General features: G+C 38.4%; 1 protein-coding gene across 2 annotated transcripts; it reads right to left on the bottom strand.

The window, feature by feature from the left end:
• Positions 1–12,704: 12,704 nt before the first annotated feature.
• On the bottom strand, positions 12,705–38,200 carry Rgs13 (regulator of G protein signaling 13). Of its 2 annotated transcripts, XM_087906440.1 has the most exons (6): positions 38,033–38,200; positions 36,806–36,874; positions 31,986–32,048; positions 29,204–29,265; positions 15,095–15,261; positions 12,705–13,880 (listed from the first exon to the last, which is right to left on the bottom strand). In XM_087906440.1, exons 3-6 carry the CDS (start codon positions 32,042–32,044, stop codon positions 13,698–13,700), a joined length of 471 nt encoding a protein of 156 aa, XP_087762566.1. In that variant the 5' UTR covers positions 32,045–32,048; positions 36,806–36,874; positions 38,033–38,200; the 3' UTR covers positions 12,705–13,697. The 2 variants fall into 2 exon arrangements, with proteins under 2 accessions (XP_087762566.1, XP_087762567.1); XM_087906441.1 differs by lacking the exons at positions 36,806–36,874; positions 38,033–38,200 and adding an exon at positions 33,750–33,833.
• Between the last annotated feature and the right edge of the window lie 33,889 nt (positions 38,201–72,089).

Below are 72,089 nucleotides of genomic sequence, written 5' to 3'. Positions count from 1 at the left end.
TACTCCAATGTGTCTCTCAATTTTCAGACTACCAATTGAGTTTCATGCTTTCCAGTATGAATTGGTTTGAATAAGCTCACCCTGGGCAGCTGTATATTCACATTTGTAAACAACAGAACGGCACAGGAGAAACAAAATGTGTGTTTGTAAACACTTACTGAGAACAGTGTGGACTGATTGGTTTGTTGGATTTTAACGTACTCCTACCGGTCACCTTTCTGTTCCTAAAGCAGAATAAATACTTTCAATTAAGAAGGATTTATGTTGGCTCCTGATATCTACATTTGGAATATACGTACTCTTTCTCCCATTGTTGTGGGCTTATGGTAGGCAGAGCATTGTGAGCAGGAGTGCTTGGGGGAGTAAGGCTGCTCACTTCAAGGTGGGAGGCAAGCAGAGAGATAGCTTCGAAGGCCTAAAGGAACAAGACATGGCCTTCAGAGCCACACCTGCACATGCTCCCTCTGTGTTACAAGTCCTCATAGTTCATTGAGCTATGAATTCAGATGGATTAATTCACTGATGGTATCAGGGTCCTATTTATTCAGTTACCCCGAAAAGCAGGCAGCTAAGACTTTAAGACATTTAATTGTTGAAGCCATAACATGTGTACTTCATTGCAACTCTGGAATGTGACTTTTCTTAGTAAGCACACCTGCAGATCTCGGCTCTGTGCATTCGGCCTTCTTCTACTGTGTCTTTCGGTCATTTGAAATCTCTTATTTTTCAGTCTGTAAGAAAATGGAGGCTCACAGATATTAACTTCCCCAAGTATGCTAAACTTAAAAGAAGTAGTAGATTCTACAAGTGCTAATTGTGAAACGTTTTCTTTCTTTTATCTCATATATTTTGCTTACTGCATATAGAATATTGGACACAAATTCAAAGATATAGATTGAGAATAAAACATGAATTATTAGGAAAGCCAACAATTAAAGGTCAAATGATACAAAGTCACGGATATGCAGGGTGATTCGTCAGAGTTATTAACAAAGAGTAAAAATAAAACGCACGGCAGTAGGAATTTTTGTGAAATAAACAGATTTTGAGTCTTCTTGGCTGAAATTTCAGACTCTTCTGTCTCCCAAAACCTGGATGAAATTTGCTGATTTGTTTCACTTTAGCAAATTTTGTCATCTGTCTGTATCTGCATTGTAAACTTCAGTTATAAAAGAGTAGATTAAAAGGAAAAGTCCAAGCCTTATTATTTTTATATAATATGAGCTATTGCAAACTAAGATAATTTTAAAAATCTAGTCTTTGTCATTTGGACACTTAACCAAGTTCTTTCTCTTTGCGGTAGAGTGGAACCTGTATATAATAGGGCTTGACAGGAAGTAGACAGAAAATATGTGACAACTGTGCAGAGCTCAATCAGAGGCTAGAAGGAACTGGCAGCAGCAATGCTAGCTTACATGGGGTCATCAAAGAACGACTGGGGCCCTCGAGTAGAGGGCAGGCACAAGGATGAAGAGTATGTGTACCTTGTGAGGAAGGAGGAGAGCAAGAACAGAACAAGAGGCCCCATAAGTTTTCAGATATGAGAGGGTGGCTCTTTGGATATGGTGGTTTGAGGGTAGTAGATGGTAGGAGAACAAGAAATTTGGTTGTTGCTGGGATACTGGGCACCTTATAGAACATATAAAGTTTTTGGATATTTTTCTGAACATAGGATAAAAGTTACTGAGAACTTTGAAGAGCGTGACACATTTTCAAATGAAACACTGGTGTGTATGTATGTTTGTGTGTGTGTGTGCAGCTCTCTATGTGTGTGTGTGTGTGTGTGTCTGGTGTTGGGCACACAAGTGCAATTGGAAGCAGAAGATGAAAGACCAGCTAGGAGCTAGCTCTTTGCAATAATCTAGGCAAAGTGAGGCAGTGGCTTGGTTGTATGTAAAGCGATGATGATGGTAGAGAATGGGAGTCTTCAGGGTATATTTCGAGGGCAGAGATGACAAGACAGATTGGTTACTGGATATGAGATGCGAAAAAGTAGATTTTAAAAAGAATCCATATTTAGCTTTTCAAGTGATATTTTCTGCAATCAGGTAAAATAGGGTAAAACAGATTTTGTAGAAGATAAATCTCATTTTTGGATGTGAATTTGGAGAGTTTTCTTAGAACCCTCATTACTTACCGTTCCTCAGACATTTCATATTCTCTTTACTGGTAAGGTTTTTTTTTTTTTTCTTCTTGCCTGTCTGGAACAGTAAACCAAGAACAAATAGTACGGCACTCAAAGTGCCTTATAATCTCCTGTTCTTATTTTCATTATTTCTGAATCATGCTGATGACTTTTTGCCAAATTTGCATTCTATTAGGAAAAGTTTGCTGGAGCAAGAAAGCACTTCACTCCATCATAGTGATTTAGTTGACAGCAACTCTTACACACAGGCTTTACTTTCTGACGGCCTCCTAGTTCCTCATGATTACCGCCAGCTTGATATTTTTAAATCATTGTCTAATATCTGTGAAATCATGAATATTTATTTAGTGTTCTCATGTACTTTATGTTTTACTAGGGTGATTTAGTTTTTCCATTAAATTTTTATTTCTTCATTAAAGCCATGAGCCAATTTTACCATCATCTCTGTTTTACACTATGGAATTTATGCCAGAGGGATGTTTCTTTGCTCCTGGGTGACAGAGTTACTCCAATAGACAATTGTTGCTGATAAAGAATGCATTTCCTAAAACTTTTTTCTGTACTATTTCTGGTAATACAAGGATCACAGTGTAGTGGAAAATACAGATGAATAGACATACAATTATTTTAACAACCAACCAACAATACTATCCATTTTTTGTTGTTTGTTTGTGTTACTTTTTAATTTTTCATGACAGGGTCTCACTATGTAGCTCTGGCTGACCTAGCTCTCACTATGGAGACCAGGGTGGCCTGAACTCACAGAAATCCACCTGCTTCTGTCTCCTGAGTGCTGTAATTGAAGGCGTGTGCCACTATGCCTGACAATACTTACGGTAAGCAATATGGAAAGGAAGCAGACACAGAGTGTAGAAAATGAACACATTTAGTTCTGGGTATAAAAACCATGGAGAGAAATTTAAGAGAAGCAAGACTTGGGGTTATGGTGAGATGAAACGGGAATGCAGAAATGAAAGCTAGCCTCAGCTTCATCACTTTTGAAGAGTGACTTCAGGTATGCTCCATTTCACCCCTGAGAAATGGGCGTCCGGTTGCCAACCCTGCTGAGGTTCCTAGGGTGGGTGATAGGAACACATCATATACTGCACTTCCTGGGGAGAGAAACTATTCTGGCCAAGGGCAGTTTGCTGGAAGTGTCTTAATTTCTGAATATGTTTAACCTGCATGGTTATTCAGGTCTGTGTCAGTCGAGGAATTTCCCTAATATTGGGTCACATTAATCTTGAAAAATATCTCTTAGACTTTTAAAATTAGGCATTCATGGCTTTTGTCTTAGATGACACCTTGTGGTGATATTTTGTTTGTGTTTTAACAAATAAAACTTGCCTGAAGATCAGAATGCAGAGCTGAGCCACTAGAGGTCAGGGAGTGGTGGCACACCCTTTAATCCCTGGGTGACAGAGGCAGAGGGATCTCTGTGAGTTCAAGGCCACTCCGAGTTACACAAGATTGAATCTGTCTAAAAGAGAAACAGAGCTCACACAAAGGTGACCCCAGCACTTGGGATCACAGGCCTTTAATCCTAGCACTTGAGAGGTGGAGACAGGAGTGATTTGGCTGGGAGGAGGGACGAGTATAAGATGGGAGAAGACAGGAGCTCATTGCAGTTGGAGGCTACTCTGAGCAGCAGTGCCGTTTGAGAGGCAGTCAGTCTGAGGTTGCAGGCTGTCAGGATTGCCCCTTCAGTCTGAGGATTCAAGAGAGGTGAAAGGTCTCTCTAGTGTTCTGCTTCTCTTATTTATTCCTCAGCTTCCAGCCCCTAGTATCTGACTCCAGGTTTTATTTATTAAGACCAATTAGATCTCATGCTGCAACACCTTTTTTTTCCCCACAGAATTTTCTCGTGTGTTGAGGTTTAAGATGATGAGTGAGGCCATGGTCGGTGTTAGCGGCTGTTCTCCATGCAGTGACTCAGCAGAGGAGGGTTGTGCCTTAGGTTGTCACTGTAGAATCCTGCATTTGATTTATCAGGAAGCATGAGTTTGGAGTTAGACAGCCCAGAGACTTAGTCTTGACTTGGCATTTCATTTACTTGAATGAGTTTGGATAAGTTTTAATCTCTTTGTCCCCAGTCTTCTCAAGGTTAACGTGCATCTAATAATAACATTGTTGTACATTTATTATGAGGCAGGAGGCAGGAGGAGCGAAATGACCATCTGTGGTGCCTGGCATCGAGCAGCGGCTCAGCTTTTCCTGGAAATGAGATTTCAGAATCTTTTTTTTCCTCATTCTTTTCTCAAAAAGTAAGCTCTCATGACACATTTTACCAACCTTTCGGCTAATAATAAAATTTATCGTGGCAGGTCTAGATACAAACTGCCAAAATGAGGCATAAAAACTCCTCACACACACACTCCAATTTTAGATTGAGTTGCTTGAGATGAACTTTGCATATCAATCACTGATAGGGCGGGTACTGCCAGCCCAGGGCAGACTGTATTTACCTTAGCTGTCACTTCTCCTTCTCACTGGCAGAGTCTTGTGAGAAAGGACTCAGTGACAAGTGTTTCCAGAGGAACAGGTCGGAGTGTGCAGTAACAGCAAATCCATTGTTAGGTACACGAGGTTGTGCCATAATCTTGTCCAGAAGTCGAGATGTCCTGCCTTCTTTCTGCACATTTTGTTGGCTTTAATAGACACATTTCATGCTTGATGTTCATAGATCTGCCGAACTTCTTCCTTGTTTCCAGATCTCTTTTCCTTGCTGGGTCTAGACATTCTCTAATGATGAATGTTTATCATTGTAAGCATTACTCATTGACCACTATGGCTTTTTTGCACTGTGACAATTTATTCATTTAGCTTCCTTCCTTCTTCTAGCATCTTAAAGACCTAATTTTATTTGCCTCCTGCACACTATCTATAGCTAGCCAAATACTCCCATGTATTGAGTGTTAATGAAGTTCTAATGAAACAACAAATAAATTTGAGCCTAATAAACTGAGACACACTGGCTCTATGCATAGTTCGACATCTGAGGATACAGTTCTCCTCAGCCCTCTACCCCTCCTGTTTCTCCTTACGTATTTCATTTAAAAAAATCTCTCTTGTAACAAACACTGCAACCCATTTTGGTTTTCATTATCTATTTCTCTCAAAATCCACATGTTCTATTTTAGTAAGTGTCTTTTTAGGGTTATAATTCTCTACTATATACTAGGTGCCTAACCCCTTGTGTCTAGCACTTAGCTCTCTTCGTTCCTTCTTTCTTTCCATCTTGCATTGCTTATGAGACAGATAATGGTGTTTATTAGTGGTTAATATGATTATATTTCAACTTGCCTGTTACATACAGGTTGTACACCCATCAACTCACTTCATTCACACAGTACTCTACAAAACAGGTTCCTCTATCACAGTGCAGCTAGGTCTTCATGTACTTACATCTCAGCACATGTCCTGCCTCTTGGGCTTCATCACTCCCCTATGTATGTCAGAGAGGAAAATGCACTTATAATGGGTTCGGTTTGAGGCTTAAGTAAAATGAGACCATTAAAAGCATTCTGTCCATAAAGTGTTAAAAACAAATTTATAGATTTATACAAATAAAGTCATTGTACACTTTCTCTGCATTTTACTTACTTGTGGGAAGATGTACTTATAATGGATAGAGCACTGCAATCGGGGAATATTATTGGTTCTAGTGAAGGTACACCAAAGAAAAGCTGCTTATCCGAATCCTTAATCAATGTTAAAATTATTTATTAGGTCTCCCCTCCCCGGTTGTAGGAGTTATATATTTGGATACTATTTTTTTAAACATTGATTTTTAATTGAGCTTTACATTTTTCTCTGCTCCCCTCCCTTTCTCTCCCCTCCCCTTTAGGCCTCCCCTAGTGTCCCCATGCTCCCAATTTACTCAAGAGATCTTGTCTTTCTGAATACTAACGTTTTACCAGATTGTTTGCAAGTGCTTTCTCCCCTTGTCCAGGGTGACATTCCCTGTTATCATCTACTTTGCTCTACAGAAGTGTTAGGTGTGATGTGGGCCCCTTTGTCTCTTTTGTCTTTATTGCTTATGGTTTTGGTGTGCTTTGGTGGAGACCATTGTTAGAGCTGGTTTCATGAATCTTTCCCTTAGAATTTTTATGCGGGGGAGAGGGTACAATTTCAGTTCCTATGTTTGAATTATTTTTATCGATTTCGAGTTGATTTTTGTTTGTGATGTAAGATTAGGGCCTGTAGCGCTGCTAGTCAATGGCCATGAATTTTATGTTCCGTAAAATCAATAGATTTGCTGTACAGTATTTCGGTTATAGCTAATAATACTGAGTTTTAAAAAATACCCTTAACATATGCAGAGAAAGTAGAGCTTGTGTTCAATATAACAAGCACGTACATGCACAAATACACATGCTAATTAATTTTTTAAGGCCTTGGATTTCTCATCTTTGGTTAGTAATGCCAGGAAGTGAGGTACGTGTGAACTATGAAAAGCTGAGCCCACCTGCTCTCTCCAGGGCATCCCTCTGCTCCTCTCTTATTCTCTCTACTTCCTTTTTATTTTATAGAACTTATTACAATCTTAAATCATTTTTTATTGTCATATTTCTTTTATTGACTACAGACATTGTAAATTTCATGAAGACATTTTCTGATTGGTCTGTTGGTAGTAGGTTCATTTCTACATCTGATCACCATACTGGCACACATAGGTGTTTAACTATTTACTGAATGAATGAATCAAAACCCTGCACACTACTCCTTAAAACATAACAGATTATCATTATCATTGCCGTAGCATGTTCTCCAAATCCTGCTTAGCTCGTTTTCTCATATATGATGCTTGAGTTTGTCAGGCTGGTTGCTTTAGGAACGGAATCATCTGTGATATCTCCCTGTGTTCATATCTGATCTGTTCACAATTTCTTTCTTAGACATAGTTCTCTTTTTCTTGTTTGCAAGTACTCACTAGATCTCCTTTTATTTGATCTTTTTAGGTCATTGATATGGCTGCTTTTTGTGCTCTTTCCGAATATAGAAATCTTTATCAATAAATTGTATCATTTCATAGATGAAAATAAAATAAAATTCCATGCGATTAAGCATGAATTTTCTGAAATGTGCATAGCTGCTTGGCTTTGGAGCGAGGCCGTGGACATGGAGCAATCACATAGCAAAACTTCCACCACCTTCTACATCTTCCCAAGAGTTGTATGTGCTCCTGTGTCCTGCCCTTGTGCCAGTTCACACAGCCTCCCCCTCTTTCCCGAGAGATCTAATCATTCTTCAAAGCTCTTCTCCAACAGCACCTCTCCTGTTCTTTACAGATTCCACTGTGTAGAGGAAGGGGCTTCTGCTGGGTTTCCGCACGAGCCTTTGCCCATGTTTGCTTGACTGTCACTGCTAATCCCTTTAGGTATTGCACATGTCCTCCAGAGCAGAAAGTGTACCTTAATTAATGGCTATCTGTACGGTGTCTTGGCCCTTTTAAAGCTAGTTTTTCTTTAAACAGTGCCTCTATAAGTGTCACGTATGCAATAATTTCATATTTACCTTTTTCTTTATATGGGGACATTATATTTTTCTACTAAGATATATAATTCTCATGAAGTTTATTTCTTCATTTAAATTTTCTATTAACAACACTGGGAAGCTTTTATAACTAAAATACTTTGTTTGCCCCCCTCACTTGTTTTTAAGCCCACAGTGTCCCTAACTAATGTCTTTTTTTTTCCCTGAGCCTAGCTATTTTCCTATCCTATCCTATATTACTGCATTTTATTTTTCAAAGTGTTGTGTTCTGTGAGGCAACAGCTAATGTGTTAGCATTAGTGATTCATTCCTCTTGCTCCTCCTGTGAGATTAGATGCTGTTTTTCATCTATGATCAGCGGTGGGAATTTCAGGTCCTAGATACGTGAAAGATATTTTTAGGCGATGGGACTTACTATTTTCTCTAAATTACAATCTTTTATGCCTTTGAAGAAAGCCTTGCATATGTCTTTTTCTATAGTCATTGTTCTAAAAATGGTAGAAAGTTCCTCGTAGATGATAAAATTGTTGTATGCCTGATGAATGATAATTAGAAAAATGTCCATCTGTTCCAAGATGCTTGGATTCTGAGACATTTCTTTATCACTATTTTCTTACTGAAAAAAATTGTATCTTTATTCAGAAGTAATGCACTATTTTGTGTTTGTGGGGGGTGTTTTTATATGTCCATGTGCACATGCACACATACAATACACACACACACACACACACACACACACATGCAAGTGTGCAAACACATGTGTGCATGTAGCAGCCAGAGGTGTTATGTGTCTTTCTTGATCACTCTACTCCTAATGATTTAAAATTTTTATACGCTTTTTAATATGTGTGAATGTTTTGCCTTCATGCATCGGTGTACCTTGTGCACACCCCATGGCTTCGGAAGTCAGAAGGCATCAGATTCACTGGAACTGGAGCTATAGAAGGTTGTGAATCACCATGTGAGTGGTGGGAACTGAGCCCAGTCACTCTTCAGGAACAGAAAGTGATTTTAACTGCTGAGCATCTCTACAGTCTCCTTCTCCTTATTTTTTGAGGCAGAGTTTCTCACTGAACCTGGAACTCACCCATTTAGCTAGAGCTTATAATGCTCAGAGATCCACCTGTCTTTTCCTCAACCCCAGATGTTGGCTTACAGTACAGTGCACTGCTGTACCAACTTCTATATGGTAGCTGGAGATCTGAACTTGGATCTTCAGGTGTGTGTGACAGGCATTTTACCAACGGAAACATTTCCAGTTCCAAGAGTCAACAACATCTTATTGCACACATTCTTAATGTTTGGAAAATATATATATATATATATATAAATTAGAAATAATAAATATATTCAGATTCTGATCTCAAAAATTAATTTTAAGTAGATAAATCTCTAAGTACTAAGGATAAAACAAATAACATGTTAAAATGTACTAATATTAACTTATCTGTGTAGTCATTTTACAACTACCAATTTTTGAACTGTGCTTAATAAAACAGAATATTTCTCTAATAAATTTCTAGAGAAATAATTGCATGACAAATATTAATATTAAGGTGATCTAAACTATTTTAATTATGAGCAGCAAAATGAAGCACATACTTCTATAAAGAATTATTGGAAAGATAGCTCTTATGAAAAGTGGAGGTAGAATTCAAGTTATAGTTTCTATTTTTTTGTACTTTCTGTAGACAGGGTTCTCTCTCTCTCTCTCTCTCTCTCTCTCTCTCTCTCTCTCTTTCTTTTTTGAAACACAGTTTCTCGGTGTAGCTTTGGTGTCTGTCCTGGAACTAGGTCTTGAATCTTGCAGACCACGCAGGCCTCAAACTCACAGAGACCCACCTGCCTCTGCCTCCCAAGTGCTGGGATTAAAGGCATGTGCCACCAATTTCTATTCTTAAGCTAAGTTTTTCAAAAGGTTTCTATGAATCATTGTTAAATCCAAAGTAAATAGTTAATCATCTACTTCCTCATGAAACTTCAATATTGGATAAATTACTCCTTAAAATGAATCCAAGATAGTAATATATAAGAAAATGATGAGCAAATTTGCAATAGGATATAATAAAATGTGTATATCATTTGCTTTATTTAATCATGAGATTGTTATCACTTTATTTTGTAGATGAGGACATTGAACTATAGTGAAGCTAAAGGTTAAAGGACATCAGGTTAATAAATAGATACTGATTCAGTTGTTCCATTCCTTCATTCAAATAAGTATTGTCACATTTATATATTTATACGCATACACGTATATGTGAGTACAACCAGTTGTATTCATTGAGTGTTCTTCAGATGTATAAATCTTCAGGTTGACAGTTTGGGATTGGATAACTGATCAAGAGACTAGTCCCTAGTCCCCTCAAAAAAACTGATCCCTCATCTCTTAGCAGCTTCTTATTGCCTGTAACTCTTCATTTAGGGATGGGGTTACCATACATGTTGGAATATCAACTGGTGTTGTCCCTGTATAGGTTTTGTTTAGGTGACCATGCTGTGAAGATTTCATGTCACATATGGAAGACAATATCTTGTGGCAAATGTCCAGGTCTTCTGGTTCTTACAGTATTACTGCCCCCTCTTTTGTAATGTTCTCTGGGTCTTAGGTGTGGTGGTGTATTGTAGATGTATCACTTGGGGAGGAACACCTCAAAACTAGTGGTTCTCTGTGTTTTGATCAGTTGTGGATTTCTGTGACTGTCACTATCTGCTGCAAAAAGAAGTTTCTCAGATGAGGAGTGAGAGCTACACTCATCTGTAGATACGGTAACAGGAATTGAGAGTGCAGCGGGGAATTATACTGCTTTAGGAAAGTAGCAGTAGTAAGTGCTAGGGTCCATGAACTCACCAGCCATAGAGACTTGACTAGGTTTAAGGTACCAGGCATGAATTTCTTCCTATTAAAGAAGCTCTTCTAATTAGATGACTCCTGCTTATTACCAAGATATATGTGCGCTCCCTCTTGAGTGTATCTTCCCATGCCAGTCATTGCTGAGTTTTGTAGGACTGCTCATTTCTTGTTTCCCTTGACAGTTTGTATAGCACACGCAATGCTATGAGAGCTACTTCACACAGCTTGGCTCCTCCACATCTGTGTCTGAAGCATTTGGTATCTTTGGTGATAAGGTCTTACCTTCAAGTGCTGTAAGGCAACAAAGGGCAATGTCTATAGTCTATGCCGTTTCAGGAGTCTCTTGGATACTCAAGACTGATCACTCAAAAAAGATTTGCCATGTCTGGCACTGGGTTTTGGGTAGACAACTTATTGTTCTTTGGAAGAACATTCTCACCCTAAGTGACATAACTTCATTTAAATTATTTATGTATGTATACATGCATACTTATATATTGTCATATATGTATGTGTAAGTAAACATAAAACAATAAGTTTCCCTATGCTTTTTTCAGTTGTTATTGCTGTTCTTTATTTCTCCTCCCTCCCCCTCCCTCTCTCTCTCTCTCTCTCTCTCTCTCTCTCTCTCTCTCTCTCTCACACACACACACACACACACACACACACACACACACTTTCCCTTCTGTCTCCCATCTTTCTCATCCTCCTTCTTCATAGTACGTGTGTCCTATTACACCTTCTTTTTAGATCTCTGTAGAGTTCCCTCTCATCTCTGCATCTCTGGTCCCTTTTTATTTTACTGGTTTCTTTGGTTATTCCAGGTTATATGCTCATATCTAAAGATTCAGAGCTAGGGCCCACATATAAGAGGAATTTGTCTTGCCAGGTGTGAGTTACTTCACTCAGTGTAATATTTTCTAGTTTCGCCATTGACCTACAAATTTCATGCTTTTATTTTTGTTACAGCTGGATAGAATTCCATTGTGCACATGCATCATATTTTCACTACTGCTCTATCTGTTGAAGGACATTTAGGTTGTAAACAGAACACAGATTAAAAATGGCTGAGCAAGTAAATCTAACATGCCTTCATGCTAAAGCCTCAGAGAAAACAGGACTGGAGGGAATACACTTAAACACAAAAAGACCATATGTAATAAACCTTATGGCCAGCATTATTTGAAATGTAGAAAAATGTTAATTTACAAGTATTGAAGTACTGGCCTTGGTGGTACAGACCTATGATTCAAACTAATTTGAAGACTGAGGAAAGAGTGTTACAAGTCCAAGGATTTCCTTAGTTACAGAGGAAGTTGAAGGCCAGTCTGGGTCTTAGTATTTAGGAAGACTAAGAAAATAAAGAAAAGGCATAAGAAGGGAAACTTGGTCCTATGAGACGACTTAATGAATAAAATTGCTTGCCATTAAGTCTAATGACCTGATACTGAATCTGAGACCCACAAGGTAGAACTGAATCCCTTCTACAAGTTGTCCTCTGGCCTCTGCACATGCATTGTTGCATGCATGTATGACCTGCACATAATAAATAAAATGTAAAATAAATGCAAAAGATAATAAAATGGAAGAGCAGAGAGATTGTAACTTTTTTCCTCCAATTTTCTATAGTTTACCCAGATCTGAATAAATTCATGTAATAGTCAGCTTTGGAAATCCAAAATGAAACTTAAGTTTCGTATAATAAAGTTAGTATTTTTTCAATGGCTTTGTGTGATATCAAAGTATCATTTCCCCACTCTGTTGCCCGTGGTTCTTCACTTAGTCACTCACTACGTTGTTGGCTTCACTAAACCTGGAGGCCAGTGGGTTACTGACTCACCAGTTTTCAGCACTGAATACACTGTGGTTGGCTTTGCAGTTACTCATGCTGCCCCTTTAAACATGGAAAGCAGTAGTTAAAATGCCTGGAATCTTGAGAACCATGGAGGCTGGCAATTTTCTTTTTAGTACAATAAAATACACAAGTCAAGGAGTAAGGACCATAGTAGTGTGAGAACTAGGGAGTCACTGAGAAGAGTAGACACTTTGTTTCATTAGAGGGATAAAAATTATTATTTTTTATTTTTGTTTCATTATAGGTATAAATATCATTATCTTTTATTTTTGTTACATCATTAAATAAAAATCTATTTAATGATGTTCTGTCAAACTGGGACAAAACATGGTTATTGAAACGTGACTCTGTGATAGGGTGAGGGTCAGTTTTAATGTTTTCTGTCCATCATCAACACAAGACTTGATTTTTTGTTTTTTAGGTATAAAAAATAACAGTTCAAATTTTATATCTCTGTATGTTTTGTTGAACCCCTGGAACACCAAGTCTACACTCTTTTAAGATCTTAAAATAACAGCAAGGTGACACTAAATACATAAGTTAAACTGCTCTTTGTTCTATTTTCTTACCTTTGCAAACTTTAAGCCCTTTGAGATTTGTATTGTAAGGTACAAAAAGGTGTCTTTGAAAAAATATGCATATAACCTTTTAATTTCAATTTATTGACTTCCAGCACTATAATGAGTTCATATTGCAAGGAAATTAATCCCAAAATAAAGACAAAATTTTATATCCAAATAGCAAAGCATGTATAAAGTATAAAGGAAAAATTATTCACACATAGTAAGTGCTTAGACTCATAACAATGATTTAGCATGTAGAAAGTACAGATGACATAGGAGGTCAATTATGGACATCCTACCAGGAAAATTTTATAGCTAAATTGTCTCAACATATTTTCAGTACTTCTCATGCTAAAATATAATTGATTATGCCATGACTCATTTATATATTAATTCAAGATATTCTAAGCTTATATGTAGAATACATAGAGATATGATTCACAGAGCAATGGTTTAAAAACAAGTTATCTGTGCTGATTGCCAAATTTCTTTAATGAAAAAAGATCATTAGTTGTCTAGTATAGTAAAAATGTTAAAGTGTTTATATGATGAGATCTAACTTCTTTTTCCTTCTCTGTTAATTCCTCTCTGTAAGTAGGCTATAAACTGTGTATTATCGAGCTCATTTTGTTTGGAATGCATTTCCTTTGGGAACTAGAAATCAATTTATGGCTTGGTTTCTGTTTCATTTTCTGCTTTCATTCTCATTTTGTACATTTTTTTTTCTAAATTTAAGTTAACACTTGCAATGTGTCCTCTTTGGTTTAAATTTTTGGGTAGTAATCAAGAGCTTTGGGACTGAACCGTTTTTAGAAGGTTTTGATACATTTCAGACTTTAAGAATCTGGGATAAGAATCCATTTCCATATGCATATACACAATCTTTTGAGCCTCTTCAAAGCACGTTTGAGTGGGTTCTTGAATGTTTTTGATGATAGCGTCTCTTGTTGAACTGTCGATGTTAATCTGAAAAACGAAATTGTAGGTTAAGCCCAATCAAACGTGAATGCCTGCAATGTGATGCTTTAATTTAGTCTCCTTTTTAGAGTAACGGCACAGTTTTGGGTATAGTTTTCATAGCTATCTGAAAGGAGTTTTAGGAAATGGCGTCTTTGCTCTTTTTAAAAGTAAAAATCTGTGGTTAGCATTCCAAAGCAATAGAAGAAAGCACGGAGTTCACTGTCAAGGAACGCCAGCAACCTCGGCGTATCTGGGACATGCCCATGCTTTGTTAGTGGTAGTCTGCAAACGTGGAAGCTTATGAACTTGAGGGCTCTTTTTAAAGAAAAAAAAGGAAGTGGGTGGCTGCTTTCAACCTTACTAGTCCTTAATAGTCACAAACGCTGTGTTAGCCAGACAAGTCCTGAAACGGGAAGCGAGTGAGGAGAAGTGCAGAAATAGACGGGGGATGCGGTTATCTCAGAAGACTAAAAGTTTCCAGAAGGGTTTGTGGGAATAATTGAATAATATAGGGTTATGTTGAGTGACAGAAATTCCCTGTGGTATCCTCCACCCTGGCCTTGAACATGAATTGTAGTCTTTGGTTGACTCTCTGTCAGGAGTTCGGTGTTAGGCAGCGTAAGTGACAGCAGTGACGACAACATGGATGGCAGCTGAGTTTAGGTTTACTCTGGTGCATGCTGGACCAACACCGCGGGGGAGCTGCTCATGCCCATTCTCGGCATTTCGTGTCTTTGCTGCCAGAGAACTCTTCCAGGGACCCCTTGGTTCTTTTTAACTTTGCTGGGAATAAGTTAATAAGATAAGTTAATGAGACAAACAGCTCACCACCGAATTCTAATGCTACTACTTAATGACGGTACCACACGGGGCAAGTCATCAGGTTCATTAAATTACCGAACAATTATGTTTTGTATCTGAAAAATAAGACTAATAATTTTGTTGTTGTTGTTTTTCAAGACAGGTTTCTCTGTGTAGCCCCAGCTGTCCTGGAACTCACTCTGTAAATCAGGCTGGCTTGAACTCACAGAGATCTGCCTTCTTCCGCTGTCTGAGTGCTGGGATTGAAGTAGTGCATCATCAACACCCAGCAGATTAGTAATTCTTAATTTATACAATTTTTAGGGGATATTGGGATAGACTATGTCTGGCAGGTAATGATGCTTGAGTTATTGGTGTTTTCTAAGGATATCCCAATGGCCATGTTCCGTGACTGTTACCTCTCTAGGGGACTGTGGTTGGATGTAGATGCTGTAAAGCTTCTTTGCCCTGGAAATCCTGCCCCTCCGCGAGGCAATCTTTTTGTAGGTTTCACATGCCATCCAGAATTTAATGTTCTCGTCACTGTGCTCCAATTTTAAATATGCTGTGTATACTACTGGACCATCTAAAAGTAGAAAAATGTGATTTTTTTCATGAGTTAACAGTTATCAAACATTTAAGCAATAATTCATGCAGTTTAACGGAGAAACCCGAGAAGAGCTCCAAAGATATACAAGCAGGCAGATATTTTCTGAGACTGCATCAGCCACGCACCCAGGTCTCTCTATAGCTGAAGCATGTTTAACAATGCCACTGGTTGGTGGTTATTCCTTTGTTCTGAGTCACCCAGTGGAAAATATTTGTCAGTTTAGAGGTGTCTATAACAGAAAGGCCAGGAGATGTCATGAGAACCCACACAAAGTACTTAAGCTACATAGGCAGGCAGAACTCTTCCTCTAATGTTATAGAATATATTTAAGACTTCACAACACACTGATAGTAAGAACTAGGTTAAAGATCTGGCAAGTCAGGGTTGCGAGGGAACTATCTAAGCTATGTGTGAGTGATACTTTGATGAGACAGAGTTGTCTGGGGTTGTTTCTCTGCCTCCAATCAGCAGGAGAATGGGAGCATGAAGATTTGGACATCATATTCATGGTTTATGGTTCAACCCAGAAATAAGGACCAAGTAAGGAAAGGAATCCAGAGGGATGTTGGACACCTTCTCAGAACCTAACACAGGGCAACGTGTTGTGCCGAACATAACCAGCCTATGACACTTAGATGATTATCTTCAGCTCTGGTCTTGAACAGTCTCTAGGGTGAGCAGAGTGGGAGGACTTTTATTCAGGCCCCATTTTTTGGAAGCTTGTGCTCATAGATTAGACACATTCTCATGGGTGTAATTTGTTCCTCATCATCCTAGGGAGGGTCGAGTGGTCTCAGAGTTTAAGATGAATGCTTTGGGATTGCCACTAAGCTCCTCTGGGTGACTTTGAAGTCTTTTGGCATATGTGAGAAATTTAATTGCTAAATGATAAAATGACAAAGTAACTTTAAATGGATGCCATTAGAACTGTGTCTAGTCAGACTGAATACAAGATTACTTACAGACTGACAGTGTGAATTTTTTCCTTTACAAACACTCAGTGCCTCATTTAATGCTTGCAGGTTGACCAGTTTTAAGGTCAGCACCTGCCCACGAAACTGTCACCACAAGTTGGGTCACCAGTGCCTACTAACTCCTAAAATATCGAACTTAGTTAACAAAAATTTTGATTGGTATCATTAATTCTCATGAGAAAGAGTAATAATCAAATGGAATTGAAGTGATGTAAAGTCATATTTTCCTGCAACTTCATAAGAGACATTAGACCAATTTGTTAGCATTAGAAAGTCAGGCTACACGATCTCTTGATTTTCACTGGTTATATTAGGAGTGATACAGGAAGAAAGACAACAGTCTATCTTCAAGGAAAATAGCAGAGAGAGAGGTAACTACCACTTACAAAAGCATCAGGACTGGGGAACACTGGTCACCTGCAAGAATTTGGCATGCAGGGGATACACAGACCTAGAGCATGGCTCAGAGTGAGTTGAGCAGGTGCCGCCTGAAGAACAAAGGATAGGAGAGGTTTGAAAGAAACATAACCTTGTCTGAGAATACAGATCAGATGAGGGCAGAGCATATATAGATATACAGCCGAGGAAGTGGCATAGGTTAGCTGTTACTATCCAGTGGGAAATGCATTATAACTTATATTTCAAAGAAGAAGTTCGTTTTCCTGCTGGTGTGACAGTGTGGCAGTCCTTGCCTTGCTCTAAGCATTGCACATTGGGAGCAGAGAACACAGCTGTGGTTGGTTATTGGCTCTCCTGCTCGAGACATAGCCAAAGCTGTGGGCAAAGTTGCAAACAAAACGAAATGACATCGTTGCTTTAACAGGACAGTGAAAACCGAGATTTCCAAAATGCACTGAAAAGAGTCTTATTAAAAATGAAGGAATTTAAATAGTTGGTACTTGAAGGAATTATAACTAAAGACTTAGCTAGCAATAGAGGACAAGGGTTTTGAAATAATGAAACAAGCTATAAATCAGAAGGTAGAAAGTTCACAGGTCACTGAATGAGATGATTCTTGGCCAGCTGGATGATTAGGTGGATGGGTGGGTGGGATAGGGGTGGGAATACAGTCTGGAAACCAATATTAAGTTGTATATTACATCTGAATTTGTATTTATCATATAAATTCTTACTCCGAACCCCACCTGTACCTACCCCTGCCTTCTCTAGCCTCCGGTGTGAGAGATGAATAAATATCTTTTTTTTCCCTTTGCTTCAACTGACAGCTGTACAGCTCCTAATGTAGCCATATCCTTTGCCAATGAAACTTCTGAATTAATTTTCTGTTTAATTTCCTAAATTACAGTATTCTATATGTAATAGATGAAACATACTGCCTGGGAATTTGATGCAGTACTACCTACTATTATTCTCAGTTATTTCCTGGTCCTCTAAGACGTTCACATTTCATGCTCCCTTTACCACTGCACTGGCCCCTGAATTTGTGCCGAACAGTGAGAGTCATGAACAAGTGAATTTTAAGGTGGAAGAAGAAGGTTCTTGACCTTGTGTGACTCTTTTCTTCCCTTGTCATAAGGGGGATAAATCTATAAGAAATCTGATGTTTTAGCCCAATGCCAGAACTATGGTGTGGAACAGAGTTAAAATTGACCTCAGTTGTTACCTATTGCGAGCAACAAGAGAGCCTTCTTTATTATAGTCAACTGGGTTTTTTATGGTACTTATTATTACATCATAATTTTTAAAAGCTGACCCAGACTACTGGAGCCTGTATAATATTTCAGACATAACTCTAGTGTGCAGGATGACTCGGATTACACAACTGGTTTATTTTGCAGGCATTTGTGTACACCAGGTGAGTTTTTGTCGGAGAATACTAACTAGCTATTTAAACAAACAGCTGGACGGATATGTGTGCGAAAGCATTTTTGGAACCTTAGTAAATGTCAAATACAAAATTGAATTGCTGAGTTTATAGTTGTTTTGACTCACAGCACAACTGAAATACGAGGTGAACTTTTTTTCCTAAATTAGGTGGTGGAGCCCCAAGTGACCCATTTTGAAGTTTTCAGTGATGCTCAGAAGATTTGCTGATATTTAGTAAATGAAAGATAAAGACCAGGATTGCTCACTTTAGAGAATTAGAAAATAAATTTGTCATATGTTGTGTGTGCATTCTCTTTTAAAAACATGGGTGGTATCTTTAATAAGCTCTGTATTACTCTTGAACAAGTAGGATGAATATGTCTCTGATACACAAAGTGACATGTGACAGTTATCTTGATGGGGAAGGAACATGCGGGATGTCTTTTAACTGAGTCAGAAGAGTACCCTATTTTTCCCAGAACTGTGCTTTCTGCACAAGGCTAGTCAACCATTTACGGACTTGCAGGTGAGCTGTGGCCAATAGGACATATTGAAATACATGTGAACTAATTTTAAATTCATGCACTTTCAATCTGCACCACTGGGAATACAGAAGTTTATACTTCTACTAGAATTTCTGTAAGTTTTATAGTACATATTCTATTTTATTAAAATTTGTGTTTTGTAGTTAGAGTTTTCCAGACTTTTCTATTCTTTATATGTGCTAATGACACTGTTATACTGTGGCATTCTCTTCTGTTATTTTCAGATTATTTTGAGGTACATCTGTAACCGTCTTATATGACAAAGCTTCAGTCAGTCGACCAAATGCTCCTTTCAGTATTGTTAGGAATCTCATGAGAGGAAAAATTCATTTAAAACATCTGGTCACGTTATTGTACCCTATCAACACCTTCCCCTGGCTCAAATGAACAAGGCCACAGCTTTTCAGTGTGATCTCCAGACTCATTGGACAGAGTCCTCTACCCTCATACCTGTGTTTATTCTCTCCTAAATGTATTACCTGAGCCCTGCTCAGATACTCTTCTCTAAACACACTTCGTTGGTTGGTGGTGTGTCATTTATTTATATGGTTTATCTCCTACTCTGTGCTTTATACCTCGACCCGAGACTTGACTTATAGATCATAACATCTAAAAAAACTTCCCTTAACTCCCTTGGTTGCCTAAATATGCACTGTTAGTTGATAAACCGATCTAGTATAGAAAGAATGTGCAACTCCAATACATTGTGTTCCATTATATTTCTTGATTTCTTCCCATTGTCCTCCCATTCTACTGAGAAGCTATAAGAATCAGGACGGCAGGTTATTAACCACTGAATATACAGTTCCTATGTGCTGGTAAATGGCAGCTGCTGATGGATAAATGTTTTATAACCTCGGCTTCTGTATCCTTCATGCTTCTACATTTTAAAGGATTCTCTTATAAGTCTTATCAAGGGAAATAGGCTCTAATCATTCCCCATGCAGGCGGTACTGGAGACTGGAGGATTATTACAGTGTACTATGACCTTTCATTTTCTGACAGTGGGGGGAAAGTGCTAGCTGAATAGCCACGTCTTAAAAAGGCCATTTCTTTTTTCACCCTGCAAGGTTAAAACAGTGCCTGAAAAACCAGAGAAGACAAAAATTACTAAATGGAAAGGGCTTAGGCGAAGTTGCACAGTAATGCAAGGTGTGATGAAGTAACCATGGCAACAGCAGTGGTTAGCAGAGATTGGGAAAAATGATAGTGTAGGAAACTGCCAGTCCTTAGTGGGAGGCAGGAAACCTTTCACAGAGAAGGGAGCTGAGCCAATGCACAGGAGGGAGTAACAGCATCCATCAGTAACTTCGTATGTCAGCTCTGTGCCACTGCATCAGTAAAGATGCTCCCCCAGCCTGATGCCTTATCAGTATGGGGAGATTTCATTGCCTTGTGTGGCTTGTCAGTCCTCCACGGTTAAATCCAGTATTTTTAAGATTGTCCACCTGTAATTATGATAATTTACAAGGGGAGTATAAAGTACATTTAAGTATAATTTTTATCCATAGTAAAGGATTAATGCCAGTTCTTATTTAGAACCCCTGCCTATCCAGCATGTCTGTGCTGGGGCAGCTAAGCAGGATACAGGAAAACCTAAAGCTGTGTCTTCTGAGTTAAAATGTCGTTGTAAATTTTAATGATCACTCAACAATGTGCAGTGGTCAACTGCTGTTTCCCTGATATCATAGCCCTAGAAATTTCCAGAAGAGTTGCTTCGATTCCTTTTCTACCAGCTAAGCTTTTTTCAGGTTCTTTTATGTTTTTTTTCTTTTTTTTTTCAGTGCTTTACATCTCTCTGTTGCTTTAGTGTTAGCTGTCATCATCATGTGCGCATGCTGTTGTGGTTCCCAAATGCGACTAAAACAAGTATTGACCCCACACTCCTTCTTGCCACTGACCACGTCTCCTTCCCATCTTTGTTATCTCTCTCTCTATTTATACAAATATGTGTATATACATGCATGAGTGTGTGTGTGTGTGTGTGAATATGTGTGCCTTTCACAGGTCTGGAGCTGACTAAGTAGGTTAGGCTGGGTGGCCCACAGGATACAGCAGTCTACCTGTATCTACCTTCTCTGTACCGGGATCATACTTATGCACACCTGGTTTTCCTTTAAGATGAGCATTTTGCTGGCTGAAGTATTCGTATAAAGCCTCCTTTCGAGGGAGAATATAAGAAAGGAAGTCAGGACCGCGAGGGGTGCGTCCACCCACAGAGACTGTGGAACTGATCTAGTGGGAGCTCACCAAGGCCAGCTGGACTGGATCTGAACGAGCATGTGGTCAGACGGGACTCTCTGAATGTGGCTGACAATGAGGGCGGACTGAGAAGCCAATGATAACGACACTGGATTTTGATTCTACTGCATGTACTGGTTTTTTGCGAGCCTAGTCTGTTTGGATGCACACCTTCCTAGGATGGAGGGGGGGGCTTGGACTTCCCACAAGGCAGGGCACCCTGTCTTCTCTTAGGACTGGAGAGTGAGGGGAGGGGGGGTGGGAGGAGGTAGAAATTTTAAATAAATAAATAAATAAATTAAAAAATTAAAGCCTCCTTTCTGTTTTTCTTTAAAGTCTATTTTTATTTTTAACTGGTGACAGTACTTAGTATGTTGTACATGTGTGATATATTGGTCTATGTGTACTTTATGTAAGATTAATTAGGATAATTGACATATTTATCACTTCAGACATGTGTCACTTTGGTATATTCAAAACCTTTTCTTCTACTTATTTTGAAGTATTCAATTACTTGTCTCAAAACATTGCTATCCTAGGATATTACATTAGAAGTTATTTACAGACCTTGGAAGAACAATACTCATGTTCATATGGAAAAACAAGAAAGTAGTATAGCTAAAATAATTCTGTACAAAAAGGAACTTCCAGAGGTATCACCAGCCCTGATTTCAAGCTCTACTACAGAGCTATAATAATAAAAAAAAATGACATAGTATTGGCATTAGGTATTGGGTTAGCTTTGTGTGTGTGTTTGTGTGTGTGTGTGTGTGTGTGTGTGTGTATTTTAAAACAAAACTATTCTATTAGCCTATATACTTTAGTTGGGGGATTTGGTATATTTATATTTAATGTTATCAATGATGGATAAAGACAGTTTTGTCATCTCTTTTCCCCTGGTTTTATGCATCCCTTTTGTTTCTTTCTTTCCTGTTCACTTTTGGGCTTGGTGTCTTTGTGCTGATAGAGTTAGATTCCTCTTTCACCATTACATTTTCACTCATTTTGTGGAGTTTTGTGCATTTTTATAGTGGCAGTCACCCTTCTGCTTTTAGAAACGGCTCCCTTGGACATTTCTCGTAGAGATGATCGAATGTTGCGATTTCCTTGAGATTTTGTTTTATCTAGGAAAGTTTTTACTTCTCTTTCATCTTGAAGCACAGCTTTGCTGGGTATAGTATTCTTGGCCGAAACTTTTCTTTCACAGTTTGGAGTATGTTACACCATACCTCCTTGTCTGTAAGATATTGTATTGATACATCTGCTGTTACTCTGATGAGAATTTTTTTCTAAGTGACTTGATACTTTTATGAATGAGCTATTAATTTATTTACCTGCTTGCACAAAAACCACAAATATGCACAGACATGTACACACATACATAACACACACATATATGCACACATATGTACACCCACATATATACATACATGCATACACACGCACACACATAGACACACATGCACACATATGCACATACATATGCATACACATACACACATGCACACTTACACATATATACACACAGTTGCACACATGCACACATAAACACACACACACACAGAAGTAGTGATGGGAACGAAATGCACAGCCTTATGTATATGCCAGCGCTCTATCACTGATCTTCCGAGCTAGCCTCTTCTAATTTATGGAATTCTATTTTCCTTCTAATTATGACAGTTTGGCTGCAACAAATTTTGTTACAGAGTGAAGCACAAAGATTTTGAGGCAATCATTTCTCAATTTCTATTCTTTAATCTTCTCATTTTCACACCCACCCACCCACACATCCACCCACAGTATCACATCTTACCTTGCTCTCACATGCTGCTGTAAATGCTTTTGTTGAGGTGTCAAGGGCTTCTATGTTATTATACCTAATGGGTCCTCTCTGACCTGATTTCTCTCCAGTCTTTACCACAGTTCATATAACATTTCCTGAAAGAACTGTGGCCTTTGGGTTCCATGGTAATACACTCTTTTTGTTCATCATTAATTCACCAGATGTTCCTTTTGCCTTTACTGTCTCTTGTTTCTGAACTCTGGAAGATCACCCTGTACCCAAGCACCATATCTCCACCTTTCTTCTTTATCTTAACTCTTCCAGTAATCTCTTGACCCATAGCTTTTCCTAGCATCTAGATGCTAATTATTTTTAACGTTGTCTTCTTTCCTGAGTTCTGATCTTAGTTGGTTTATTGAAATGTCCTTCTAACTAGTTTCCCTTTCTTATTTTTCAGAAAAAAACTGAGAAGATCTTTTTAAAAAGTATTTATTTTTGGTTAGTGTTCAGAATAAGACCATTCACATGGCCTCATGAGTCCTTATGCAATAGGCATATTAAACTTCTCTTCAGTTATTTGCAGACACTAATTTCACATTGTCGGACCTTTCAGATATGTTTCCCTGCTACTGGGCTTCATATCCAAATACCTCAGCACAGATGTCTGCTTCTTCTGACTCATCTCCTTGTTCAGATCCTATTTCTTCAGACAGTTTTACCCTCTGTCAGAGGTTCTGGCATTTCTGCTCCTCCTGACAGTTTTGCTTGCTGTCAGCTATTCTCAGTTGAATTAGTGTAGTTTTGCACCTTTTTGTCCATGTCACTTGATTTTATTTTTTTCAAAGCACTTACCACTTTGTGGAATCATCTCTCCATTAGTTTGCTTGTTCTTTGTCTCCTCCGTTTAAATGGAGTACATGAGTTAAGCACATGTATACCCCATTATCTCATTTCCTCCCTCATGCTGTCCCCCAGACATACGGGAGGATTGTTTGAATCATCCAAGTGAACTTTTTATTCGTATAAGCAACTGTATCAGTGAATAACTTCCATTGTTATCTTTTGACAAATAGTTTGCTCCCAGAGGTAGAAGGTAGGCTTGTATTGCTGAAGACACCACACACTATAGACACAGAACCTCCCTGGGGACTGGCTTTCATGGTACCAGAAGGCACCATGCAAACTTCCAAAGGAGAGAAGCAACTGGCAGTCCTACCCTTCCATAAAACTTATAAACCACAACGATCATTAGTGAAGTATGATAATTTTAAGGGTGCAGTAGTGGAACACATACGTGGGCAATAATCAACAGCTCTCTCGGTGGGTTTATGAACCTCACAACAAGAGGGAAATCTTGCCTGGTACTGAAAACCTAGCCAGTTATCTAGGACTAATGAAGTCAAGGATCTTGGAGGAGAAACTACAGCTGGTACTTTATTAAACCAGCATAATTCTACCTACATTCTAAATATTTGTGCTCTTACCCACAGGTAAATTTATTCCTTAGTCCCCCCTAAGGAAGGAAACTTTCTTTGCAGCAGACAGACACCACTATAGAAAACCACAACCACTCAAAATGCAGACTTCTGGAACCCCAGTCCCAGTGGTCACATCTATAATTCCCCCACCTGAGTGCCATGTACCGTTTCAGAAGAGGTGGCAGGGAGATGGTAAGAGCTGGAGGAACACTGAGTTTTCAGTGAGCTTGTGTCTCCTAGGAATTTCAGAAGCATCACCCATAAAGTTTCCCCAGCATGGCTCATTATAAATGAGCTGAGCAAGGGCAACAACAACAGGCTTGCTAAACCGAGTGGGGGGAACCCTTGAGGCCTCAACTCTAGGCAAAGAACTGCAGACAGCTAGAGAGACAGCTAGACAGAACTGCTGAAAGCTGGAGAGATAGCCTTCCCAGGGAATAGCAGAATAGCAAATTGGTTACCCACATACTAAATGGTCAGCCCTGGAAACATGCACACATGTAGCTTTGCACAAATTGAAGAGTCTGCATTTATGCATTTAGGAATATGTGTGTGTATGTGTGTGTGTGTGTTTAACAGCAATTAATGAAAAAGATACCATGAATTTGAAAGAAATAAAGGGGGAAGGTATATGGTTTGGAGAAGTAAAGGAAAGGGAGAAATGATATAACTATATTATAATATCAAAAATAAAATAATAAAAATGAATCTATCACTAAAAAGATAAAAAGAAAATTGGTAATGTATTTAACATATTTATGTTTCTTCTGCATTTTCTGGCATTATAGATTCTTTGACGTTTCTTGTTTGAAGAGTTCTGGGATTTTAAGTGATTTTGATCTTCTATAATTTCAAATGTTCCTTTCTGTGTCCTTTCTGATTTTCCTAATCACATTTAGTGTTTAGTTACCAGAAGCACCCACACAACTACTTTCCCCATTTTCATGCCGGTAAAACCTGATGCTGTGATAGCAATTTTGGATTCAGTGACCAAGTCTGGGTTCCTATTATTTGAGGAAAAATCTTATGTAAGTCTCAGGTATTTTCTTGAATAGATGAAATTTTTCTTTACATTATTATTCTTGTTACTTCTGAAAAAAATATTTTCTAAAAATTTAAATGTTTGAAAAGATGAGGAATTTTCAGTCACCTGTAGACTTTAACTGTGGATAATTTTTAAATGACACTGACTTTTACATCAAAAACTAAGGAATCAATGGACTGCTGGCTATCAATACTCGCTTACTTTTAAGTAATTTCCTATATTTAAACTACTGCTAGTCAGCCTCTTTTGTAGCCTTAGGATTTTTTGTCAAAAGATACAATTTTTTAATGGGTATTTTTATTGCCTTTAGAATTTTATTCCTGGTACTTATACAAGTTAGTTTAATAACTATTTTCTGTCTTTCCAAGTCTATCATAAATGGTGATCCTTCTCATTTTTTGGAAAGGATTTTCAGATTTTGAAAAAAAATTTTCTGTGCATTTTTGTTTGTATGACAGGCTGATGGGATTTTCCCCAAGCATGCTACCTGATAACTATAATGGGCTTAGTTTGCATTTAGTAAGTAAATATATACACATCAGTTTTCAAAAATATCATCAATGTTTAGAAAACTTGTTTGCCAGCAGAGAATAACTGGGTAATATCTAGAATTTGAATCATCATCTACCTGGTCATAGTTCTCTTCTCAACTAGGTCTTTTCCTTCCTCTTCTTCTCCTTTTTTAGTTCTTTTTGAAAAAGTATGCTTTTAATTGAAATAGAACTGTATCACTTTCCACCTTCTGTTTACATCTAGCCTCTCCCTGCTTATCTAATCTTTCTGCCACATTACCTTCTTTTTCTTTGTATTATTAAATGCATATATATGCACACACATATGCTGAGTCAATATTTGTTGTTTGCATGTATATGATTTCAAGGTTTATCGGTCTTCATTGGCAAGCCAATAAGGGGCTCATTCCTGGTAGAGACTTTTTCTCCTTCTTCCATCAAACATTTTCTTCTTTCTATGTAAATGTGTCCATTGATGTTGAATTTTTTCTGGTTTTGGCAGAATATGCGTTAAGGTACAGCAAATGGGATTTAAATGTTGGTGGCAACTGAAGGACTTAAGTCCCACTCAACAGCAGGAAAATCATGAAAACTAACCAGTGTCCTGGGATAGGGAGGCCATGGTCCCTAAAAAAGAGACTACTGCCACCACTTTGCTAGGCCAGCGCAATTCCTTTTCATTATAAGGATAACATTCCAAATATTCTTGTGTACATAGATAAATGTCACTCACACCCCTCATCAAAGAACTCTCTCTTTAGAGCAAATGACAAAAAATCCAACTGGACACAGCACAGCTATTAATAGGTTGTGCTCAGCAGAGCCTCAAATGATGCATTTACATCACAGCTCCTGCATCTGTGGCACAGAGACTACAAGATCCTGAATACCAGGAAGCCTGCCATTAAACAGTCTCTCCTAGAATTGGCTGCATAAATGTGGTCCTTTCCAATTCCCACTTTTTATAAAGCACTGAAATTTAATGGCATTATGTTGAATATAGCTATTACTTTAAAGCCTTCCAACAAATTTTCCTCATCTTCTCTTGAGGCTCAGATTAATGCATTTCATCCCCATGTGGATTATGACTTATATATTCTTAGAAGCTGTGTTTAGATCTCTGTAACAATAGCATTTTGGGTATAGCTTACCAGATACATTTTACTAATGTCATTTGTTGGTGTAAACACACTTTTTTTCCTCTAGAACATATAGTCTTTGCTTTCTTAGTATTTTTAGTTGACTGGTCCTATCTGTAGGATGTTTTTTTTATCACTTTATCTGATTGTAGAATTTTTGAATGAACTTCATGTTAATTTGATTTAATGGTTCCATGCTCTTTTAGGAGCAATGTGAGAGAGACCTTCTTGCTTTTAACTTTTCCTTAGACTCTGCTTATCCTTATGGCATTGTATCTCTAAATTGCTAAGTCCAGATAAGCAAGTGCCCATTTGCTATTCACATCAAATAATTCACTCTATTCATTTTGTCAAGTCTTCAGCCCTGACACATGAATTTATATAATATAGTTTGGTTTGTTGATCTTTTCCTACTTATATTTATCTGTCATTAAACTGTAGTACATGCCTACTAGGTACACATGACACTTTGAGTCTCTCAGTGGGACATAAACTGAATGAGTAATATTTTTTCTTCAAAAAATTTTACAATGTATTCAGCAAGCTACTTTGGAAAGAAACTCATTACCAAAGCTAGTTGGGATTAAAAGCAGAATAAATAATATACTAACAAAATAGAACAGAAAAATTATTTCTAAATCATTTCATAGGAAAGGTGAAATGTGAGTTTTAATTTTAAGAGTGTGTAAGATTGGGTAAGAACAAAAAAGCTTATAGCAGGAGAATCACTGATGTATAAGTAAGGGCGGGAGCAGCTACCACACTGGTGGAAAGGTCTGTTTCATAAAGGACACAGCTAGGTATAAATTTTAGAAAACTGGTTAACTTAGGTGATCTTGGATTCTAAATACTAAGAGTTTGGTATTTTGGTCAGAAGGAGAGAAAAAAAAATTGGACTCAGAGATGTGTACTTTATGCTCAGGCTGTGTAGTTCACTGAACTCTATCTTTTGTGTTTAACCAGTACAATAGTGCTGAATAGAAAGATGATTATCATTCCTACTTTGTAGATGAGATGTCTGTAACTCTGAAAGTAAGATTAACCAGGTAATGTTGTGAACACGGGTTAGGGTTGATATTAAAACTGTTTGGAGAAGAATCAATACAGCTGACTTAACTGGCAAGTTTCTCTTCTCCTTTTAGTTAAGTGCCCTAAAATTTAGTCCCAAGAAATAATATTTAATTCATGGTCACACTGGCAAGTTACATCAGAGAACTGTGAATAATACTGTGAATAAGTAAAAGGCACAGTTCAAATCTTCTCGCAAATAATGAAAGAAAGAAACTATGATGTGGACATTTTCATTGGAACGGCTTATGACTAAAAATGGATTTTTAGATGGTACGCAGGTCTGGGGATGTACAATACTAGGAAAGTAGTTTCAGAGTCAGAGCTTGAGGGATTAAGAGAGAAGTAGAAAAAGCTAAGAGTCAAGTTTTCACACCTCCCACCATTGCCCTGTGAGTCAGAAATAACAGAGGTGGTAATAAAGAATGTTCTTGAGGCAGTGGGAGCAGGTAGAGTCCCCATGAGAACCCCATGAGTGATGGGATGTATTCAGTTTATATTAATGCTACACACCCACTAATTAACACATCGTATTGGCAGGGTTACCTACTGTTCATAGTCACGACCTCTGAACAACCATTTCTCACAGAGACTCTCACAGAAGGAAGTCCCAAATAAAGGGATAAGTCCACAGATAAAAATAACAATCATTTGATGGTTTTAGCACTATTAGAAAGGAACTAAGTTCAGTTGAATTTTTTTTGTTTTTAACTTGTATTTTGGTTTTTATCATTTTCTATCACCTACCATTTTCTGTTCCAAACACAATAGACAGTTCCCCTGAGTATCCATCATTCTTCATATTAACCATATTGAGCTTCTAAACTTATGTTTTTACTCTACCTACATCGCCATGACCTTTCATTTGTATCACTTTCTAGTGCTTGTGCCATTACACACGGAGCCACTGGAGTCAGAGACGGAGGAGCTCCAGGGAATTTTAGAACACTGAGGCTCGAATTGTTTCTTCCTTTTGAAAGGACTTAGAACAGCAACTTTTAAAATAGTTTCCAAGCACTCACTTTAGCAAGCTATGGGAAGGCAGTAGACTTCAGAATGTGTTACTATTTCAGCACATCCCCAATGGGCTTTCTACATATACTTGCGAAGAATAAATACCCACAGTGACTAATCTTGTTTTAATTAACACCGAAGAAATTAACGGTGGTTGTCATGAGAAGCTATTTTCAGGTTTTCCTTTTTGAACTGTGTCAGTTGCCGTTTAGGAAGTGGCAAGCAGAGCCGCTTACACTTGCCGTGCAGCGCCCCACCCCCTTATCCGAAGTGACATGCACATCATACTCACATTTTGTAGCCATCAGACTTTCCAAAGATTGGGCCCATCCTAAAACCTCTTCCAACGTCAGACTTTGAAAAGAAACAAAAGCACTGATTAGGCTAAATTATTAGCAATGTTTTGCTGAGCTAAATAAATCTACGCTATCTTGAGAATAATAGAGAAACATGATGACGCTGCTTATTGTCCTTTGACCCTTTATGGTCTAGTCTTCACTGAGTTTTTAAACTCTAAAAATATAAGAGGTATATACTTGATGTACACTTGATATATATTTTTATTTTTTTACTGAGCTCTACATTTTTTTCTGCTCCCCATCCATGCCTCTCTCCTCCCCCCTTTTAACTCTCCCCCAAGATCCCCATGCTCCCAGTTTACTTGGGAGATCTTGTCTTTTTCTACTTCCCATATAGAGCAGAACTATGTAACTCTCTTTGCGTCCTCATTTTTTGTCTACCCTTGATATATACTTGACATACACTTTGAAAGTGCCAGGCACAGACTCACACATTGCTTCTATAGAACTGTCTCATGTCGCCTCTATCACAGATGTACCCACTTCCATATTATTAATGCTGGGCTTACCTTCAAAGCTGATGCACACATTCTCATGTAATAGCTTGTCTATTACATTTGCACTTTCTTATTTGATCTGTGTGTATTTATATATTGAACTTTGAAGGCGTTGACATTAATGAAGGTAGAATATGTCAAGTTACATTCGACTTGATCAGAGTAAATACAGTCACACCTAGAAGATGTCTGTGGAAGGTGCTGGCTTGAAGGCTCAGTTTCTGTTTCTGTTGGGGATCTTCATGAGGTGACTGGTAAGTGGTTCGACTTTCCCACACACAAGTAACTTTACTTCCCTGTCACTAATATGTTCATCACCACCCAGTTTTTCCTTCACGTGTGCTCTTCCTGCCTTTAGCACTGGTCTACTCTAAGAAACCTGAAGATACAAGAAAGACCTGCTCCTTGTTGTTCTTAGAGAGTCAGCTTGAGTGTTAATTCTTCAGGAATGGCCAGCAACACTAACTGGACGTGTTTCAAACGATTTGAAAAGTTAAATGATACATAGCATAGAACAATGCAGGTCCTGTGACAGTGCTGATGGTTCTGTCAGCTCCATGTAGACATTCACACCAGCTTCGAGGTGCACTCTGTCCGGTGCTCTCGTAAACGTTTCCATGAAAACTGTTTCTGACTCACTGTCCTTTCCTCTCATTGGAACTTCAGAAAGGATGAACTAAAATAATATTTTTAATCTATTGAAATGGAAAGGGTGAGGTAGGTTTCTCACATCATTTTTTTTTTGTCTCAATGATTCCCATTATAGAGGAAAGACTGAGACAACATGGCTGTGTTGGGAACTCATTGCCAAGAGAATGCCTTTGCCTGCAAGATTTACAAGATTTACAGATACAAACAGTGGTTGGAGAAATTGGGTTATTTGAACTTCCGTTTTGCTTTTGGCTTACTTTCTCTCTCACACACAGTTCCTGTTGGCCCATGATTATGAAGATGGTATCCTCAGAATTATGTAAAGATTGTTTTTAAGTACCTCTGCCCCCAGATCAGCCTGAGTCTCCTGACCTGAGTTTTCCATTTTCATGTCACTCCTTTTTTTCTGGGCAGGTAGGCAGGAAAAGCAATCAGATATGAAGACATTTTGAAACTCATAGCGCAGATGCTTAGTGTCTGAGGGTTGAGGGATCCAGTCCTGATGCTGGACTTAGTACATCTCTGCACCTTAGTTTTATTATCTCTATTTGATGAGGTCATTATGAATGCAAAGCTCCTATCAAATGACCTCTCTTTTGCTGAACTCCTCCTTTCCATAGGGGATCTGCAAGGCAGACTACAGAAGACCCAAGTTCCGATTGTGATAGGCCATAGGGATCGCTAGTAGAAGAAAGCTTGTCCTAGTCAGTCTTTTATATCTTTTTCCGTGGGTGCACCTGCATAGTTCACGAACTTCAACTGCTCACTGGAATGCTGAGTGCTGGGTGTTACCATCCATCACCACAGCTACCTTTTGTCATCAAGCAGTAGTCTTTTAAAGACCTTCCCTACTTCTGTGGAAGGTCAGACTGATCAAGAGTCCTGACCGACAAGGACGTGTTTAGAACTGAGGTCTCCACTTAGGTTAAGCATGTGTGGTTATTAACAGAAGTCTTGAAACTGTGACTTTTTTGTGATAAACCCAATTGTTTTGTTATTCTTCCATTCCATTTTAATCTATTTGCATATCTCAGCAAAAAGGCTGGGTCTTTATAATATAACTGACTTGAGTGCTCGGAGGCTTAGGCAGTAAGATCACAAGTTTGGGGGTAGCCTAGTCTGTAATGACAGACCCTGTGAAAAAACAAGGCAGTAACACATTTCCCTGCAATCATAAAAGATTGAGAGCTCAGTAGGTTTCCACGACTTTAAATCTCATGAAAAATGAAAGGTGTCTGGCACCTCTTAAGAAGGTTTTAGTTGTAAAATATATTGGATTAAAAAAAACCCTTTAATATAAACAGTACCAAATTACTTTTAGAAAGAATGTTTGTAATCATCTCTATCTAAAACATCAAAGTTGCCGGGTTCTTAGGTCTGCCCCTCGAATAAAGGAAATGAGTTTTGTGGGCTATATAGCTGGTCCTCTGCTGGAGTTTCTCCTGTGTAAATGTAAATTTTACTTTCTCAGTAAAGCATGTTTAAAACGTAGTTAAATATTTATGCACATATTTATCATGTGACTAAAAATTCTTTAAAATGGCAATAATATTTAAAAGCTACTTACTCTGAAGGGAGCCTCTTAGCTCTGCATAACTTACAAATCCAGCAGATATGCCCGCTCATTTTTCTAAAAAGAAAAGTATATAGGCATAGTACTTAGTCATGGAAAATGACTTCCTGATGTCACTTTTTATATATTTCAAAGAATATATAAAATTATATAGTTCAAAAGAATGAATTCTTAAAGCTAATAGAAGCCATTGTGGGTCACGGAGGAAGGAGGGATAAAATAATCCACCTCATATATATTTCATAAGAACAGGTGATTAGATTTCTCAGTGACTTTGGAATTCCACCAGTTCATTAATAATAAGCTTTTAAAGATACAGAGTTCTGAAAGATGATTTTAATTAGAACCCACTGACAATGAACTCGTCAACTTCTAAGGCTTCCTTTTTGGGGCAATTCTTATTTTTAGAATACTCCCTAAATATATGAAGGAAACATTGCCTCTTTGTAATTAGTCAAGTAAAATAGCATAAACACCAAATAAAAACTCTTTAAGAATGAGTTCTGAGAAAAGTAGTTTTTCCATAAACTTGGGCATTTTGGACTTTGTAACTGAAATTCTGAGAGTTGACTCAATGTAGGCTGAGTGTATATATAGCAACACATGTCATGGTTGGTTTTTAACTTGGGATTTTGAGAAAACAACTAAAAACATGCCTGAGATAATTGGATGCATGTTTTATATAAAATCTGGAAATAGTTTGGTAGCTATACATAGGTAGTTTTGTGAAACTTTTTGACTTTATCAACTCATTCAAAGTGTTTTCTGATTTCTTGTCCCCCGCAAAACTCAGTGCCAATAGGTGATCTCCAGAGACCCTGTTCTTCTCTTCCTATTCTTACTGACAAGCCATGAGAAAACATGCTGTTGGATTTTATTAGAGGGTCTGTGTGTACCTGCAAGAGGAGAACTGAGTTAGCCTTGAGAATGGTCAGTGAAGCCATCCCAGTAATGTACCATCTGGGCGGGAGTCAATGGGAGAAGCTGAAAAGTGTCAAATGAAGGAGGGATTGCTTAGGTAAAGGTTAGGAAGTAATGGTTAGCTGAAGAAAAGTAAAGAATTGGGTTGTCTAGGATGAAAAAGGGAGAGAGGTTGGGAGAAAAGTCTACAGAGTTAAGATCGACCCAATAATCATCTTTAGATGTATCTTGAAAGAGAAAGGATGGAAAAAAGTTTACATGAGAGATTTGGCTTAGAAGTACAGTTGGATATTTTCATAAAGACTTAAGAAAGTAAAAAATATAATGGGTTGTCTTGGGAAAGAGTGTGAACTGAAATGACAGCCCAGGAGGAGGGACAAGTACAAACGCATCTTAGTGAGACTGCAAAAGGTATCCACTAGACAGAAAGCAGAATAATACTGCTTCATAAGCACCAAAGAGCATATTTATTTTTGGTGAATTCATAATTCATGGTTGAGTTCCAGAAAAAGATATCAATATCAACTGTACACAAACATTTAGAGACCATCTAGGAAACAAAATATTGTAAAAGACTTGTATAATTTTAAACAATAAAGATTTGGCAATGTAAAAAAAGAGCAATCATCTTGGTGTTAAAGTAAGAAAGAGATAAGAGAACAAAGGATTAAAGATGCTGTCGGGCCCCTTAACAAGAGCATCAGGGATGATCAGTGGAGCAGGGAAGGCAGCAGCAAGGTGGAGAAAGTAATAAAATGGGGTGCTGGTCCCCCAACTCCTGTGTCTTGTGACGCTACTGATACAGTAGAGACACAGAGGCCGGACTCTGCCACTTACCTACTGTGACTGGCATGTCTGTAGTGTATGCCAGTGAGCCTTTTATCGTGACAGCATGAATTTGGTAAAATATATCCATGGATAGAGGTAGAAGACACGAGAGAAGTGAAAAAAGTGACAGAATAAGCATTGTACAGCTAAATAGATGTACACGAGGGAACAAGTGGGAGGAAGGGAAGTTTTCTGGTTAAGCCTCTTCCGGTTGTAAAGATAGCAACGTAAGTAGAAAGGAAAGTTTATTATAGGGCTGTGTGTATGTGTGTGTGTATATGTGTGTGTGTGTGTGTGTGTGTATATGTGTGTGTGTGTGTGTGTATGTGTGCAGCTAGATTCTAGATGACCCTAAATTCAGGAAGAAATCATTGGGTTCGAAGTTGTCGATAATAGTAATTTACTAAAGTTTTAAAATCTCACAGTGGTGAAAATAGAATTTTTTTTGGAAAGATAAACTTGATTAGAGATGATTAATAATTAAATAATTGAGGCTAAGAGAACTATGGCATTGGCTGATTTCTTTATAGTGATTATGCCTTGAATTGTATTAGTGAAGTTAAATTTCCATACTCAACAGCCCTTGCTCCTTGGCCATCCTCACTGTCGACATAACTGCTCCTCCTTGTCTCCTACAAGGACTCAGTATTTCTTCTTGAACAATCGATTTTGTTTCATTGTCTTTTCCACTTCATCTACTAAAGCCATGTGTACATATTTTTAAATTTTTGTCATCTATGTAATTCTATGTCTTTTTATAGAGTATATAGATATAATATATAGCTTAATAGCTACACTGGGATCAGACAAAACCACAAAATCAGTATGCAGCATTCAGATGTGCACTGAAGACTCCCTGTGGGTGAACTAGTGCTCAGGGGTTTCCCAGAGCACCCGAGATCACTCACAGTATACTCAGATAGCTCAGTTCTGAAACTAGAAATACACACACTTTAGTTGAGGCTTTTATTAGCTATGTGACCTTGGGTGTCTTAATTTACCTCTCAGATTATCTATTTCCTTTTCTCTGAAACGGAACAATGAAGATTAGAAAAATAGACGCCTGCAAAGAGTTTCTGTTCCAGTTTATCTGACCTTCAGCTTCTTGTACTGTGACACTCAGGAAGTATGTGTTTCCTAAGACCCTCTGCAGGAACAAAGTATATGTCCTACCAGAGTATATTCCTCCTTTCTTTTTAAATTTCAACTCAGATGACCACTTTTCCTAATTAATGTTGCTCATTCTTTTACATGTGAATAAACTCTCTGTAAATCCTGTTTCTTTTCATTTCTTTTTAAATTGCTATCTCATTTTTGGTTACTGTTTTTAGTAATTAGGTTAAAGATTGAGGTATCTGATTCAGCAGCAGATATTTAGACTCCTCCAGCAATGCATGTCATATCGAAGGTCAGAACCACAGACAGGATCTGCATGACCAGGTGCTTGAGTGCTAAAGGAGAAAGAAGAGAGAGGACAGTTCCCCTAGTTTGTCCTCTTGGAAATGATTGTGTGGATTGTCTCTGCCGTCAAGAAGCTTGGTTCAAAGGGAAACAGGAAGCTGACATCCATGTGAGCACCCTTGTCAGGCTGCATGACCCCAAGATGCTTTTTGTTCCAAGTGTGGTCCTGATTTTTTCTAATACCAGCTAAGTTCTGTCAAGTTCAACAATATCATTGTGCTCAGTTCGATTATTGATGCAGAACAAGGGTCTAATGGTACAAGCTATCCATTAGTTGGAAGCATCTGAAGGGACTGAAATAAAGCTATAAATATTAATATACATGTGACTTTAAGTTTTAACTTATCTACTCTCTATGGCGTTTCAAATGCTATTCAATTAACATGTATAAGCAGTTGTTTTTATATTGTTTAGGGTTCCAAGTCACATTCAGTTTATTAGATTACAGAATACAAATAGAATACAATGTCACAAAATTACTAGTGATTCAATATCAGAAAATATTTAGTTGACTAGTTATGCAAAGGTGTATTACATACAAAATACATAGAGCATAGAAGGAATTGTTTGTGTTCTATGATGGCTTCTGGCTTTCCAGGACCACCAGATCTGGGACTTGATAGATGTCATCCTAAGACTGTAGGTCTACTCCCCGTGTTTGCCTATGGCCATCAGCTCTCTCTTGCCCACTAAGGTTTCCAGAACTGAATGCCCACCTACATGCCCGCGTGCCTTCACGGATTCATGGTCACCATGGATTCATGGTCACCATGTACCACAACTTTGCTGGGTTGAAGGACAACACTTTAATATCCCACAATGTTCTCTAGATTGAAGCAAAGAAGTAAGTCACAAATATTTAATTATAAGAAAGGTCATATTGACCAATTGAATTTATTTTCTCTTCCAACCAAAACACTTGAAAAATGAGAGGTAAGGAACACACAAGACTTAAACATGAAGGGAAAAGAAGATTAAAGAAGAAAGGAAAAAATAGCAAAATATTTTGAAGTAGTCTTGGAAGATAGGAAGCAGATGGAGGGTGAAGTTAAAACTTGCAAACCTCTAAATGAGAAGAATAAACACAGATTTTGGAATTTCATTTGACCAAATAAAGAACATATAATTCACAGTCTGAGGATGAAAAATTTCTAAAATAAGTATTTCTTAAATACTTCTAATTTAAAACTGAAAAGAAATAACTTCAATTTTACATCCTACAATATTTTGTGACTAAATCATACATTTCCATCTTTAATCTCCACCAAAATATGCAGGGTCTAATGCTCTCAAATTTACAATTGAGGAACTTTAAACACATGTAGTTATACTAAAAATGGTAAATTATAATTTTTAAAAGAAGTGTAATAAGGATTTAATTAATGTATCCCATTAGTAAACTTAAATTTTATTTGTTGGATAAATGCAGCCAAGCATATCTTTAGAAAAATGTACTTTTAAAATTATAGCACAAGCAGAAAATAAAATAAAAATTAAACTCAAATGCTCCCCAGAACGTCAACTCTATTTTGGTAAAAAAAGGTGGTTTAGGATGGTGTAAGCTGGCATGATGTAGGACTGATTTGTGCTGTGGATAAACTCACCAAGCTTCAGATCAGTGGTAATCCTGTTTTTCTCATGCTGGTGTAGTAATGTAGAAACAGTCCATTAACCTAAAGGAATGATAAAAACAAGAGGAAGCAGAAAGATTAGTGCAAAAATACATATTTTGCAAGGATTTATATAAGCACCCGACCTTTGTTTTTATCCACTAACTTCTGCTTTATGGGTCTTGGCAGTGCCCATTTGTGCATCTCTAGAATGTGGTAATTTCATAGATTAGTATAAAAACCATATAAAATGCACTTAATATATCTTTCCATTGATTTTTATCTGATCATCTTATGATTATTTCAATTACGTATAACTTTCCTTATCTTTTTCCTCTACTTTGATGACAAAATTAATGTGTACTTTTTTTTTTTAACAAGTCCGCAAGGAGTATATTTCTTCTGATGACTATTTTTCTTTTTAAAAAAGAGCACAGCTCATCAATAGCCTAAGCATAAATACACTGTCAATAATACAAGTTGTATACATAGTATAGCATAAATAGATCCACATATCCCTCCGCCTGTAAATTAAGTCTTAGAGTAAAATAAAAATGAATACGTTTAAAAATTAACTTCTTTTTACATATTTAAATTTTGATAATTCTGACAGATGATCAAGAAAGTCTTTCTGTTCATATACAAACCAAAAACCCATCCTATTCTCGTTTATTTTCGCAGGCTGATTACAGTTTTGAAAAACCTGGACCACTTTACATTTTTATAGCTCCTTTTTGCAATGCGGCAAAAAAAAATCCTGCTTTTTGAGAAAAAGTAGTTTTGTGAAGTTGTACTTAGGTGTAGCCTGAGGAATGAAGAAATTCTAGCACCGAGATTAACAGTGCTTCAGATGGACCTTACAATAATCAGACATGACAATGAGCTGAGTTAATAAACTGTCATTTAGTCATTTAGTAATCAATGATATTTTTTGTTCCATATTTTCTGATTTTGTATCTCTATCATTCCATATCTGCATGAAAACAACATTAAAAAAGACAATTTAAAACTGCAATAGATCCTCTTTTGCCCCATTTAGTTTTAAAGCCATAAGACCTAAGTCAAGAAAGAAATATGTATTTACAATTTTGCTTGTCTATTTCTTCACCTTCCATGCACCCCTACAACCCTGCTACTGAGGTCAGTACCCACCAGGCATTTATGTCAAGATAGCATTCTTCTATTTATCATCTTTTTTTCCACACTGAATCTCATACTTACAAATGTATCCTGTGGAGCAGCCTAACATTTTATTTTCTCCTTGTTATGATCCTTTTGAAATCAGGTTCTGAAATTGCGTGAGACACCAAGTACTCTATTTTTCCTGGCAGAAAACGACTCTACTGTCTGTCTAATTACCTTCGCTGGCACTCCAGCCTCTGTGCTAGGAAATTCTAGTTTTACAGACACATATCTATGCAAAGAGAGGATTTTTGAATATGGAAAGCAGTGCTGTGGGATTGCAGTGCCTTGCTGATAAAAGAGGTTTTATCTAAACTTATCAGAACATCAGACGTGTCCAGATGGCTGGAAGAAGCAGCTCCTTAGAATTTTCAACTGTTGTAGTCAAAACTTCTCTTCTGAATAATTATTTCTTTTCAAGTTTTTGACAATGTGCAGCATAAAGGAAAATCCCCTTTGGGAAAATAAAAATGAGAGACCTGAGTACAAATAAGCTGACTACCACTGCAAATCCCTACTATCAAGTGATGGGAACTATTGACAATTGATCACAGTAGGCAATTGACTAAGATCCTGTAACAAGCTATGGGCTCTCTTTTCTGGCTAACCCTTGTAGCTCTTAGAATACTGGTCCTCTGTGGCATCATTTTGACTGTTCATCATTATTCAGTCTGTTAAAGCACCTGCTAGACTTTGGACTGAACAGAGTGCTTCAGATGATCTGTTCTACTGAGTGCAAACTATGGGGAGATGTTTAGTCCTTTGTTTTATGTCTAATACTGTGTGTGTGTGTGTGTGGTGTGTGTCTGGAATAAAATAGCAAGAAGGAGCAGAATGTCATCAAGAGAATACTTCTTAAAATATTTAGTAACCTACATCCCCCATCCCCACCCCTGTTTATAGCTCCTTCTTGCTATTTCCACTCTCCCTTTTGGCTTTCCCAGTCTCCGTGGTTGCTCCAAGTTTTATAATCAGGTCTAAAGATTTGGAGCAATGTCCACAAATAAGAGAGGGCATGCAGTGTTTGTCTTTCTGGGTCTGGGTTACCCCACGCAGTATATTTCCCAGTTCTATTCATTTACCTGCAAACCTCATTAGTTCATTTTTCTTTACAGCTGACCAGAATTGCACTGTGTATATGTTCACATTTTGTTATCCATCCATCAATCTGAAGACATTTGGATTATTTGCATTTCATATCTATTGCTAACACAGTGATTGTTGAAGAACTATAAGCAATCTATGACTGACCAGAAAAGGAGAATCATTTCTCTATAAGGAAATATTCCATGTTAGTTTTCCAGTCCCATGTGATCAGCCCTTTAATTTTCTTTCAGTCATTCTGAAACAATAGCAATTAAAACATGTACAATTGGGCATTGTTTATTATTTTTCTGTGGGCTATTTGATAATTTTACATAGTTAGAATCTAAAATAAATTTTGTAAGAACAGAATTATGGCCTTTGAGAAATTGTAAACACCAAACTTTGCCAATTTTAACAACTCCCTGAAAATGAGAATTGGGACTACTTCATTATCTGTGACTTATTGGGAAACAAACCTGTTTCAAAGCATCTTAGCGATACTGTATGGGTTTTGCATGGCATGCACAGAGAGCACAGATGTCAGCTACTATCAGGGCATCTCTAAAGGGATTCCAGTTTCCTTTGTGCTTGGACAGTTGATCAGAGACACACAGTTGCCTCAGAAGCAGACAGTATTTTAAGGGATTGGGCGCTTCCAGGCTTGAGCAGAGTGGCTCAGGTATATTACAAATTGAGCAGTTCGACAGACCTATGTAAAAGGTGTGGCTTTTATGTTTCATGCCTCAGGCTTTTTGCTCATTTGCATTGTATGGGTTTTTCCATGGATGCTCTGTTACATGTAGGTCTACATACAACTTTATGCCTCCCATATCGTGTTAGCATCTTAAATCTCTACCCAGAGGTGTTTTAGTATTTTTAATACAGAGCCGTGGGATCCCCCGAGACACTCAAGAATGCTCTGTGACTGTATCAATAGCTGAATTTGTTCAACCTTGGTAGAGGGGTTTTCCAGCCTTCCTCTTTGCCAACTTGTTTTTTAATATGCTTATTTCATAAGGCCCTGTGGAAGGCCTTCTGACCTTACTCTTGGTCCCATTCTCCTGCCTCAGTACTTTCAACTTACTCTGTAAGCAGGATAAACTCTTAGATACTGGGGAAGTCTGAGTGCAATATCAATATACCCAGCAGGCAGCAGCTGCTGACCTTTGGAGGCGATTAGCATCTACTGCCTTCCTGAACTCTCAGCCCTCGCCTTTTAGCCTTCTGTTAGTCTTGGCTTTTGGTGCTGAATTTCTTCCCAGTGTCTTATCATTCAGAACAACTACTGCTTGTCTATGTAGACACATTATCCAGATGTCCAGAAAGTGGCCCAAACAATTGTCACCCATGTCTGAACCCAAGGGAACACAGACCCGTTTCTAGTTTTTCAACTTCTGGATTGTTGGTAAATAGACATAGTGTAACTTACTTTGGCTTCTAATGTGTATAAACACCAAACATAGTGGCAACAATACTTAGATTATTGGATCTACCCAACACTGTTGATAAAATGCACATAAATTGCAATGCAAGCTAGCAGCCAGTTTGGTCTGCATTTACTCCAATGACTTGTATTAAAGGTGCCCTTAATTATAACTTATCACATCATTCCACGATTCTTATATTTTTGGGGGGCATTTCCCTTTTTCAAGCTTCACTATGTATTTAATGGAAGATGTTTACTATTTGTGTGTGTGTGTGCGCACGTGCACACACACGCTGTGGTATGCATATATGCTTGTGTGCTCATATATATGTGGGCACACAAATGTGTATGTGTGTACAGTCCATTGTACACATATGTTGGAGGCTGACACTGGTTTTTCTCCGTCACTCTTTACCTTACATACTAGGCATAGTATCTCATGTGAACCCAGAACTCATTGATTCAGCTGCTTTAGGTAGCTGGCTTGCTCTGGGGATTCTCTGTCTTTGTCTTGCATACTAGGATTACAGGTAGGTTGCCATGCCCCCTGACATTTACATGAGGGTCCAAACTCACATCTTTGTGCTTGTTGAGCAAGCGTTTTATCGACTGAGTCATCTCCTAGCCCCAACTTCTTCCCCCTGGCATTTACAGGTGTTTTAAGATATGTCATGCCTTCTAAACCCTAGATTTCACTTCATGTGAACTAATGTTAAATATTCACCTTGAATATTTAAACCAAATGCAGTGAAATATGAAGGAGAGTGGAACTTCAGCACTTTCTTCTTGGCACAGGTGGAAAGCAGCATTTTTTGCTTCTTCAACTAAGGAATGTCTTGAGATTATAGGGTGCAGAGATGTATAGCTACAAAGCTTAGGCCTGTCTGCTATGAAATCACCTAATCAATTCACTGTCCTTATTCTGTCCATATGCCTCTTCCTTTGTCATGGGCAATGGTGAACAAAGCAGGACAAACTCATGCTGCACTTCCTGTTTCTGTCTTCCATCACGGACACTATTTAGAAGCCCACCGACTCAAACTTGAAGCAAGTCTATCCCCAGTGCAGCCACAAGTGGTGGTGGTGCCCCACCCGTTCTGGGAATTCCCAAAAGGTGTCCAGTCACTCAGGGAGTTAGAGAGCAAAGAGGAATTCTCTGGGGAATGTCACCGGAGAAGGAATCTCCCAGTTTCATGCCCTATAATTAGTGCAGTCTTTGTGATGCACATTTGGAAATACTAAACTTTGGAAGTATAATTTACACAAATACATATTTTCATAATGCACGCAAATTCAAACAACTGAGTCCTGGCGACTATCAAATAAGGAAATACGATGAAACACAAAGCCAGTGTTTGTCTTTAAGATCTGAAAATAACAGTCTGAAGTTCTGTCTTAGGACCTCGAGAGAAACACACCATGCAAATAAGATTGAATAAACAATTCCATTCCTTAGGAAAGGCAAGAAACAAAAACCATTGGAATCTTCGAAGCTTCAAAGAGTTACTTGGATTACTCTCTCACTAAAAAAAGTACACAATTTTCCCTCCAGTTTGAATAATTGGGGATTTGCCTTAGCAACCCTAAAACTAAAGCCAACCATCAAGTAAATGTTTTTTCTTCTTTTCTACAATGGATAAAATGTAGTCTTCAAACATTTTTATTGGAAGGAAAGACCATTTTTGCCCAGATAAAATTATATCCAAAGGAAAGTGAAAAATGAGTGCCCTGTGAGGAGTCATGATCCTGGACACAGTGGGGCTCCCTAAGACAGTCTGCACACACAGCATGGCCAGGGCAGATCCCGGATGTCTGGGTGTTACAGAGGAAGCTGAGAAAGGGAGCAGAGAGAATATACAGAGAGCGAGACCAAGACACACACGAAGGAAGGCTATGTCTTCCATTTCAAAAGTAAAAACATCTGTTTTTCCTAAATACATTTAAAATTTCTACAGAAAATCATTTATAACAAAACATAACATTGGTTTAATTTCATTGAAAAACTCCAGCTTTTTCCCTCAAGTAGGTAGACAGTTACCTCAGTTCACTGTTTTTCCAAGTGAGTAGGCAGAAGGCAAATAGAAACGAAAATTTCTAACAGTCATTCGCTCTCATTACGCCTTGTGGGACTGGTTCAGGAAGGTGGACCATTACAATAATGGAAGCAATTTTTTTATTACTTAAACGTAGGTTATGCGCATAGGAAACAGGAAAACATATTTTAGAAACAGCTTTCCCAGTCTCATTTTCAAGCAGAATTTCTATCTCTAAAGTGTAGAGTTTGAAGGCAGTTTAGAGAAGCCACTTCAAAGCTCCCCTGTCGCTGGACAAAGAAACCAACCTGTGTGTGTTATCCTGCTGCTCACAACATCTGTGTTGTAAGTGAAGCTCGTGTTAGCCTCCCCCCGCCCCACAACCCAGAGGTGCTCGGCTACCTTTTTTATATCAGATTTTTCATTTTGCTTGTTTTATATTTGGTTGAAAATCAAACAAAAATATTACATCTTTCCTTCTCTATCTGTGCCCATTTTCACATATGTTCTTTCTTCCTTCCTTACCAGAAAGACATGACACCAATGCTAGGTTTACATTAATTCCACCCAATTTTACTGAGTCGTATGGGTTGTAGTTGCTTAATTCTACACCAAGGCAATGATCTTTTCACCTGTGTTATTAGCTTGATTCTTTTGAGTTGAATCTAATTTCTCTGACTCAGCTGACAAGCTTGGAGCACTATTCTTAAAAGGAACATAATACCTGTTGCCTAATATTGGAAATATAGTAAACTACCTGAGAGAAAAATTAGAGATTCAGGAATGATTACTATCAACAAAAATATGATTCATTTTTAGGAAAGAGTCTCATAAAAATTCCTTAATAATTCTAGCTTAGAGTTATGATCCAGCTTGTGCCTAGTATTTCAATAATATGATATAAGGCAAAGTACATTTAAATTCAATGTCACATAAATACCCCTCTGACTTTTAAAAGTAACTCTAGCACTTCAAAACACTTGTCATCTGGTAATTTAACAAATACTATGTTTAGTATATTTCTTTTTCTTTTAGTTTTCCTTTCTGCCAAGAGCCAGGATTGTTTGGTAGAAGAAATGATGCTATCTACAGATTGGAAGCAGGCTTAAATTACTAAATGCAGTGCCTAGAAATACCCTGGGGAGCTACAACATGCCTGAACAGAAGGGGTCAAAACGTATTACAAAACAGCAGTAATTAAGGAATATTCCACTTGGGTCTGTTTTAAGTCAAGCACTTTCCCGAAAGGAGCATGTGCTGGCTTTATTTTTAGGATCATTTATTGATTCAGTTTGTAGCCTCTGTCAGCTGGCAGAGCAAGTTCTAGCCTACAGACATGCCATTGGCTCTAGCTATTGAGAACTTGAAAGATTTGTCTGCTATGAAATCAATCACTTAGCTGAAGAATCTTTGTTCAAGGTCAAGCCTTATTTCTAAGAGGACTATGTGCAAGATTACTTAACAGACAACTGAGATCCATACTGCCCCTGTGCACATGGGATTCTCTGGTTAACTGGTGACAGGCTAGCCGGTGAACAGGTAGCCGAGATTTTGGAACCCAAACTAGAATAGGAATGTAAGGGTTAGGCTTCCCAGGTGCCAGGAGACTCTTCCGGGCCAGTGAATTATCTTGCTCACCGCTTTGTCCCTGAGCATTTCACATAGAAAACCAGCAAATAATCAGAAAGCTACAATGTAAAACAATAGAGAGAAGAATATTGGTGAAGACATTATTGTCTTTCATTTTGGAAGAGAAGGAGTGCTTTAAGGTTGAGGAAGACACCAGAGCTGACATCTCTAGAGATGTCATAAGGATAAGGTGCTGACTAGAGTCCACGAACACTTGGCACTTCTTACAGCACAACATGGTCCAGAGGATGAATGCCCTGTTGTCAATTTCTTAAAATTCTTAATAAATTTTAAACAAAGTCCTCCTAATTTTCATTTTCATTTGCATTGGACTTCACACAGTATCTAGCTGGTATTTCTGGAAGAGGAAGATCAGGAGGTAGTCCCCGGAAGGCAAAGCATATTGTTTACTTAAATTTGGGTTGTAGAAAATTCTTTATTATAGACTATAAGGACAAACCATTTAAATGATACATCTCATGATTTAGTTGTGAAAAATGTCAAGAAGGCATTTGACTGTGTGTTGCAGTGTGTGGAAAGAGAAACAGTGCTGTTGAGTGATGTTTCCGCATAGACGAAGGGCCGTGTGGAATTTCCCAGGGTAGAACGGGGAGCTACTGGAGGCTGCAGGGCCAAACCTGGGCTCTCAGAGTAAGCTGCATCAGCCACCAGGTGGAAGATCCATAACAACAGCCATCAACTTGGGCAGTGACATTTGTCTTAACTAGGAGGCTTAATGAATACCTAGCCACCTACTTTGACTCAAATCACTGGTCCTGAAGACAAAGTCACTTGATTGTTCATGTTGCAGATGACTCATCAGGCATTTTGTACTAGCTGCCCTCAACGACCAACAGTTAGCCTGTGATAGCATCTGTGATGTGCTGTGGGCCCCTAAGAGATAAGTTCTGCATCTCCGTGCACAGTTGTCTGTCCTCACAGCAGAAGGGAATGAGCTTGAGGTTGAATAGAGCTGCCTAAGAGGATGTGGTTTGAAGGTTAGTTCAAGTGCTCATTCTGGCAGTTCCCTAGGGAGGCATCATGTGCCGTAACCACCATGGTCTATAAAAATCTGTATATGATCTACTTGTTTCCTTACAGAGTTAAGTGTTGGGTCACACCTAAGACATTAGAGGTCTCAGATGTTGTTGGAGAGCCATGATTAATCTAGAGGACCCATGAAATTGATTTGATGTGAGCTCTTGGTAATTATAATCTGTTAAGGTTGACTCCTTAAACCTGTAAATGAGAAAACCAGAAGAGAGACAAGAAGTGGAGCAGGACTTAGGGTCCATGGCCAAAACAAGCCTGCTGGCGAGGTTCTACATTGATACTTTGCTGCTTTTCATTTTCTAGTAGTTCAGTTCAATATGGGTGTGTTTGAAATCCTCAGCTGCATAACGCACTTACAAATACCTCATGGGTATCATGGTATATTTCTAAATCCTAATGTTAATGATGCTAATACAGTTTATCTAGCATCTAAGATGTACACAGTGAGGCAAGAACTTGACCTGATCCTTGCAATAACATTACGAAGTAGATCTTACCAGCTTCACTTTTTGCAGAAGATGAAATTGAGAGAGTCACACGGCCATTAGTTAGAGGGGCTTCAGAATTTTTTCAACCTTCCAGAAAGTTTGGAGAACTATTCTAATCTGAAAAGACCCCACTGCATTTAGGATTATTATTGTCCATTTTATTTCTGGTGAGCAAAACTAGAACATAAGAACATTTATTTTACAACAGTTAGTCTGAAAATTCAGCATGAACCCAGTCATAGCTTGTCTCATTTTGGTACCTCAGAAAACCCCCAAGTCTATGAATTTGTGACAAAGCTGTGGATAAACAGAGCAAAATGAAGTGAAAGAAGTTTATTGAAATCTACCAATTTATCAAATTTACATAATTTTATTTTGGGTTGATGACTTAGAAGGCTTCTATCATAATAATCACATTCCTTATTTGAAAAGTGTCTTTTATGTGTGTGTGTACATGTGTATATGTATGTATGTGTATGCGTGTGTGTGTGGAGTCCACTGAATGTTTACTGATTCAGTCAGACTACCTGGCTTGCCAGCCCAAGGAATCCTCTTGTCTCTACCTCCCTAGTGATGGGATTATAGGCATGTACTATTGATTATTCCTGGCTTTTTACACAGTGGTGGGGATCTAAACTCAGGTTCTCATGCTTTTTCAGCAAGCAGCTTACTGATAGAGCCATCTAACCAGTTCAAAAGGAAACAAGCCAAATGTGGCTGAATACATGGGTGATATTTTAATATAAACACAATTGCAGCATACAAATTGGACACGTGGAGGCTACACAAATAATATTTTTATTCCAACACAGAACAGTATTTTAGGTTAACTTATGCAGTGCTGACTGGAAATGGGAAGAATCCTAAGGGAAAGAAAAAGCATTTCTAAGTTGCTCTTACCAAAAATGTGCCCAGTTCACACTAAAGGTGAGCGAAGGTTGAGCTGTGGATCCTTACCCCTCTTGGGTACAAGGATGAGCCAGGGGTTGAAGAGGCAGGCAGACGGCAAGGCAAGCTCAGGAGGGGACTGTTCGCTTGAGCTCTTCCCTCTGCAGCTTCATGCCAGCCCTGTACAGGGGCAGAGAGCGTGGTGCCTCCAAGTGAAATCCAGGCCTGTCACTGATGTCGTTCATGATAATCTGAAGTCACTAGACTCCATTTACCTAAAATGGTGTTTTTATTTCCCGTGGTGTTTGGGCCTCCCAAGGTTACAGCACACAGGTTCCTCTTTAAAAAGCAGAGTGCTGGTTTCGCCTCACTCCCGGAAGGCTGGTTGAACGAGAAATTGCCTTGTTAGCTTTGAAACTTTTCCATTCACCACCCCAAATGTCTTTCATTATTTCACTTTTTAAAATTAGCACGGTGTTTCAGAAAACGAGGGAAACAGGCTTTAGAAGCACAGGGAGGGCGTCTGCTTGGCAGAAGGAGCTAATCAGGCCCCATCTCTTCTCACTGAGTTTTGTTATTACCCAAAATAGGAAATATGCAAATACATGACACATGTATTGATTATATTTTTGTCCTGAGGCTCCTCTACATATTTAAAAGATGGATACTTGTATGTACATTTGACTACAAATATATATATATATACATATGTACACACACATATATGTATATACATATATATTTCTCTACAAGGTTACACTTATGGATTCTAGAATGTAGGGTGATCCAGAAGGCATAGATCAATCTATAATGTAGTCATGTGGCACCCTGGTGCCTTGGATTTTTCGGCACCTGGATAAAAAATGAACTCATTTGCTAATAATGACTGCAGTGTATTGATACTATGTTATGTGTCTCAGCCCTGGGACAGCAAATGAACTTGATTGCTAGCAATGACTGTGGTTTGTAGATACTAAGTTTTATCTTTTAGGATGTGAATTGAAGATGTTGGGAAGCTGAGTCTTCTGATCTCATAGATGTCACCATCTATGCCCTAAGAGCATACTATCCTTCCTTCAGCATTACTGAGCTCATCACAAGGCACTGAGTCTGCATTTTGAACTGTTTGTGTCTTTCCATGAGGGTCTGTGCTCTGTGAAAATAGGTCCTTTGTCTGTTTAGTCCACTTCACAACCTCAAAGTGGTTCACAATACCACTGGTCAGTTGAGAAATATTTATTTTACTGAATTAGTACCTTTAATTCCATTTTAAATACCTTTTAATTTGCTAGGTATGGTAAAAAGCACTTTAAGCATACTCTTCCATTGTATTCCTCCCAATAATTGTCTGAAGTTACTATTTTGATCTTTGTGCTAGTGATAAGGACTCTAAAGCTCAGGCAAAGAAGTCAGCGTGCTTATGTCTGCCTCCTGACCTACATAATTTGGGAAGAGGTAGTTGTGATGGCCATTTAGGCAGATACCATTTGCCATGTCACACTGTCTTCTATGGCAGAAGGTGGAGCGACATAACGATCACTCAGATTTGGGTGGAGACTCAGAAAAGGAGATCTTGGGACGTGCATAGCTACAATGAGCAAAGGAATATTAGCAAAGGGATGAAGCGCCTACCAAACTGTCACAAGAATCCCTTGCTATTGGCTAGAGGTACTTCCCACTGTTTACACAAATGAGTTGGATGAAGCCTGCCTGGTCATTATTTTCACCATGTGAACTCTGGCTGTACTGGAGAGTTGTAACTACAGGCAAAGATGGCACAGCTATTACTACTTCATTTCAGTGATGCTACTGAGCATGTTATAATTCCAAGAATGGTGTTGAGTGGGGATGAGGGTGGGAGCAGAATACAGAGTATCAAACACTATGATATTCTTGTTACTGCCAAACTAACAGTCGAATGGGGAATGAAGAGGATGAGATATTGCTACATATCAGATGATATAATAGATGCAGCTAAAGTAATGCAATCACTAGAAGGTTTAAAAGGAGTGAGAAATGGTATTTGATTTGTGATACGTCAGAAATATACTGTGGAATGGTAGTACTGGAGCGCCCTGAAAAACTGGACAGAATTTAACAGCTTCATGTGCGTGAAGATTCTCTTGCCTTCAGGCGAGACTCACTGGTAGAAAGGAATTTTGCATATCGACAGGTTAAGGAAGACAGAACTAGAGCAAGTTAGTGAGAAATAATTATGTGAGATGATATTGGGAAAGTAGCATGGATCCTTCCCAGGGGAGCGTTAAAGACTTTATATGGAGGTGACCCACACTCTATGAGCCTGGGAGTTTGGATCACATTTATTTGTCTTTTAAAAGCTTTTTTCAAGAAAGAACGCAAACGGGTTTTCAGAGAATCCTAGGAAACTGGCTTAGTCAAAGTAAGTGCTGGCTGGGTGACTCAGTGTTGTGGAGAGTCAGTCAAAAGGCTTGGAGTGTGGAGTCCAAAGGGATCTGGAAAGGGAAAGGGTTCTTTCCCGAGTGGTTGAGAGGGCTTTTGTTATGCTCACCAGAGTTGGCAAAGAAGAATTCTGCAGCATTTGTGTTGAATTATGTAGAAATCACGTCAGAGATGGTGAATAATTAAAACCACTCTAAAGGAAGTTTGTTTTTCCTTCTTGCAATGCACATATGATGAGGACACGGAAAATCTTTTTCTAGTTAAATTTGCTTCATTTCCCATATGAGATTTGTCATAGAAAATAATCCCCTCTCAGACGGCAATATCCTGTATGTTAAACACAGTCAGTGCTGTCTGATTATTAGGCAACTAGTCTCAGTGGAGGGTCACTCACTTTTTCCTTTGATGAAGATCACAAAACACAATAAAAGAACTCTCATGAGCAAATGCTGAACATTTAGATGGCACAATGGTAAAGATACATTTACTTAATATAAAGAAATGGGATGTTAAAGACGCTAACTAGTTACTGTGGCAGCCACTCTTCCCACAATACCAAGTTTTGCTATTTACTTGATTACAGACCATGTTGGTATTGAATGACTGAAAATAAAAATGCATAGTTTTATTAACAATGGCCAATGCTATTTCCAACAGCTTTCTTTAAGTTATTTACATGCAGTAAAAGTCACTCATTTTGATGGTAAAATTCAGTAATTTTGATAAATATGCGGAACCGCATAACAACTGCCAGAATCTGACTTCAGTAAACACCACTACAGATTCTACACGCTCAGTTGCAATCATCAACCCTGGCACCCATAGACTAACTTCTGACTTTATAAATTTGCCTTCAATAGATACGCAGTACAAGCTCAACCTATAATCACTAATAATAATATAAATAAATACGGGACATGATCTGTAAGACTTTTAAATATTAATTTGTCACATATAAAATCTACAAGGCAGGCACTTCTCTTCATCATTTTACATGTAAAAGACATTGAGGCCCAGGGAGGCGACACAGCTTGCAAAATGCTGCATTTTTTGTGGGTCATGTGCATCACAGCATGAGCTATCGGACTCCAGAGTCACACTTATGTACCCCAGAGTTCAGTCACAACCTTTCAAAATGACTATTAGGAAGTGAAGCACTAGCAACTTTGCTCTTTTAACATATTTATGTGAAAAGAATTGCAGTTGTTCCTTACAGAGAACCAGAGATTCAGAATGATCCTTGATTTCTATTAAACACAGATGATGTTGAGTTAGATGAGCTGACACATGTGTATCTGCACTTACATTAGGTTGGGTATAAGTGGTTTTGTTTGTTTGTTTTTGTTTTTATAAACCACAAAATGGTAGTGTATTATATCTGGTTCAAGCTAGCATACTTTCTTGTGTTTGGAGACACTCTTTGTTGGCTTTTAAGACTTGTTTTTCTGTAGATCAAGTAAGTGAATTGTCTAATATCTATGAAATTGTGGTCACCTTGCTCATGGCACACTGCCTGCTCCCATCATTGGACCTCCAAGTCTTAAGCAGTCACTGTTTTAGGGGAAAATAATACAACGCATAGAGAGAGAAACTAGCAGGAACAAAATACAAGTATCGGATTTTGAAGTTTGAATGATTAGTTCAGGGCATAAAAGAATTTCAAAAGGCTGTAGAATTGCTGTCTCTTCCCAAATTAAAGATTCCCAGTACATCAGAAGGATGCAGTGGAAGTAGCAGAAACCTTCTTTTGGAGGCTTTATAGGCCCTTGCAGAGTAAGGCAATGCCTTCCTTCCTATCCCAGGCCAATCCTGGAAAGGATGGAGGAACAAGCAAAGCTGTATTCTGTATTCTCTCTCTCTCTCTCTCTCTCTCTCTCTCTCTCTCTCTCTCTCTCTCTCTCTCTCCTCTGTCTGTACCTCTCTCTGTTTCCCTCTCACACACAAAATATCAACACACCCAACAACCTTCCTCTCCAGCCAGAAGCCTTAGTCTTCCTGAAGTCACATGATTTGAATTATGTCGCAGTGATACTTCTCAGTGGTTTTTTTTCTTATCCAACCTAAATTTATGCATTATGTAAAAAATATGTTCACTTTAGAAAAAAGTCCTTTTGTGCCCCTGGGTTTGTTACTGACATTTACTTGTGTTTGTTACATAAGAGAGTTATCATTTTTGAAGTTTTAAGTATGAAATTCCTTTGATCTCTTTGGTTTTTGTACTAAATGAATCTTCCAGTTATTTTTTAGAAAGACAGTTGCTAAGAACAGAGTTCTGGGTTTTTCTAAGAAAGATTATACTTACTCTTTTATTGTAAAATTATCAGGTACTTATGAAGTACTTAAAGAAGGATTTAAGTACCAGAGAAATAAAATATGCTTCAGCTCATTTAGATTCTGTTTAAGTAAATCAAGTGTATGTGAGACAGGGTTATAGGTGTAAATCAGACACTCAAATTATGTTGTATTTTATATAGTTATTTTAAACTTTAATCTCCATTTATGGTGACTTAGGTATGTTTGCAGATGAAATAAACTCCTGAGATGTAAGATGGTGGAGTTAATGTACCAAGTCAGAGAAAAGTAGCCTGTGTTCTACTTGGGCAAGCTGGGGCTAAAGAATTCACGAAGTGATATGATTTTGCTGTGAGAAATATGATTTCATCATCATATGAGCTGGGGTCCTGAACTGAATCAAAAGAAGAATACAAACTGAGCAAAGAATTCATTCTAAACATTGAACGAGGGGCTGGAGAGATGGCTCGGCAATTAAGAGCACGGCTTGCTTGAACTCCAAAGGTCCTGAGTTCAATTCCCAGCAACCACATGGTGGCTCACAATCATCTCAGACAGAATATTGTGTATATAATAAATAAATAAATATTTGAAAAAAAACATTGAACGATATTATTTTGTATATTTAAAATATGAGGGAGGATCTCATGATAGCTTATTCTTCCTGTAATAACAGTAAAAGAGTTCTATCTTTAAAAGATGCCTTAAAACTTCTTCATATATTTAGAAGCTAAAATAAAATGACTCAAAACAGCTAAAAGGTAAATAAAGTTATTAAACTTTTATGAATAAAAATTGTAGATTGGAGTTAAAGTGGCTCATTTTAGTGAGGGTCTGACATGTCCACACAGACATTGAACTCACTCTATAGCCTTGTGTGTCCTCACATTCATCTAGCTTTAGTTTACCAATGCTTGAAATATAAATACCACAAAGATTTGCTCTTAATGTAATTTTCAGGAAATGTTATTACACTAAATACTTATATTTAAAAAGTAATGAAAGCTGTAAAATGATGAGGTATATGACCACGAGTTATAAAGTGGCATGTAAGATCCCAAAGCAAGAAACAAATAGCTAGTGAATGTAAAAGCACAATTAAACCAAACAATGAGTTGGGGGCTGGGGATGTAGCTGAACTGGTGATGTGCTTGCTTGGCTGAACACAAAGCCCTGGGTTGGATTCGTAGCCCCAAATAAACAAGGTATGATGGTGCAAACCTGTTATAAAACGCTTGGGAAACCGAAGTGGAATTATCAGAGGCTCATGGATGATAGATAGCCTGGGCTGCGTGAGATGTTGTATCACAGAAACCAAACCAAAGCCAAAAACAAAACAGAAGAAAAGAAAAACAACTGCAGTCTTTAGAAAGTGAGCAGGATTAAAAGAACAAACTCACTTGTTTCTACATAATGCTAATAGAGAAGTAGTGTGGAAAGATTATACAGAAAAATAACAGATGACTTTTAATATCAAAGGCAGAAAAATAATGGCTATAGATCTACAGGTCCAATAAATGTTAAATATAGTCCCAGGAGAATATCATGAATGTAGGAAATAAATGATCATATTTCTATGAAAATATAGTTTATATATTGATCCAAAATGACTAGAAAATTTGAATAGATTCTAAGTATTGCGGTATTTGAAGAAAGTTGAAAATATTCATGTCTCCCAACCTCTGCCCTGTATCCCCTCATTTCCCTTGTAGAATGCACAAATCTATCTCCAGATGACATGACAGATGAATTCTACCAGAGAAAGAAGGAACAAACAGTGCAAATGGGATGTTCTTCTTGTCTCTATTTTTCTTTCCTTTTTCATTTTCTTTTTTCCTTTTCTCTTCTTTTTGAAATTTATTTATTTTATATATGTAAGTGTTTTTTCTTGGATGTATGTCTGTCCATCACATGTATGCAGTATCTATAGAGGCCAGGAGAGGGCACCAGATCTCTTGAAACTAGAGTTAACTATGGCTGTTAGCTGCCTAATGTAAGTACTGGGAATTGAATCTGGGTCTTCTGGAAGAGCCGTCAGTGCTCTAACCTTGGAGCTATTGCTCCAGGCCTTCCATTTAAAAAAAAAAGAAAAACAAAACAAAACAAAGAAACAAAAACAACAACAACAAAAAACCATTGCTTTTTAATTCATCAATGTATCTTGGCTACACTCATCCCCCTTCCCATCTCCCTGTCCAATTAACTTTGTGTTCTTTCCTTATCTTTCCCCACCAAGTCCAATTTACATTGCCCAAGTAATCTTAGGTGTGGGGCCTGCCCTGGAGTATGACTGGCCTACCAGAGGTCATACCCTTGTATAAATCTGATTTTCCCTCTCCCAGGAGCTTTTAAATGCCAGCCAAGTGTTCCTCTGCTAGGGGACTTCATACTCACCGCCTCGTCTTTGTGTTGGGGTTTTCTGTGGCTAAAACCTGCAATGGGTTTTGCATATGGTCGGAGTGCTATGAGTTCACATGTGCCATGAGCCCACTCTGTCCAGAGAAGTCTGTTTCCTTGACAACCTTTACCGCCTCTGGGTTTTACAATCTTTCCACCACTTTTCCCATGACTTTCCTTGTGTCTTGCAGAGAGGGCTGTGATATAGGCTTCCCATTTCGGGCTGAGCACTAGAAGTCTCTTATTCTCTTCATATGGACAAGTTTGTGGGTCTCTGTGTTAATTGCCATCTCCTCAGAGGAGAAGCTACTTTGATGAGAGTTGAAAGGTTTACTGATATGTGGGTGCTGAAATAAATTGTTAGGGGTCATTTTAATACTATGCCTATTTCATCAGAATAATAAATAATAGTAGGTTCTCTTCTAGGGCTTATGGCCAGCCATAGTTAGTGTTAATGGTGCCCATTATGGGCTTTATCTCCTGGAGTGGGCCTTAAAGCAATTAGAAAGACACGGATATCCTATTTGCATTGTTGTTCCTTACAACTTTGGTAGACTTTATGTCACTAGTGTGCCAGTGGGCACATCTTGCCAGATGAGTGATTGTTGCAGCTGGCAGGGTCCCCAGCTGGGTGAGAGTAGTGATCACTTTTGTTCCTCCAATCGTGTTCCTGTCACCTTCCAGCACTACGGAAGCTTTTTGATTAGCGCCCACTTACATTTTGCCAGGTTTGTGATCCAAGTATGTGGTCTTCAGCAGTGGGGTCTCCCCTCAAGTTCTGGGCAGTAACTAAGAGTAATGGCAATAGCCTATAATGTTTATGGGTCTATGTGGCCCCACTGGCCAAAAACCTCAATAGGATGTAAACTCATTCTGATAACTTATTATTTGCTAGCATGTGGTGTCTAGTTGGGGGGAATTTTGGTCCTTTCCTAGGGAAACTCCATTTACACTCTCATTATATATCCATTTATGAAATATTTTAGGAAGCTTATACATTAGTAGTTTAACCATGGTTTTTTCAAAATGTCTCTGATGTTAGTTATCCCTCCTCATCTTTGCCCCTCTACCCTGTTCTCCTACTCCCGACCCCATTTAGTTCTTTCTGTCCCATTATTCTCCTTTCCCGCTTAATAATACTGTGCTTTAATCTCCCCTTTCTTGCAAGATATCCCTCACCTCATGGCCCCTTAATATTTTCTCAACCGATATGTTTATTAATAATGAAACACAAATACCTAAATTTAAAGCTAACATCCACATGTGAGAGAAGATGTGATGTTTGTCTTTCGGGGTCTAGGTTTGCAGTTCTTTCCAAGGACAGTTTTGAACATGTGGATGTTCTCCTACCTCAGACTCTCAAGTGCCATAATTACTAGTGGTAGCTACAGCCCAACTCCTATTTCATTGGAATGAAGCAAATAGGAAGAATGTTGAAAACTAAGGCAACCATTTTATCCAACAATCAAGGAAACTATGACGCATTTAAGATTACAATTACAGGTGAATTTAATATTAGGGACAAGCTTATGATTGAAAGAAAGTTTGGTATGGGAAAATGTGGCTTGTATTTTACCCTTAGGATGTATTTTACCTCAGGATGGAGCATCACAGTGTTCAGGAGCTGGTACAGAGATCTGTCATCCTTTGTGAGCGATCTTTCAAAGGTTATCTATACCTAAATCTTCTGATGTTACAAGGTATAAAACAAAGTCACATAGAGCTCACATAATTTGATTAAGATCACAGTTAATGAATAGCATAGACAAGACCACAAATCTGTGAATTTTACTCTAGTAATTTTGGCAAATGATTCTCTTCTATATCCTTATATTCTTGGAGGGCCAGTGTGTTTTAGTGTACAAATTTATTTTGAACCTCTAAGTTTGAACCTTTAAGTTTTCTATCTCTTAAAAAATTTGACAGTGTCTCATGTACTCTCAAGCTAGACTTATTTTTGCAGTGTACCTGAGGACAGCCTTGAACTCCTGATCCTGAAGGCTCCACCTCCCCTGTATTGGAATTACAGACATAGTCCACTGTAGTTGGACTTTCATCGGTCTGTCAGCTCCCAAAGAGCAACATGGAAACTTCATATTAATTATGAAATCTTTTCTCTAGCTTAGGTGTCTTCCCAACTAACCTTTAAAAATTAAATTAACACTTTTATATTAATCTACGTTCTGCCATGTGGCTCCCAGCCTTTCCACAGTACTGTATCTGGCTGGTGAATCGCCCCTCTTTTTTTCACCAGAATTCCTATCTCTGCCTAGAAGTCCTGCCTATCCTCTTCTGCCTAGCTACTGACTGTTAAGGTCTTTATTAAACCAATCAGAAGATGCTTTGGGGGAGACACATCTTTACAGGGTACAAAATTATTATTCCACGACACTCCACCACCATGGGTATGTGATGCGGCATATGGAATCCAGAGTTTTATACATTTTGGGCAATCATTCTACCAACTGAGCTGCATTTCTAGTCCTATGTCTTTTTTTTACAATCGTGATAACTAGTTAATGTACTATTTGAAGTTATTTTCATAAAAGTCTTCAAAGGTAACTTTTCTTGGAGAATATTCTTCTGAAACTTTGTATTTTGTAATATATATATAGAAAATATATACATTTTGTTTCCGTTCAAAGTCTTCCAGAATTTACAAAAGGAAACACTGTGAATGTTTATAGGGGAAGGGAAGACTTGAAAATCTCTTACCTCCATCAATTTGAGAGGTCAAAACATGCCTGTTATCCACTAGGTGTCGCTACATGCCGTTGTAGTTGATGAGCGGTATACTCTTGTGAGAAAATGATTTTATTCCTGACCTTCTAGAGCTATGGTATGGGGAAGCAGCTAGAAATTAGCACTGTATAGATATTTGTCATATTTCATGAAGTAGGGACTATAATTCTGAACTGTGACTTTAGAGAGCGAAGCATCACAGCTGGTCAACATTAAATAACGATGACGCTCATCCTGTCGGCAGAGTTCACTGACCATGGCGCTTATTCACAGAGGGTAGATTAAAGAGAACCAAGATCTACAGGAATGGATGGGTGCAGTTTGAGAGTGGAGAAAGTGACAGTCGGGTAGAAGTTGCAATTTTGGTGCTTGAAAGAGATGTTAACTAGCTTGGCTCTTTCCTCCATTTTCCATGTCTTTGGCCGCACTACGTTTGAACTTACATGAAGGGGTGTTTCAGTTAAGGAAATTAATTTAATCTAGCATTTATTGTGGATATTTAAAAGTTTTCAGAATGGTCTATCATTGACTTCAACTCTTACTTGGTTTTGAACGGATTTTTTTTAAAAGGCATTTTTAGTTTCTCACAATATGTAAGTTAAAAATCAAGTATGTTCCAGACTCCCCTTTTGCTAATATATGGGTAAATGCAAAATACCTGCCAATCACTAGTCAGTCAGGAGTCAGTTACATGAAAAAGAGGGATACGAATTTCTTGCAGTGAGAGGTACCAGGGTGTCAGTTGCACCTGTTTCCAGGGGAAACACCTGGTTCTGTGGGGTCTAGTTACAGCAAGTGGTAATCAGGGTCTCAGGTATGAACATTACAACTGTGGTCCTCGTACCAAGGCTAGAGGTGTCAGCGACTGTGTGGATGCTTTTGCAACAAGGTTTGACATGGAGTTTCCACCTCTCTAGATTTACCAGAGGGGATGAAAACTAACCACCAGCCTCTAATGCAAAAATTACGATTATTTAGATTTTTGCTTTGTGTTATCATTACTGTGATATTGAAGTGTTCTGACTTTAATGCTTCTAGTTTTCAATGCAGAAAAACAATGACCCCTATGCTGTGATAAAATAAGATTTATACCTCTTTCTTACTTGTTAGATTAATACCGATTTTCTCTTTGTTTCCAGTAAGGATGTAGAGACATCGTGGTAGGTGCTGCATCAGCTGTAGAGGTGGTTGTGCGTGTGTGTGAGTGTGTGTGTGTGTGCGTGCACGCAAAGGTGTATGTATCTATGTGTGTGTGCATGAGTGAATGTGTGTGTGCATTGGTATGCATTTATGCATGCCCATGTGTGTATATTTATGTGTGTGCATGTGCACTTGTATTTATTCATGTCTTCGCATGAGCTCACATGTACAGGCTTGTGTATACACCTGAGTGTGTGTTGTATCATATGGTTGTATATCATTTCTGACATCTTCCAGAGAGCACAATCCGGTCAACAATACTTACAGCAGAAGGAATGCACAGGAGTAGGCCCTGGGTCCTGGGCCTTCAGCAGTAGTTAGGTTTCTGCTAGTAGATCTGTTGGAAAAGCATCTGAATCTGAGGTCTAAATTTAAAATCTTATTTCACATTTTGCTTTGGTTTATTTGCACATTGTCTTATCGTTTGAAATTGAGCCATTTCCCATAACATTTGGGTTAAGAGCATAGGGTCTGGCAGACCTGGGATAAAATCTCACTGTTGCCGTTTATCATGTGATCTCTAGTACTAGCTACTTAAATACATAGAAAGATGAAGGTTTTCCTTACACGAGTGATGTTCAAATTGGTCTCCTTGTGAAAAGTAAGCAACATGGGGGGGTGGAATCTCAGTAAACCCATTGCCACATCTTCAGCACCTGTATTCCCCAAAAGTTATTGATTTTCAAATACTCATCTTCTGCTACTAACTCGAGTGCATGGATTTTTCTTGCTCTTCATTCTACCTGAAGTATCATTATCTGAGCACACAAAATCACTCTTCATGTCCTTCAGGTTCCAGTTAACTAGACTTAGAAAAAGAACCGGAACGACTTTCTTAATTTGAAGGTCTTATTTATATTTATTTATTTGATGTGTATATGTGCATGCATACAGGCCTACCAAAGTCTGTGTAAAGAGGCCAGAGTGCATCTTGAGGGAGTTGGTTCTCTATTGAACTCACATAATAGGCTTAGCAGCAAACGTTTTTACCCATTGTGTAATTTCCTAGTCCTATTTTGAAGTATTTAAGATTGAAAAATAATTCATACCAAAATCACATATTTGCTGTATAATTGCATACTTTCTAGCGAAGATTGTTTACACACACACACACACCCCACATATATTTATTTTATGTTTGAAAAAGGGTAAGGAACTGTCTTATGAAGTATAGCTCATAGGTCAGAGGTTCTCAACTCATGGATCATGACCCCTTTGGGTGTCTAACGACCCTTTTACATGGATAGCCTAAGACCATCTGAAAACACAGATACTTGCATTATATTTCATAACAGCAACAAACTTACAGTTATGAAGTAACAGTAAAAATAATTTTATGGTTGAGGGTCACCATAACACAAGGAACTGTATTAAAAGGTGACAGCATTAGGAAGGTTGAGAAACACTGTCATAGATACTATAATATTTCTTATGCCATCAGAGGGTCCTTTTCTCAACTGGCTATGCCTTAACTTGGACTGATTTTCAATTTAGTACTTAGTGTTAATCGATGATGTGCTCATTTCTTCTTCTCCTCATTTTCTCTCTAGTCTTATTAAGGTCTGTCAGCCCCAGTAATATAAAAAATTCAGCTGTTCAGAGTCATAGGGCTTTGAAATTCTGTGATTTGTCTCACTTCAGGTTGGGGATATTATACGACATTCAAAAGATGTTTTAGCCACTCTAGCAGAACCCATGTTCATCTGAATTTGAGCTTTTTTTTTGTTTCTCTCCATCAGTTGTGTAAGCAACTGAGTGACAGAGAGCACACATCCAGTGCACACTGTTGTCAGAGACACAACTTCGGTTAGAATTCAAGAGCGCTATGAAAACGAATGTTTAGTATTAATACTTTCATTCAGTTAGAGTTAAAAACAATGCTAATTTATCATCATTGCAGAAGTTTTCTTTGGAAACATTTCATGTTTACTAGCTAAATAAGTTATGTCAAGATAGCTGGCTACTTCACTTTTATTTTTATAGATTTAAGGAGTGAGAAGCCTATGCCCATCTCACTGTTCTGTGTGTTCAAAATCACCATAGTGGAAATGCATTTTGGAATCATAAATGGAAGGAAACCAACTGAAGGAAAAGGATATGACAGTTAAGAGTGTCACACATCCCTACATCACCACAAGGACAGTGACTCTGATGTGTGGAGCTGGATGTCACTAAAAAGCACAATTACTGATTAAAAATAGTCACTGTGGTCAGACATGTGAGACCACAAAGCGGAAGAAGCCTAATGTTGAGCCACATGTGTTTTTTAAGAAACGTCCTAGTGCCCACTTATTTACAGCAACAGGCTTAGCCATTCATGAGTAACCATGGCAAGAGGAAGTCATCTGATCTTAGTGACAGAGTGGTCATTTCAAGTTGAATCAAATCGTCTTGAATGACTTCATTCTTAGGTGGTTATAGCTGTTCATAAAATAAATGACTAAATTTTATAAACAATTTCATTATTTGTAAGATGTGTTACTTAATATGTTTTTACAATATATTAAAGAAAGTTTATATCTATTATTATGACAATGATATATCATAAATGATGAAATAAACTTAAAGATGTTAAATTATTAATCAGAGGTCCAGCTGTTGGTGGAATTCAGGGTTGACTTATTGTTTTAGTTACACATGCTTAGAATGGGGCTTTGGAATAAAGACACAAAACATCAGAAAGTGTCATCTAGGTCTATTTCTTTGTATGTAGAAATTTTATAGAAATGAGATATATCTCAAAATTCATTGAAGTTGAGTAGTTCATAGAACTGTATTGTTATAAGACTGTGTATCATGGAAATCCAACTTGTCCATTTTATTTTATTATTTTTTCTGATGCTTATTACTGTCTATTAATTTGTTAAAATAAGAATGTAAATTTTTACATATTAAATAAAATATTAGCTAACATAATTTGTAGAAGTTTGATCATAGTGAAACTATCTTGTTTATAATATATATAAAAAACCATAGCAACATTTATTCAAATTAGCGTTATAACCTCTTGAGGAAGAAGGTAACTGGATATCACGAATTTTAGACCATAAATTAATGTGAAATGTGAATAGCTATAGATAAAAGGAGAAAAAAAATCAGGGAGGATCAAATGCACATACTTGATGCCAAAAATGCAGAAAAATCTTGGTCTCCAACTTGCAATCATTTTCAATAGAAATTCTATTCTGCTTTTGGCATATTTTAGAAAATGGACTTTAAATAAACTAAAGATAAATTATAAAGAATCAGGTGTATGCTGTATAATGTTAACAGATAATTCATGAATTTGGGCTGAAGTCAAATATTTGTTGTGTGAAAACAGTTGTCAGACACTTGGGGGTTTAGAGAAGGGCAAGACACAATGATGGTATATATTGATGTTATAGGACAAATAAAGCTGCTGCTGAGAAAAGATGACCCACTGGTGAACACTAGACTGTTCTTGATGAATTAGAACTTCAACTGAGATTTGCAAGTTAGACTTGGCTTTGAATAAAAGAGCTGTAGGTTACTGAAAATGAGGAACAGGAAGAAACATAAGAAGAGAAGGGAATGCATATTATGGAACCCACGGCAAGAGGCTGGGGCTCTGACTGCTGAATGCTGCAGGCTAAGTTGAATGCTGCAGGGAGCTAAGATTGGCAAGCTTAAGTCTCTGTGACCTTTAGAACACAGAATTATGGTCATCAGAGAACTGAATGTGGTCAGTATGTATAATCAGGATGTTTGGCTGTTGGGAGCAAAATGTCTCTGATCAGTGTAAGTGAAACTAGAGAGAGATAACCAACAGAACTGCATGCAGTGGACAATAAAAACATGCAGGAAGATAAGAAATTAGTGATGTCATTTACGGAGAACTAGTATTAGGTAGGGCATGTGGGTTAATAGACTGCAAATTAAATCAGTATACTGTTCTAGTGATTATGAAAACAGTTATTCAGTTTTAAGGCAAAGCATATACATAAGCAGACTTGCAACATCTTGTGAGTAAATAGCCAATAAAGGGGGTACATCTCCTCTCCTGACCTGATTTAGGTGTTGTGCTGCACAGAGCCTGAAGGCAGGGCTGAATATGTGATGTGGATATGGGAACAATTAGGTAAGCAGAGAAACCAAACCCACCATTCCTCATTCTTGAACTTGAGAGTCATGAGAGGAAAGAAATGTTGGACATGAACACTTAGGAACAGGTAGACATGTTCAGTCTTGGTGTGATTGATGTTAGTGGGTACTTGAGTAGAGGGCCAGCCACATCATGGCAGGTGTTTATGAAAACTTCTCAGGCTATAATATGCTAATAACAGAGGGAGAGAGAAAGAAGAAAGAGAGAGAAGAGAGGAGAGGAGAGGAGAAGAAAGGAGAGAGATAGAGAGAGAGGGGAGAGAGAGACAGAGAGAGAGAGGAGAGAGAGAGAGAGAGAGAGAGAGAGAGAGAGAGAGAGAGAGAGAGAGAGAGAGAAAGCAGGCCCAGGTGGGGCAGGTAATATTTTGAAGCAGTTGTTCAGTGTGAAGTCACAGGCACACTGACTTCATTGTGAGGTAGTTTCCAAAAGGCTGTTGGGGTAGAAGCTTCAGTGTCACAGGCAGAACTGTAAGAAGGGAGTAAACTGAGTTAAAAGGTAGAGCACCGCTTTTAAGAGGAAGCCTAGATGAAAGGAAAGATAAATCATCAGAGAGACACTCAGGACATCATTTTTATTGAATAAAAGAGCCACTTGATCACTTTTGTTTCCATGTAGAAGTTCATGGGAAGCCTTTCTGTGCTTTTAGGACAAGGCAGAGTAGTACTTCTGAAACAATTCTGTCTTTTGTAGGTTAAGGACACATTTCAATGAGTCGTTTTGCTTCCCTCCTATTGTTGTGATTGAAAACACTCTGACCAGAAGCAACTAAGAGGGCGTGTGTTTGCCTTGTGATTCCACTTCCACGTCTATCACTGAGGAAAATCAGGGCAGGCACTCAATTAGGACCTTGACACAGAAACCACTGAGGAACACTGCTTGCTGGCCCATCTTTCTTATGCAGTCCTAGGCCGTCTGCCTAGGGATGGTATCATCCATCACCTGGGCAGCCCTACATCAAACTCTCCACAGGCATGCCCACATGTCAAGTTAATGGGCAAAGCTTTCTATTCAGATAACTCTCGGTTATGTCAAGTTGACAATTGAAGCTAACTAGGACAATGAGCCATCCTAATCTCCACTTGGTCCTTCCTGAACAAATTTGAAGTTAGTGTCGACCAAAACAGGGAATTTATGGCTTCTTGTGGGATACATTTCTAAGTTTCTTTCATGGTTCTGCTTTACAGCCTTTCTCTTGTTCCCATTTTGTTTTCATTTCTGATGCCTTATTACCTCTCTGCTCCACTTTTCCTTTTTCTTTTCTTCCCTTGTATGAGTTTATATTTCATTTATAATACTTTATAGCATGAGATATTGATAAAATACATTAAATTTATTACTTGTGCTAAGTGCATTGCCTGCTGTAGTACAAAATAGCCATCTTTAAGTAGGTGAACTAGATTAAGCTTAGATGACAGAGATAAAGAATCTTACCCTATGTAGGGTGATATGGTATTACGGGTTAGCAATACTTTAGGTAAAATCAGTAAGGACAGGAAATAAGAGAACGGAGGTATTGGTTCTAACCAGTATTTGGTGGACGGAACTGGAAAAAAGTTAGAAATGGAAATTAAGCAGCTGAAACAGATTTTCTAATTGCCTATCATGCTCCTTGGGTCCATTGTTCTTGAGTTTGCGTAGAAGAGGCTGTGTTAGATAAAGATTCATTCATAACAGCAGCATTGCCCTGAAGATTCATTCCATTCATTCCGCTGTGGAGAATGGTGCTCACATCCATGCTGGAGGGAGCCAGAGACCACTTTCCCTAAAAATAAATGTTATATTTTCAGTTCTGTTTTTCAGCGTGACCACTTCCTTCAGCACTGGTCTTTTTTTAGGGTGCGTATCAATACTGACATTGTGGACAGGGCAGGGGCATCTTGGGTGAAGTGAGAGTCAAGAATAAACACTGGTGAGAAGTAGAAACTTTCTCCAAGCTTTTTGAAATACGCAGGACTGTTATTATCTGTAATCACCCTGTAGATATATATGCTTCTGTTGATTCAAATCTATTTAAACTGCAAAATATGTGCATGTATCACAGCATAACATGTTATCTCAAAATGAGGACAACTATGCTATATATCAGCTAAAATTTTAATTTAAGTGAAAATGAAAAAATAGCCAATGGTATTACTAACCTGGAGAATATAACAACAACAACAAACAAACAAAATAGGCAATACTAAGCTCAAATCTTGCATTTAGGTCCAAACAATGGAGAAATCGGTTTCTTCAAGAAGTGGTATGAAAATGAACAAGATTGTTTTACAACACAGTCTGAAAACACATGACTAAATGAGAAAGGACTGTACACAGGCAACATGGTCGGAAGAGAAGTGAGCCCAGAGCATAAGAATAGCATTGTATTTTGCTGGATTCTTCTGCTCTCAGTATTTGTCACACTCTCACTGAGATATGACTAACGAGACATGTTCTAGAGACAGCGACACCAGTGGAACAGGCTTTGAGACCAGCGTGGCCACAAGCTTTTGGGTTGTTAATTCAGTAAAGAGCAAATTTATGAAATATCTTCACATACATCTGCAATATGGTGTGGAAGAATAATTTCGTGTATTTTTCAAATCTCTGGGGAATATACTAAAATCTCTAGGCATTAAACAAAGAAGTGGTTAGTAGGAATTGGTGGCAGTGTGGAGTCATAGGTACTGGTGTAACGGGGCAAACAAAGACAAGCACAGTTCCTGCACTGAACAAGTGAGGTTGAGACATTTAAATGAAGGGAATGCTGGCAGGGGGCTCACATATGATGGAAAAGATGCAGGTAACAGAGCAAGCAACCGGTAGATGTTACAGGCGTGGACATACAATTTTTATCCATTATTATTGTTCATCTTTAAAGTGGACTTTGCAGTCCCTAGTCTCCATTCTAAGGAAAGGATGCCTTGTTTTTAATGTATGTTCTAATGGCTATAAGAGGTCACAGGAAGAGTATGGGAAGGCCCTTACCGTTTTCTACAAATTTAGAAATGTATGCATGGTACTAGCATGGTCTGTTGCCAATTTATCATCTATTGGGATGGATGATACAGGAATTTTGAAATTAATGTTTTAACACATGAAATAAGCCACCGGCAGTCTTAGGAACTTCCCTTTAGTCAGTGACTAAACAGACTTATTTATAAAATGTGCCCTGTGGGTGGAAGCAAAAAAAGAATCTGAGAAAGAAAGAGGAGTGGTTAACACCCCTCAAAAGATCATCGCCTTCCTTTGGTTTTTAATGAACTCAAAGGGAAAAGATGTCTCATGTGGTGTCCCTTGTTCTCCCCAGACATTTCTCAATGGCTGGTGCTCACTTACCTTTTGAATAACCACGGAAAGAAGGGAAGGGGTCATGCTGCTAATGGCTACCTCCTTCAGAGATGGGAGCGATGGTGGTCTTTTGGGGTACTTCCTTGTGACCTCATGTCTGCCTTATGGCTCAGGGGGCTGTTTGGCCACTGAATACATTCAACAAGAACACTTCTTCTAAATTATCAGAAAAGAAAGATGGGTTTGACTAAGTAAACTGTAGAAAAAAATCAAACAACATTTGCACACAAACAAAAAAGAGGCAACCTCCCCACCCCCAAAACCTGTATTGTTGTCCCTGCTTGTTCAGAGTGTGGTGGGTGAGTCAGAGACTTGCTTCTCAGTGGTACATAGTAACAGTCTTTGCACTGGACCTTCTCCCAATGTCCCTCTTGGTCTTGTGTGTGTGTTGTTTCAGGTTCTAACTCCAGTGATGTTGGAAACATGGCAGGTAGCAAAGAGTCAGGACTAATAGCTCCCTATCTCCCGTGTGCTAACCCTGGCGGCGTATGAATACCAACGACAGATAGTAGAATAAAGTACATCTCTGAACTGTAGGGTGTGCTCACGGTACCACCTACCTTGTGCTCTAGTTGAAGTTGGTTTGCTTTTCTAACGTATACAAAATGGGTTCTGAGTGAGCTCCATAGCCTCTTCCAAGTCTACGTGACTATAATTCTTGTGAGTCTACAGGAACCCATAACTGGCATCTATATTTACATTGCATTTCTCGTGACTTTCTCTTTACAGTGTAGGGAATTTCCCCTTGGATAAAAGAATGTCTGAGCACATTTGAAAAAAAAAATCACAAAAGCCGGGAAGCTCCAGGGGAATACGGTTATTTTGCTAAAGACATTTGTTGCCCCAGTAACCGTGGAGTTTTGCAACACAAAGTCTGTAAAACCTAGTTTGTACTTAACCTTCCACAGGCTGGGCACCAAGCAACTAGCTCTCCTTGCCACTGTTTATTTGAAACACACATCTTGCCAGTTAGGAATTGTTCCGTTTCACTGTTGGGAAACAGGCGGATCAGAGATGTTAAGCAATGTGCCCAATGCCTTATACCTGGCTGTAATGCCAGGACATAGACTAGTTCTGATAACTCTGATGAGCTCTTCTATTAAAGCTATCCCCACAGAAGTGTTAGGTATTCTATGCTTAGGAAGGCAAACATCACTGTGGCAAATAAACAACCAACTTATTGAGTTTAACTTAACAGCATAATCTTCTCTCCAGTGTGTTTCTCGGCAGCATCGTCAGGCATTTAGGCTTGTCCAGGTAAACTGTAGCCCACTTCTACATGGGAATATTTATGCATATTAATGACTGTGTACTCAAACCTTAGTACAGGGCTGGAATATAAATGGCATGCAGCCAACATGCACTAAATTACCAACATTCTTGATGCAAATTTAGGCATCCCTTTATTTAGAAGCCATTTATTGCATACATATGACAAGCAGAAGGTGCTAAGACGTTGTTGTTGCTTTCCAGGCATTCATAATTTAGTGGGAAGGATGTGGATATGCATTTTAATACCATTATGAAGGAGTCTATTCTTCTTCAAGATGATTGCTGTTTTGTTCTGGTTTAAAATGTGGGCTGAGTAATAATCAGATTGCCCTTGGCATGTTTTCACAGTTCCGGACTCCTTTCTTAAATTATACCATTTCCTAGATGATAAACAAATTTTTGTGTCTCTTATCAAAAAAGAACCCAACAATTCAGTCTCTTGGCTTTTTTCTCATGCATGTTCTTGGCTAAGGTGAGGCAAACTTATGACCAACAGCATAGCATAATCTGTTTGCTTCCACTGCTTCAGTTGTCCATAGAAGTCTGCCTAGTACAATACAGATTCATGAGAAATTATGCATATATATTTATAACAAATATATTTCTAGGGTTAATCTATTATTGGCTTGTGGGGGCTGATGAGTTCAAAGCTTTGGGCCAGGCCGGCTGGCAAGTTGGAAAGTCTCAGCAGTGGGGAGCTGATGCAGTGATCTTGAGGGAGATTTCTGCTTCATCAGTGTAAATTGATTTTGCTCGTAAGGCCTTTCAGCTGATTGGAGGAAGGCCATCTGTATTACTGAGGATAATCTCCTTTATTTAAACTTCAAGTGGTAATCATAGCTACAAACACATTTTCATACCAGCATCTTGATTAGTGTTTAACTTAATAACTGTGTTCTCTAGACTAGCCAACTTGATAAATATCAAAGTTACATCTTTTGAACATTGCCAAAATTGTAAAATAAAATACTCTTTTCTTCACCCTCCATTCCTTCTCCTGCCCTTTACCCCTCCCTCCATTAAATTTCCTTCCGTGGGTTGTTAGCCTGAGCGTTTAGGCTAAATTTGAAGGGTCTGACATCTCTATGAGGTACCAGGAGCTAAACTAATGCTTTCAGTCACACGTGGAAGGTTAAAAGAAGTGCCCTTTGGAGAATATGAGAGCAAACACACCTGGAGTATCTCTAGTTCATAAGACAGAACTAGGAAAATACTTTCTGTTGAGGTTTTATTCCCACTCTTTCCTGCCCCCTTGCAATTGCTCAGTGAAGGAACTCTATTTTTTATTTATAATCTTTTGGTGATTTTTATTTTATATTTTATGGTTTCTTTCTCACTTCTTTTTCATTATCATGTCTCTCTTTTTTATTGATTTTATTGAGCTATACATTTTTCTCTGCTCCCCTCCCTGTCTCTCCCCTTCAACTTTTTTCTATGGTCCCCACGCTCCCAGTTTACTCAGGAGATCTTGTATTTTTCTACTTCCCATGTAGATTAGAGCCATGTGTGTCTCTCTTAGGGTTCTCATTGTTGTCTAGGTTCTCTGGGATTATGAATCGTAGACTTGTTTTCTTTGCTTTATGTCTAAAAGCCACTTATGAGTGAGTACATATGATATTTGTCTTTCTGGGTCTGGGTTATCTCACTCAATATGATGTTTTCTAGATCCATCCATTTGCCTGCAAATTTCAAAATGTCATTTTTTTCTGCTGTGTAGTATTCCATTGTGTAAATGTACCACATTTTCCTTATCTATTCTTCAGTCGAGGGGTGTTTAGGTTGTTTCCAGGTTCTGGCTATGACAAACAATGCTGCTTTGAACATAGTTGAGCAATGTCATTTCTTTCTTTCTTCTTTTAATGTTTCTCTCTTTTTTAAATTAATTTTTTCCTTTATTTTACATAAAGCAAATGGGACTCAAGTTCAGCCGCTGCCACTTATCAATTGAAATGTGTCTCTCTAAACCAACCAAAGGCTTCTTTAACGTTTCAGGTTTATTTTCTTATTGCCTTTCATTAAGAGGATGAACAGTCTGGATACAAAATAAAGGGTAGTTCCATGTCATCCTATGTTGACCAAGGTTTTCTGTCCCACCTGTCCCTGCAGCCATTAAGTACAAAGGATCACATAGAGGTCTACATTATTTATGAACTGATTGTCCCAATAGCTCAAGCTTCTTATTAACTAATTCTTACAACTTACATTAGCACATAATTCTCGTCTGGGTTAGCCACGTGGCTTGGTACCTTTTTCAGCAAGGCTTTTTCTTGCTTCCTCTGAGGCTAGGTCACAACCGCTGTAGACTGAAACTTTCCTCTTTCCATAATTCTTGTTGCCACGCCTCTACCTCCTGCCTGGTTGCCCTGTCTATACTTCCTGCCTGGGTACTGAACAATCAGCATTTGATTAAAAATAATGCAAGTGACAGGATAAAAGATCATTGTCCCACAGCAATCCTAGGAAAATTTCTATGTCTTAACCCATGTGTCTCTGAAAGCGTGTTTAATCATCTTATTTCAGTTCACAGTGCTCATTCTGAGAGTCCATCGGTCACTCATACTTCTCTTGAAGCTGTGACTTCCCCTAAATTTTAGACATAAATGTCTCTGAAACATGTTTCATGCCCTGCATGTTCCAGCAACCACCCCTGCTTCCTGTGCATTCTAAGGATAAGGGTGGGCTGGAATGCTTCCACTCCTGTTGAGTTCCTGCTTTCCAATCATTAGAGGCTTTACTTCACCGCCTGCACCTAACACAGAAAATCTTACGTTACTCTTCAGTTAATTATAACAACAGACAACTGTCTTTGCATGAAGCTTTCGGTAGGTACACAAATGTTACCAGGGGAAATAGAAATCTGTGTGTGTAGCTGGGAAAGCTAATAAATGCAAGTATTTGACATCACAACAACCCTAGCAGTCTCAGAAAAAACAGTAACACCAGCATCTCCATTGTCACATGGTTTTCTCCCTGCTTCTCTCTCTTCTGTTCCTTCTCTTTTCTTCTCTGTATAAAGCTTTCCACAGAGTGACCTGCTCATTTCTTATGTGGAGCCTCTTATTGCCTCATCATGCATTCATCTGACACCTATGACCTTAGATGTAATCTAATCTGAAGAACACACAGACCTTCCGTCAGGCACTCAGCAATTACAAGTAAACCCTAGCTTGCTAGATACCAAGGATGACACATTAAAGATGCTGATTGCCACCACGATAAAAACAGTGTAACCAGATCACAACTTCCAGTTAGAAAAAAGGACTTAGAAAAAATTCAGTATCTGAGTAGCGTGAAATACTTTCTGTTGTCTGGGCAACTGCTGTTGAGATTGGGGAGAAGGCTGTTTGTTCTCCGTTTCCCGCTGTTTAGCTTCCTGAGGGAATGGACAGTTCTGTTGTTTCTGATTTAACATTCCTGCCCAGAGTGTTACAGAAAACACTGTTGTGTTAGCTTTGATTGGCTGAATAATGCTTTCCTTTACTTATTTTTGTAACAGACATGTATGGATACGTGACGCAAAACAAGCAAGTTGTTTTTGTCTTTCTTACCATTTGTAAACTACACAGGTGTGCGCTAGTGCTGTGACAAGCTCAAGTTTTTTTTAATTAATTTATTTTTTAAATTTTATTTACATCCCCACCACAGTTCTCCCTCCCACCCCTCTTCACGCCTCCCCCTCAGCCCACCCCCACCTACTTTTCCCAACAGGTCAGGGCTCCCATGGGGTGACAACAAAGTCTGGCAAATTAAGCTAGGGCAGGACCAAGCCCCTCCTCTCTGCATTAAGATTGACATGGCATCCCAGAACAAGGAATGGTCTCCAGCAAGCTAGTTCATGTTCTAGGGATAGATCTTGGTTCCATTGCCAGGGGCTCCTCAGATAGTCCAACCTTCACAACTGTCTGCCACGGATGGAGGGTCTAGTACAGTCCAATGGAGGCTCCACAGCTGTCAGTCTAGAGTTCCTGAGTTTCCCCAAGCTTGGTTCAGCTGACTCTGTAGATTTCGCCATCATGATCTTGACCTCCCCGTTCATACTATCCCTCTTCCCTTCCTTCGACTGGATTCCCAGAGCACAGTCTGGTACTTTGTTGTGGATCTCTGCATCTGGTTCCATCAATTACTGGATGAAGACTCTATGAAGATAGTGGGGATATTCTCCAATCTAATTACAGCAGAAGGCCAGTTTGGGCACCCTCTCCACTATCACTTGGAGTCTTCTCTGGGGTCATTCTTGTGAATTCTTGGAAATTTTCCTAGTACCAGGTTTCTCCCTAACCCCACAGTGGCTCTATCAAGATATCTCTCACTGCTCTCCCATTCTGTCCCTCCCCTCCTTGACCATCCCTTTCTCTCATGATCTCATCCCCATCCCCTCCCTGTTACTGCCCTCCCTCACCCCCACATTATCCAGGAGATCTCATCTAATTCCCCTTCCCTGGACGGTCCATGTGTCCCTCCTAGGGGCCTCCGTGTTACCTATTTTTTCTGGAGCTGTGAACTCTAGTCTAGTTATCTTTTGCTTTACCTCTAATATCCAGTTACGAGTACATACTGTGTCTTTCTTAGTTACCACACTCAGGTAACCATTTGCCTGCAAAATTCATGATGCCATGGTTTGTTTTATTTATTTATTTATTTATTTATTTATTTGTTTGTTTGTTTGTTTTACTGCTGAGTAGTACTCCATTGTGTAAATGTACCATATTTTCTTTATCCATTCTTCAGTTGAGGAGATCTAGGTTGTTTCCAGGTTCTGATAATTATGAATAATGCTACTATGGACATTGTAGACCTAGTGTCCTTGTGGTATGATTGAGTATCCTTTGAACACATGCCCAAAAGTGGTATCTCTGAGTTTTGAGCTAGATTATTCCCAATTTTCTGAGAAACTCGTGTACTGATTTCCAAAGTGGCTGTACAAATTTGCACTCCCCCAGAAGTAGATGAGTGTTCCCTTGACTCCACATCCTATCCAACAGAAGCTGTCCTCAGCATTTTTTTTTATCTTAACCATTCTGACTGGTGTAAGATGGCATTGTAAAGTCATTTTGTTTTGCATTTTCCTGATCATTAAGGATGTTGAGCAATTCTTTAAATGTTGATAAGCCCAAGTTTTGGTAGCAAAGAGACATTAAGAAGGGCCCAGAGTTTTTCACTAACCATGTAAGTGTGGGTGAAATGATACAGGTTGCTTAGAAAGACAACTAAAAGTAGACTGTTTGATGCCAATTAAGCGGCACCGTTTACAACAACTTAGGGTCAATTATGAATAAGGATAGACTGACAGAAAGGAGAAAAATGACAGAAATCACTAAATACTCAGGAAAAGTGAAAGGGAAAGGAAATTTATCTCAATTTTCTTAATCTACTGTAACATATTCAAAGTACTGGAAGCAATTTTCTCTGAAATACTGAGTGGAGTTCTTCTGATTTTCAGCGTGGGCATAATAGCTCGGCAAATTGCACAGATAAAGAACGAGATAATGGGGCAGATAAGGGGCTAATGGGAAAATTGGTTACTAGTAGTTGTTCTCTAGACTAAGCATAAGGCAATTCGCCTCATACCCGTGTGCTGAAGAGTCACTGACTGCATACACAATGGAGGTTTGTTTAACAAAACGTGCATGTAGGATGATCTGTCCTTTTTTCTTACAACCTGAAAATCTTTGAACATTAACTTTGCCACTGATGTGTGATTCTGCATACATTAACT

Source organism: Myodes glareolus, chromosome 5 (assembly GCF_982192425.1).
Source record: "Myodes glareolus chromosome 5, mMyoGla1.1, whole genome shotgun sequence".
NCBI classification, from domain to species: Eukaryota; Metazoa; Chordata; class Mammalia; order Rodentia; family Cricetidae; genus Myodes; species Myodes glareolus.
This window is presented reverse-complemented; position numbering and strand designations above follow the sequence as displayed.

Excerpts from the sequence above, each read along its gene's own strand:
- Rgs13 (XM_087906440.1), bottom strand. The coding sequence starts at position 32,044 with ATGAGCGGGCATATCTGCTGGATTTGTAAGTTATGCAGAGCTAAGAGG. Across the intron at positions 29,266-31,985 it reads GCTAAGAGGCTCCCTTCAGA|TCTGACGTTGGAAGAGGTTT; the intron begins GTAAGTAGCTTT and ends TTCTTTTCAAAG. Across the intron at positions 13,881-15,094 it reads AACCACAGTCCCCTAGAGAG|ATTAACATCGACAGTTCAAC; the intron begins GTAACAGTCACG and ends TTCGTTTTTCAG.